The sequence below is a fragment of the Talpa occidentalis genome, unplaced genomic scaffold, assembly GCF_014898055.3.
Source record: "Talpa occidentalis isolate TD23 unplaced genomic scaffold, MPIMG_talOcc4v2.1 talOcc4.4, whole genome shotgun sequence".
NCBI classification, from domain to species: domain Eukaryota; kingdom Metazoa; phylum Chordata; class Mammalia; order Eulipotyphla; family Talpidae; genus Talpa; species Talpa occidentalis.
Window position 1 is genome coordinate 117,845,540 of NW_023604295.1, and position 59,171 is coordinate 117,904,710.

At 38.4% G+C, this 59,171-nt stretch overlaps 3 protein-coding genes and 1 pseudogene across 4 annotated transcripts; 3 read left to right on the plus strand and 1 right to left on the minus strand.

The window, feature by feature from the left end:
• The first annotated feature begins 848 nt into the window (after positions 1 to 848).
• POLB (DNA polymerase beta) lies at positions 849 to 27,983 on the plus strand. Its single transcript, XM_037526157.1, has 14 exons — positions 849 to 1,083; positions 1,400 to 1,457; positions 3,586 to 3,652; positions 8,141 to 8,215; positions 8,841 to 8,899; positions 9,982 to 10,031; positions 12,618 to 12,669; positions 14,174 to 14,228; positions 14,324 to 14,396; positions 17,277 to 17,347; positions 19,765 to 19,851; positions 26,039 to 26,103; positions 26,613 to 26,752; positions 27,742 to 27,983. The coding sequence occupies exons 1-14, from the start codon at positions 1,023 to 1,025 to the stop codon at positions 27,834 to 27,836; spliced, it is 1,008 nt and encodes a 335-aa protein (XP_037382054.1). The 5' UTR covers positions 849 to 1,022; the 3' UTR covers positions 27,837 to 27,983.
• Positions 19,862 to 20,617, plus strand: LOC119257855 (mitochondrial import inner membrane translocase subunit TIM14-like; annotated as a pseudogene).
• Positions 27,984 to 28,894: 911 nt separating the features above from the next.
• Positions 28,895 to 32,549, minus strand: DKK4 (dickkopf WNT signaling pathway inhibitor 4). Its single transcript, XM_037524690.2, has 4 exons — positions 32,207 to 32,549; positions 30,996 to 31,146; positions 30,092 to 30,244; positions 28,895 to 29,186 (listed from the first exon to the last, which is right to left on the minus strand). The coding sequence occupies exons 1-4, from the start codon at positions 32,315 to 32,317 to the stop codon at positions 28,936 to 28,938; spliced, it is 666 nt and encodes a 221-aa protein (XP_037380587.1). The 5' UTR covers positions 32,318 to 32,549; the 3' UTR covers positions 28,895 to 28,935.
• An 11,783-nt stretch (positions 32,550 to 44,332) lies between these two features.
• On the plus strand, positions 44,333 to 57,513 carry VDAC3 (voltage dependent anion channel 3). Of its 2 annotated transcripts, none has more exons than XM_037526160.2 (9): positions 44,333 to 44,435; positions 47,051 to 47,119; positions 47,845 to 47,894; positions 51,189 to 51,341; positions 52,135 to 52,187; positions 53,352 to 53,579; positions 54,878 to 55,028; positions 56,435 to 56,492; positions 56,950 to 57,513. In XM_037526160.2, the coding sequence occupies exons 2-9, from the start codon at positions 47,053 to 47,055 to the stop codon at positions 57,039 to 57,041; spliced, it is 852 nt and encodes a 283-aa protein (XP_037382057.1). In that variant the 5' UTR covers positions 44,333 to 44,435; positions 47,051 to 47,052; the 3' UTR covers positions 57,042 to 57,513. The 2 variants fall into 2 exon arrangements, with proteins under 2 accessions (XP_037382057.1, XP_037382056.1); XM_037526159.2 differs by lacking the exon at positions 44,333 to 44,435 and adding an exon at positions 44,447 to 44,515 and having other exon boundaries at positions 56,950 to 57,503.
• Positions 57,514 to 59,171: the final 1,658 nt, after the last annotated feature.

A 59,171-nucleotide genomic window follows, 5' to 3' on the forward strand; every position in this document is an offset into this window, starting at 1 on the left:
TATGGGAGATTTTCCTATATTTTGCGTATTTCATTTCAGGGCCCTGCTGCTCCCTAGTACAGGAGAAGCACTGAAGGGTGGTGTGTACGGACTTCGTACAGAAATTTGGGACTATAAGCATGCCCTGTTGTAGCCTCTTATCACATATAAAACACGTGATGCATCCACAATTACTGTAAGATATCCGCACAAGAACACTCGCTTCAGTATTCTGTTCTCCAGCGCACCTACATACTCGACCATTTCAAATTTTGACATCGGAATCAAAAACGGACTATTTCTCCTACTCCAGGGCGAGGATTCTAGAGAAACTGTACTGGGAAAACAGAGATAATGTCTTAGGATAAGAATCCAGGTCCTTTCACTTATAGCAGGAATATAGGGGAACCAAATAAGACATCAGTATAAAAAAAATAATAGTGCAAAACACAACAAAGCAAAAACAGACAATTACAAACCAGAGACATGCTGCAGGGGAGGAGGAGGGAGAGGGGTGAGAGGGAGGGATGGAGGGAGGAGCACAGGGGACTGAGGTGATGGTGCACGGGTGCATTGGGGAAGAAGATTCTTTGGGGACTCAACCTGAGGGGGTGGGGGAAGCAAATACTGTCTAAAAAATTTTAAAAATGATAAATGTTAAAATAAATAAACAAATAAATAAATAATACAAAATTAAAAAAAAAAGAATCCAAGTCTTCTCACAGGAAGCCCATTGAAATGCAATTCGGAGGCGCCCACTTTCACCCTACCAAATCCAAGCTCTTGCCCCGTTTCCCGGCCTCCCCCGCCGAGGGCGCGCCATTGGAGCCACGCCCCGGCACCGCCCCGAGCGTGTGACGTCACCACGCGCGCCGCGCGCCGCGCCCCCTGTCACAGGCAGCCATTGTTCTGCAGGTTGCGCTGGCTTCGCTGGGCTTGGGTTGGTCCTGCCCCCCTCTCCAAGTCCCGGCCCCTCGGTAAAGGTGGGAGAGGGGGCCAGCCCTGGACTCTGAGCGCTCAGAGTACCTCGGGTGCAGGCCGCCATGAGCAAACGGAAGGCGCCACAGGAGACTCTCAACGGGGGAATTACCGACATGCTCACAGGTTCGTACTGGGCCGGGGGCACCTGGCTTTCTCCTTTCTTCCCAGCCCCGTCCTTCGCTCGCCTCCCGACAGCCTAGGAGATGAGGTCCGCCCCTCGCAGCGGGTCGTCTTCCGTGCGAATCTTCCCTTGGTTAGTCCTGCTGGGGTTTCTTGCGTCACCAGCTGGGCTGCCTTTGGCCTGACCCATGAAGAAGTGGTGTTCTGGTCTGCCACTTAAGAGGTTGTCATGTCCCCCTTCCGAGAATCTCAGTGCCCATTTGTTTACGGGTTGTTGTTATGGTTTGTTGTTTACCCGAGCTTCTTGTTGCCTTTTCAGAACTGGCAAACTTTGAGAAGAACGTGAACCAGGCTATCCACAAGTACAATGCTTACAGGTGGGACGGTGCAACATTTTCTGGTAGCATGCGTTCTGGGATGTGTGGCAATCAACAGGACTGAGGGGTCCAGTGGGTAAAGTACGGGCCAAGGATGTTGACTCTTGGTCGTACCTTACTGCCGTATTTTTGGGAGAATTTGGGAAGAGTGTTGGAGGATCATTTGCGATCAGTTTCCACTTTTTGAAAATAAGTGGCGCCTGATACATATTTTTCCCATCATTAAACATGAATTACTGAAGATGCAGTGTGATTTTAAGTCATAAAGACATTAGAAGGTGTGGAGTAGATGGTGATTCAAGGAATCAGATCTTTCTATCTGATTCCTGTGACTGGTCCTGTCATCTTTTTGGATCCCATCTTTGTCCATCTCACATAACCACGGGGCCCTTATTCTAACCATTATTCCCACATGCACCTGCAATCGTCATAACTTCCTTCTGGCTAGAAGAACACTCTCTTCTGCCACTTTAGAGTTAACCTTTTGAGTAATCTGTGTACCTTCCCAGAATGCCTCATCCCTGGTCATTCCTTATCACAGTATAATTCCCGTCCTACCTTACTTCTGAATGTGCTCTCACCTACATTTCATCTTATTGGACTCATAGTAGCACTCGCCACTAGAGTATTCCTTTCGCATTTTACCCTTGACTTCTATGATGGCACAACATTTCATTCTTTCACCTTTCTGCTATACCTTTTAAAGTTGGTAGTTCCCAGAGGCTTGCCCTTAGCTCTTTCTCACTCTCATACTTTCCTGGGAATCTTCCCTTTCTTGGCTTCAGATATCATTTATGACTCTAAATCTGTATCTCACTGGGCTTTTCTCCTAAGCCTATATTCTAAGCCTATGTTCCCTTTATCTCTACGCTTTCAAGCTAAACTCAACTCCTGGCTTATTCAGTATAGTTCACTCATCAAATCCCTCCTTTCCTTAACTCTTATGACTTCCTGTGTTAAGTGATTGTACTATCATTCACATTTGATGATTTTGAAATCAGAAAGATATTCCATCCTAAATTTTTTGGAACTCCTTGCCTTTACCAAAACAATTCCGTCTACAAACTGCGCTACAACCTTCCTTTCGAAATTCATCATCAATAATATACTAATAGAGAAATTGAAATCCAAATCTGAACGTTTATATGTGCTACAGTTGAATGAAATATCAAATCTCCGAAGACTCTTCAGCACATTAGACTTAGATGTAATATGACTTTTTATCAGCAGCAAAGCTGAACTACATTTCGCATTCTGTCACCAGATTATTGAGCTGAATATGGGTGGAGATAGGCAAGAATCACATGTCACTGCTTGTGCAGAACTAAAATGGGAGCAGTGGAATAAAGAACTAGAACAAGGGCACAGGGAAATGCAGTTTTAAACCATGGATTTGAAATAGTCATCCGTAACCCAATTTGGTATCTAGCAGAATCTAGTAGGTTGTACATTTTTGTGAAAGAAGCTGTGAACAATTTCTAAAAATTATCTGTTTTTTTTTTTTTTAAATATCAGATATGGTGGTGTTTATTTTTTTTAAGATTTATTTATTTGTTTATACAAGCACTGGGTACAGTCAGAAGCACGGGAGGTTGAGAGAATTCACCAGAGTCAGAGCAGAGAGCAGAGCAGAGCAGGCAGACTGATGAAGCACATTGCTGAGGGGAGCAGTGGGCGCGGCAGGAGAGATCTGCGTGCAGTGTGGGACTCTCACCCCGGGGGCCGGGAATCGAACCTGCGCTGCAGAGGCTGCAGGCAGCTTCGCAACCCAGCGCTCAACTGCTGCACCACCGGGGAGGCCCAAATTAGCTGTTTTTTTAAAGACCCAGTGAAATATTCTACCTATTGCCAAAAAGGAAAGGCTACTGGTTTCCCAAATCTCCCTAATTTTACATATACAATTAAAATCATCCACAAATGCGAGAATTTTAAAAAAATATACTTACAGAAGTTAGAGTTAAGGTAATCTGTCAGCTCCTCTGAGTTTTTTAAGTTTTTTGTGGATATGGTAACTTAGTTATCTTGGTAAAAGTTTAAGCTGCTTATTTGCTGTATGTGTATTCTAGTGTAAGAAAAGTTAAGACCACACTGAACTTCTAATTGATTTTCCTTTTTTTCCCTCTTGTAGAAAAGCAGCATCTGTGATAGCAAAATACCCACAAAAAATAAAGAGTGGAGCAGAAGCTAAGAAGTTGGTAAGTTTAGTGAGCAAATTGATTGACGAGTTCACACATGTGTGAATTTGGTGGTTTCCCACAAAACTAAATTTGCTTTGGCGCTGCCTTGGCCCACACAAATAGAATTCATTGCCCTGATTCTTAGAGTGATATTAGTGCTATCTCAGATACACTTTTTCAAGCTTAGTGTTTTTATTGGCGGGGGAGAGGGAAAGTGGTTTTAAAAATACATATATTTTTTATAGTTGCATTTTTAAAAAATTTATTTTGTAGAAGAACTGGGGTACAGGCCAGAGGTGCGGGGGGTGAGAGAGAGGATTCACCAGAGACAGAATGAGGAGCAGAGCAGGCAGATTTACTGAAATACACTGCCAAAGGGAGCAGCAGGTGAGACAGGAGAGGTCTACTTCACCATATGTGTGTTAGCTCCCTGGCCAGGGATCGAACTCAGGCCAGGTAGCGTTCTTTATCCATTGTGTTTCACAAAAGTCTTGTTGTGATAGTGCTGAGACTTAACCCCAAGGCTACCAGGGAAGCCCTAAAAGTATTTTAAATGCTTTTAATTTTGATTTTCTTTCTCTACTTTGACATTTATACATCTGCTTACTCTCACATTGAATTTCAGCTGTGTATTAGTCTTCAAGAAGGGTATGGTGACATAGTGGCACTAGTATGTTGGTCCCCAGTTTTTCCTGATCCCCAGTCCAACCTGTAACTTAACTGATTTAGTGAAAGTTACTGTTCTCAAAGAAACTTTACCTTCCAATAAGCACATGACTGGTCCCTGTGTGTATTACAGCATTTAGGCTTGTTCTCTGTGATTTCTATGAGACCCTGTGTGAATAGTGTCACAGTTTCTAGCAAGTTACTTCTCTTAGTAATTTGTGATAATATTGCTGAGACTATCCTGGGAAAGTCTACCTATTGATAGTCAAATTGTTTTTGTTCATCTAAATATCACTAAAAGATGTTAAGTTCCTCAAAATTAATAACTATATTTTATTCATTTTTTGTTGAAGATGTAAAATTGACATGACTTTTGATTAGTTCGGTCCTGATATCTCCTTCTTTTGTAGTTCTTTATCCATTGTGTTTCACAATAATCCTGTAGAATTTAGGTGTAATACTTGATTGGCCTTAATTATGTCACAAGAACTTTCAGAAGTAGAAACCATTCTGTCCTTATATTTTCACCCTTCAGAATCATAACATTACCATATGTTTTGTACATCTTATGATTGCGTGACAGAGTATCTACATTAATCATGTGCTATATCTTCATCTTGAAATTATTATCCTGTACAAATCATGCTCTGGTGTATAGGTTTTAAGTCCTTTGTGCCATACACAAGTCTCAGCATCTGTGTGTCCTCCTCAAATAGACTAGCAAAGCAAGCTATAAATGCACTAGACTTAAATTCTGAGTTTCTATCTTGCTGAATTGACACACTGTTAATCTTAAGCAAAATGGAACCCCTTTTGTTTCCATTTTGTTCCTCTTTGTCACCATTGAATTTCTTTTTGTTAATTACAAATAATGTTAATTGCAAATAGCCTACTCATTTATTAGAAGAAAATGTCTGACAAACTCTGATGCACTCATCATCAATCTGAACTTGTGATTCTAAAATGAACACAAAACTCCTTTTGCATAAAACAATATGAAAATCTCATCCTTATTCCTTTTCACTATATTTTTATTGATAAATCATAGGACTTAGTTTGTGGTACATTTTAATGCTTCTCAATAATTCTAGAAATTTGAAATTTCCAGAATGAGTGTTGTTTTTTATTCTTTATTGTTAGGTATAGAAAATAGTATGGGACTAAATTGCTTTAGGTCAGTACGTATCTTTTTAGCATAGGAAGTGAGAAACCTGAGATTATTCTTTTTCTAATCTACTCCCTGAACTTTTTGTTCATTTCTTTCTGGTAATTGCTGTTTTTGCAAAGCTGAATCTATATTCAGTAGTCTTGGGACGTTGATTAAATGTTAAATAAATTGAGACTACAGAAAGGTGAACTTAGAGCTTAGAGATAGTAGGAAATAATTGACACACATGTTATTATGCATGTTGAATGTTTAAAAAGACCAAAATGTGAAAAAAGTTCAACTTCATTATTAGAGATGTAAATTAAAATACAGCCCTCTATAGTGAATGTTGAAATATCAAAATAAGCATTATGAAAATAGATGTGGGGGAGAAAAAGACACTTATTTACTGCTGGTAGAAATGTTGGTAGTTTACAGCTTTTCTGAATGATGGCTTGGCAAAATGTTGGCAAATCTATATAATCTATGTTCCAACCATTCCATTTTGAGGGATTGATTGAAAGGATACCAATAGAGATATGTGTATATAAGGATTCATTAGTTTATCAATTCTGGGCACCTTTGTGCCAGCTATTCATCCAAGTGCTAGGGATGAAGCATTGAGAAGACAGGCTCTCTGCTCTCAGAGAGCTTATATTCTAGAACATTGCTGTCCAATACAGTAACCATGAGCTACATTTGACTTGTAAGCTCTTGAAATGTGACTAGAGTGACTGATGAGTTGAATTATTATTAATGTAAACTTAAAATTGTCACATGTAGCTCGTTTCATACTGGATTTTGCAATTCTAGCACAGTGATTCCCACTGGTTACCTAGACCAGCTGTATCAACATCACATGGGAACTTATTAGAAATGCAACCTATTGAATCAAAAACTCTAAGAGTAGGATTTAGCATTTTGTGTTTTACGGTGATGCTGATGTGTGCAAAAGCATAACTTCTGCTCTAGAGGAAGTTCATGAGAGAGTTGTTATATCAGAATTTGGAAACCATCTAAATATTCACCTGTAGGGTATTTATTAAGTAAATTATAATACATTAATAGGCAGCCAGCCATTGTAGTTGGGTTTATTTATTAATATGGAAATTTTTTCATGATTTTTTTTCCACTCTTATAACTTTCCTATACATCATTCAATTGTGTTAGCTATAATCATTATATTGCACATTACATCTCTGTACTTATTTGTCTTATAACAAGAAATTTATACATTTTAACTATCTTCCTCCCATTCTCCCCTATAATCCTTCCTGCCACCCTCTACCTTTGGTAACTACAAGTCTGGTTTCTTTTTCTATGAGTGTGCTGGGGGTTTTGTGTATTTTTTTTTTTTTTTTTGAGATTTTCACATATTAGTGAAATACAGCATTTGTCTTTGTCACTCAGCATATTTTCAGGGTCCATTCATGTTGTCACAAATGGTAGAATTTCTTCTTTTTCAGTCACAATAATTGTGACTGAATATGTGTGTGTATGTGTGGTGTGTGTGTATGTGTCTGTGTCTGTGTCTACCACAAGTTTATCTGTTTACCAATTGATGAACAAATACTTAGATTGTTTCCATGTTTTAGCTTTTGTAAATAATGCTGCTATATGCATGGGGGCGTAGATACCTTTTTGAGATAGTTTTTGTTTGATTTGGATATACTATATTCCAAGAAGTGGAATTGCTGGTCAAATGATAATTCTGTTTTTAATTTTTTAAGGCACAAGGGATCCTTTTCCCACATCCTTGCCAACACTTATCTCTTGTCTTTTTGATGATGGGTATTCTAACAGGCATCAGCCATGATGTATTTTTAAGTTAAAAAAAAAAAAAAACAAAACTTTAAAATGCCCCATGATTCTGTTTTTGTAAGAAAAAAGTATGTATATATCTATACCTCATACATGTCATATCACATATGACAGAAGTTAAGTGATGAGGTTACACGTTATTTTAATTTTCAAGGTGATAAGGTTAACATTTTTTTTAATATTTTTCTTTATGCAACTTTATATCTTAATTTTTCTTTTTTCTTTTTTTTTAAAGATTTATTTATTTATGGGCCTCCCCTGGTGGCGCAGCAGTTAAGCGCTGGGTTGCGAGGCTGCCCGCAGCATCTGCAGTGCCGGTTCAATCCCCGGCCACTGGTGAGGGTCCCACCAAAAAAAAAAAAAAAAAAAAGATTTATTTATTTACGCATACAAGTACTGGGGTATAGGCCAGAGGTGCGGTGGGGGGGGGGGGGTTGTGAGAGGATTCACCAGAGACAGAGTAGGGAACAGAACAGGCAGAGCGACAGATATACACTGCTGAGGGGAGCAGTGGGTGAGTCAAGAGAGATGTGCTGCGCCATATGGGTTGCTCCCTGGCCAGGGATTGACTCCTGCTGCAGAGGCTGCCGATAGCTTCTTAGGTTGCATCTTAACCCCTTGCGCCACCAGGGAGGCCCTATTTCTTAATTTTTCTACAATAAAAGCAGAGTTACTTAGATTTGTTCTTTTAGGACTTCCCTTTTTTCAATATTTAAGCATTTTGTCTGTGAGAGAAAATATTTTTACTAGGACTTGGTTTTCCTTAGTTTCAAAACAATCATTTGTTTTTCATTTCCTGTTTTTTTACTTTATCTTTTAGTGATTCACTAAGCATATTTACATGACTTCTATGTTTAAAATTTTCTGTGTAGCCTGGAGTAGGAACAAAAATTGCTGAAAAGATTGATGAGTTTTTAGCAACTGGAAAATTGCGTAAACTGGAAAAGGTAAAATTTTTACTTATTTGTTTGCTTATTTGATTATAGTATCTATCTTTATGGCTACTATCATGTAGCACCATTGAAGGGTGATTGATGTTATCCTGGGGAGACTTAGAAGGAGAGGAGTGGAATTTAGGGATTTCGATGTTCTATTTTTAAAAATTTTAATATTGTTTCAGTAAAATATTATTTTATTTCATGTGCATGTAAGTGACTTAGCATCTATGATAAAATAAGCTCCTTATTTTTAGTACCATTCAGAAGGGAGATTATAAACTTAGACTAAATGATTATTATCTTTTAGAATGTCTGTGCTTAAACTCTCCCAAGCATATTTATGGTTTTATTTCATCCTGATGATAGTAATTAGATAACTTCTGGTCTTTTATGATGAAGCCTTTTAAAAGTATTGGATAAATTAGAGATGAGACATCATATGCTGCTCTGTAATTCACCTATAACCACTTAAGTTATATTAATACATCTGTGTGGGTTGTCAGGAAAATATAAAAACTCTTCCAGTCTCTTAGCAGATGGTGTATTTCTAAAAAGATCATTTGCATTTCCAATAAGATCATTTGAGTCCTCAAAGCATTCCTAAATCATTGTTAGACTTTTTTTTTCTTTAAAGATTCGACAGGATGATACAAGTTCATCCATCAATTTCCTCACTCGAGTTACTGGCATCGGGTAAGAACCATTTTTTAAACCAACACAATAGTAAGTAGGGTTAGTTTTTTTTTATGTCAGCCAACTTAAAGTGCATGTACTTTCGCTTCAGAATCTGTGACTTTCCACCTCTGTGCTCTTCTATTGTTTACATGTCTAAGGCCCGTTCTTCAGATGCTTCCTCTACTATATAAGCCCCATCCTAGACAAATGTTACCTCCTTTGTCAAACTAGTTTGATTCTGTAGCCAAAAATAATCTGTACTTCCTCAAACTCTACTGACACTTGTTCTGTGTACATTTTATTATTACCTCCAGATTATGCCTCTTTGAGCATTACATAATCTTAAGTATACAAGCTTTTTTCCATAGCACCTAACATAGCACCTTATGAATTTGGAATAAGCATTCAGCATTTCTTAATGAAGACTCTTTATCTTAAAATTTAAGCAAAATTTGAACAAAGGGGCCTTCTTTGACACTGGATAAACATATAAAATATTAAGGCTGCAATGCTTTACTTAACCCTTATCTTTATGGAATGAGGCACTCTTTTAGATTTATTATGTTTATTCCTTTAAATGACAACATATTGATGAAAGTTATTTTAAAATCTATTAGCTTCTTAAACTTAATATTTTGAAAATGAGCATGACTCATTGGGAAGTCATATAAAATACTCGAAGTTCTCACTTATTTATATATCTGTTGTCTCTCTTTCCAGTTGAATGTAGGTATTTTCCTTATTCTTGCTGTATTTTCAGCACTTAGAAGAGAATCTGGTACATAATAGGTTCTTGTTTAAATGAAGAGTTTTCAAGTGCCTTATGTCTTTGTTTTATGAATAAAGTGCTTGGGACATTATGACACCAGGCTGCTTAGAAATATTTTTTGTGTTGAAGTTTATGATTGTCTACCTAGATTGAGGCTTCAAGAACTCTACTCTTTGGATTAAAAAAATCAAACAATACCAAAGTAACTATGTAACATTTTAGCAAGTCAATAGTAACTTTTTGTTTGACAAGAGAAGACATAACTGGTTATTGGTACAAGGATCCTAAATTTCACTTGATATTGGAATATAATACTTTTCTTTCTTTGTAGTCCATCTGCTGCAAGAAAGTTTGTAGATGAAGGAATTAAAACATTAGAAGGTGAGTGTACACAGTAAGTCATGGATTACAGGTTAAGGGTCTACCCTGGTGGCGCAGCGGTTGAATGCTGGGCTGTGAGGCTGCCCAGAGCCTCTGCAGTGCCGGTTGGTTCCCTGGCCGCCGGCGAGGGTCCCACAAAAAAAAAAAAAAAAAAAGTATGGTTTTGAAAAACCATTCAATGTTCTAGCAAACTAAAACATGAAAAATCTTTTTTGTAGTTAGCACATACAAATCATAAGATTTTAAATCTGCAGTAGAGAATAGGTTTATAGTATAGTTTATATTCCTATATTAAACATGTTTTATTTATAACTTGAAAGAAAATAAAGAGCAAGAAGTAGCTTCTTGGTTTAATTAAAGGCAATAAATTGTCTTTGTTTCTTTAATAAAATTTTAGACAATTTTCTACACACTGCAGCCTAAAAGCCAAGTTATGAGTAAATTGAGAAAGATTCTATAAGAGAACTTCAATTCTTATTAAAGGAATTTTTTTAAGGGTTTTATTTATTTTTTCATAGAAGAACTGGGGGATAGGCCATAGGTGCAGGGAGAGGGGGGAGGTGAGAGAATTCACCAGAGACAGAGTGAAGAGCAGAACAGGTGGATTTTACTGAAATACAGTGCTAAGGGATGCAGCAGGCAAGATAGGAGAAGTCTGCTGTGCCATATGTGGGTTAGCTCCCTGGCCAGGGATTGAACTCAGGCTATAGCAGTGATAGCATTGAGACTTAACCCTTAGGCCACCAGGGAGGCCCTAATTAAAGTAATTTTTGCTTTACTTGATGAAAGGGCCTACCCTGTGGCGCAGTGGTTGCGCGCTGGGTTGCAGAGCTGCCTGCAGCCTCTGCAGTGCGGTTCCATTCCTGGCCTCCAGGGGGCAGGGTCCCACATGGTACACAGACATCTCCTGCTGCCCTCTGCTCCCCTCAGCAGTGTACTTTGGTCCTTCTACCTGCTCTGCTCTCCACTCTGGCTCTGGTGAATTCTCTCACCCTCCCGCGCTTCTGACTGTACCCAGTGCTTAAATAAATAGATAGATAGATAGATAGATAGATAGATAGATAGATAGATAGATAGATAGATAGATAGATAGATCTTTAAAAAAAAAGAGATGAAAGTAGAACCTAAGTTAAATGGTTACAGAACATTTTCTTGAAGATAATACAACAATCCTTAAAATGTAATTTAATCTGTTCATACTTTTCAAAAGTACATAATCTATATATGGAGAGATTCATTATAATATGTCTGTTGCATTTGATGTTTAATATTTGTGGCTTCAACTATTTGCAAGTAACCCAGAAGGTTTTGGAGACTCACCTGGGTTTGAAACCAATGTTCACCTCTTTATTAGGATGGAAGACTGGGGTGCTTTGGTTTCTCAGCTACAAAATAGAATCATAATTTCTGCTGAAATGTGTGATGTAAGGCAATAATATAGATAAAGCGCTTGGAGTGGTCGGTGCCTAGCAAGTATTTAAAAATAGTAACTAATTCTTAAAAGAACTTATCAATTGGTAATATTACTAAATTAAGAATTTGTGTCAGTCACATAGCTAGAGACTGAATACAGCATCTCAGGGTTCTTGCTTTTCTACTTCTCAGATACGTAGTTTATCTGAGTGAAATATTGATTAAAGGGGTCAAAAGTGTTTCTCAAGGGTATTTAGTACATCCCTCAAAGATCTGTAATAAATTTTACATTATTTCACAGTTCACAGATATGTAATATTATAATTATCCATTAATATATGTAACAAATTTTTTGTGCTTTCTTTTCAATCATATACTTTAGTGTTTTCTGTGTGCACACAATTGTGAATATTAAGTGCTCCATATATTGCAAAAGTGTTTATTTTTCTCCATTTTATATTTCTAGAGAGAATCTATATTTGTGAATGTAAGGGTGATTACAGGAATTGCTTTTGAGAATACTTACCTTGCTGTTACCTTGCTGTTTCTTTAACAAGAGTCACTCCTATGCTGCTGTCCAGTAAAGGAACAACAAAGGAATTAAGTCACTTTTAGATTTAGGATGTAATATTATGATGACAGTTTTTTAAAGTAAAACATAAAGATAATACTTCTCATTTCAGCAGGATTGTTAGCATAGTGTTTGCACAAAGCTATACTTAATAAATACTAATTGAATAAAGGATTGAATGAACAAATGAGCAATAGGGATGAACTTAATATTAACTAGCAATACTTTCAGAAATGATGGTTACTACTGCTGCTACTAACCATAATTTAGACAATATAGTTTCTCATATGGTTGCTTTTTGCTATAGTTATTGAAATTTGGTATAATCCTGGTGTATTTTATCCACTATTCCATATAACTATAATTGAAATTTTAATTCATTAAATTTACTGAAATTTATATTTAGTAAATATAAGTGACCATTAGATCAACTGTTGGGTTTTACTCCATTGATTTGAAGAATCATTTCTATCTAGTTTTTAATATCTGAAATTTTTTCATTGCCTAGTTAAAATCATTTCAGGGTATTGTCAAACTGACTGCTGATCTTAACTTTTTTCCAAAAATGTTTAAATTTTATCTCAACATTATCTTCTATATAGATCTCAGAAAAAATGAAGATAAATTGAACCATCATCAGCGAATTGGGCTGAAGTAAGATAGCAATTTTCTTTTGACACTTGAGTTATAAAAGTAAAATTTTCATAGCCATTCTTCCATGCACTATAATAGTTTCTAGACTTACCTAAGCACAACCATCTATTCAGAAATACTAAGATTTATTGCAAACTCCATAGAGAATATGCTTATATTCATATGTTTTGGTTTTGCTCTCTAGCTTGTTTACTTGCTTGGGGTATTTGCCCTGTTCTTTTACTTTGGCTGGCAGGTTCCTCTTAAAATACATAGAACTGAATTTGGGTGTTTATTTCATGCTTACATTATCAAAGTACTGCATGGTCTGAGGTAAGAATATAAAACAGGTTCAATGTAGCTCTTAAAAAGTTAAGTGTATCCAGAGAATACATGAACCTGAAAAATTTTAAAAAGAAAAGACAAAAGGAAAAATAACCCAAAATCTAAATAGGAGTGTAAGAATAACTAGTAGGCATGTTGTATATCAGCATCAGTAATTATCTTGTATACCAAATATAATCCTTCTAGTTGATTATTTATAGTGTATCAACTATATGTATGTATCTTTTCTGGTGTTATATTGTCTGGTTGGTGATACAATAGTAATAGCCTTAATGAACTTTCAATTGATGCCTTACTGTAATATTTGTTAACTTATTCTTGAAAAACTGTGAGCCAGTAAGAGACCTGAGTGCTGTAGTTCTCACTTTCCTGGTATTTGTAATGTCAGTAGAGATCTTCTGAAGAACTTGGTTATTGTGGGAATTGGTTTTTAGCAGATCCTTTATCATTCTTAAATTTCATTTCATGTTGAGAGACTATTTTGTATCAACCTCATTGAAATGTAATTCATGTACCATGTAATTCACCAATTTCAAGTGTACAATTTAATGGTTTTTAGTTTATTCAGAGTTGTAGTTATCACCATAACTAATTTTAGAACATTTTTGTTGTGCCTAAAGTACCCTATACCCTTTAGCATTCCCCATTTCTCCTCAGTCACATCCTTAACACCCCCTCAGCCCCTGGAACTACTAGTCTACTTTCGATGTCTATAGATTTGCCTATTCTGGGATTTCATATGAAATCATACAACAGATGGGCTTTTTGAACTGGCTTATTTCACTTAACATAAGATTATCCGAGTTCTTCCATGTCTTAGACTATTTCAATTATATTAATTTTGCCGATAAGAGCAATAGACTGTAATCCTTTGACTTGCCAGTAGAGAGCAGTCTTATTTGAAACAACCTAAGATACTTATTTACTCCTGGCATGTGAACATGAAGTTTATAAATAAGTTTAAATGTAGTATCTGGAATGTCACAAATGATGACACTTAAGGATTTTGATCCAAGTTAGGAAATACCCCATCCCCCACGAAGTTTGCTGTTGTCTTCTTAATGAATTTTAGTCTCGATTTTATAATGATCTTGTATAAGCATACTTAATATGATAGGAATTTAATTTTTAAGACTTAAATTTCATAAAAATATTTTATCTACTTATTCTGTCTTTATAGATATTTTGAGGACTTTGAGAAAAGAATTCCTCGTGAAGAGATGTTACAAATGCAAGTAAGAGTGTGCTAAATTGTATTCATTGATTAGAATTGAAATGACACCAGTGAAAAGGCATTTTTAGAATACTGACTTAATTTTTTTTCTATTAGGATATTGTACTAAATGAAGTTAAAAAAGTGGATTCTGAGTACATTGCTACGGTCTGTGGCAGTTTCAGAAGAGGTAACATACTTCTTAATAGGTTATTCATGCCTTCATGTTAAAACTCCCTAATGTATATGAGAAATAGTGTAATTTATGTTACTTCATAAATTTACTAAGATCCAGTAGTGGTAGCTAAGTTTATTTGTTTATAGATGGGGATATGTATTTAAAGTGAAAGGAAATTCATCTTGATTTTATTATAGGAAGATATTTTTATCATCCTGAAAATTTATAAATTTTAGGTATATCAGAATCCTAGTAATGGTTATTCGACTAGATATTAGTGAAGATGTGAGTAGTTTTTTATCTTTGCTTTTTTATTTTCTAAGTTTTTTATAATGGTTCTAAGAATAGTATCTCAGAAGTGCAACTTCAAAACCAATTTCAGACGGCAATCAGGCTCTTCAGAAGAAAGCCATATACTATGTGAATGTGAGCAAAATGAGAACCACACAATCCTGGTCTCTGACTGGCTGAAAATTTTGGAAGGGTAGTATCAGTTTAAACATATTAACTTTAAAAATGGAATAGGAAAACTTCATTTAAAACTGTGGAATAGATATCTGACTGACTCTCTGACTGCCCCTGGAGTTTTACTTAGGAAGTAGCTGATGGGGGCCTCCCCTGGTTGTGCAGGCAGTTGAGCACCATGCTGTGAAGCTGTCCGCAGCCTCTGCAGCGCTGGTTTGATCCCTGCCCACTGGCGAGGATCCCACATGGTGCGGCAGATCTCTCCTGTCTCGCCCGCTGCTCCCCTCAGCAGTGTATTTCATCAGTCTGCCTGTTCTGTTCCCCGCTCTGTCTCTGGTGAACCCTCTCACCCTCCCGCACATCTGGCCTATACCCTGGTTCTTGTATAAATAAATAAATAAATCTTAAAAAAAAAAAAAGGGAAGTAATTGATGGGCTATCACAAATGCTCTAAATAGCTGCTTTAGAATCTAGAGCTGGGGAGAGAAAAGAACTAAATCCATAATTGCTGAAAAGTAGAACATTGGATTGAGGCCAAAAGACCTGGGTTCTGAGGCCAAATCTACTTGCTACATGATTTTAAGTAAATCTCTCACATACATTTTCCATATTTGCAAAATATGGGATTGAAGTTAACCAGCTATTCAGGTCTGTCTGTGCTTCAGAAATACCAAGGAAGTTAAAAAAAAAAAATACGTGTGTGTATGTGTACATATGTATGTGTGCACACACATTTATACATACATACATACACACACATTGTACCTTGCCACAAACCTACTAAATAGAATCTCCTTAGGTAGGGCCTTGAGATCTATAACCTTAAAACATAGACTTTGAAGCACAACAAGCCAAATATATGTTCAGTTGAATATGACAGCTTTTCTGGATTTTAATATTTATTTCATTTTTACTTTTATTATTGAATAGGTTATAGAGTTATATGCTTTAATACATAAAAGGTATTCACTAGGAAATCTTTCCTTTACCCTGTCCCCAGTTACTCTCTTCACTTCCTACCACCACTGCTCCATTTATAACTATTTTCTTGTGTATTCTTTCAATATCTCTTAATGTAAATATACCTAAATGCAGAATATATATTCCTGGTTTCTTCTCCCTTTCTTTCACAAAGGCAAACACACACACACGCACACACAGTACTACACTTTTTTTCACTAAAAAATATATCCTTGAGATCTTTTCACAGTAGTCTATAGAGCACTCCCTTATTCTTTTTATAACTGCAAAACATTCAATTGTGTGGATGTTCCATACTTTATGTAGCCCTCTATTAGTGGATCCTTGGTTGTTTCCATTTTCTTGCTCAACTAGTTTGTTTTCTGTTTTTTTTAAATAGATCGAGTAATACAATGTTTTTGGCAGGTGAATGGTGAAAGACATTTAACTTTTAACAAAAATAAGTAAGAAGAAGACAATGACATTTTAAAATATCTTCCATAATGTGCTGTTATCTGCACACTTTCAGTCTAGTCTTCTTTCCATGTAAATATCTGGTTAAGGTTATTGACATATAGGATGATGATCTAGAGATACAGCAAAAGTGACCAAAAGTATGTTTTGCATTTATTATACTTTTATTATACTTTTAAATGTGAAAATAAAGGATTATCAACAGGATTATTTTATGACATGTGCCAGTTACTGTCTAAATGCTTTTACATATGTCCTTATTTAGTTGTACAATGCTTACAAAGTAGTTTTTAATAGTTTAGTGACAAGGAAACAAAGACTTAGTAAAACAGTCCTCATTTGCAATACTGAAAAAATTAAAGACATCTTAAGTAAAATAAAAAAACATCTAAATGGAGACAAAATTTCATAGTATGCTAGTAAAAGAAAGGTTTCAACAAGAGTATACAACCTGGTGAACTTATGTAGTTGTAGAGCGAGGTCAAAACAAAAGCCTAAGTTATGATAAGTGCTGTGTTCTTATTCATGATACCATAAGAGTAGCATTTATTAATATTCATTAAATGAATTCAGTCATAAGAATTGAGTTGTGTTTTCTGATTAACCTTTACAGAGTTAGAGTATATAGTTTAAGATTTTTATATACACAGTGTTCATAGATGTATTTTAAAGCTATTTTCAAATGTTTTTTATTGTGCATATATTTTATGTATATAAGGTACATTTTTAAGACATGAAATTTAACAAATGTATGCAATCTTTGTCTAATGCCAATTACTGTTGTTATCCCAGATTCTGCTGTTTACATCAATATACCTGAATAGTTGGACAGAAAATTGAAATCTTAAGTAATTCTGAATATGAAGCACAGTGAAATAGAAAGTTAGGCTGTAAGAAGTAAGGCTCTTCTATGTGTGTCATCACCTTGATTCTGTGTTTACGTAATTGATAAATTTACATGGAGAATCCCATATGTATCCTTTGTTAACACAGGTGCAGAGTCCAGTGGTGACATGGATGTCCTTCTAACCCATCCAAGCTTTACCTCTGAATCAGCCAAACAGGTACCACAGAATTCAGATGTGACCAGTCTTACATAGCAATGAATATCATTTTCTAAATGAGAAATAGATAATTTATCAGTAAGTTTTTATTTCTGTCTTTCTGGAAAGTCAGAGTATTTTGTACTGATTGCATTCTGTAAAAGATAAAAGGCAAAATAAGTTGTTGAAAGGGACACACATGGTTTTTCTGCAAGGAATTAGGAGGACAATCTAAATTTGAAATAAATGAAATTTAATAAAATATTAATCTGTTATTAGATATTTTAGAAATGCTCAGTACAATAGTCAGGTTTTTAATAAAGTGATATTTTTCTTTTCTTTTTTTTCCTAAAAATTTAATTTATGCATGCAAGAGCTGGGGTATAGGCCAGAGGTGTGAGGAGTGAGAGGATTCACCAGAGACAGAGTAGGGAACAGAACAGGCAGATTGACTGAAATACACTGCTGAGGGGAGCAGCAGACGAGACAAGAGAGCTAACCCTGCCATGTGGGTTAGCTCCCTAGCCGGGGATTGAACTCCTGCTACAGTGACTGCTGATAGCTTCGTAATACTGAGACTTAACCAACTTGCACTACTAGGGAGGCCCCGGGAATATTTTTCTATTAAAACTACAGTTTTGAGAAACTTTATCTCTGTTAGGAAACCCATGAGGGATAAATATTTTTTATTTTGGAATATAGCTTTGAAAAATGAATCAGCTTTTAAAAAAATTTTTTTTAGTTGAGATACAACTGACATGAAATTATATTAATTTCATATGTATAACCACTATAAATCTAACATCCATCACATGCATAATTACAAATTTTTTTATGATGAGAACTTTTTTTTTAAAAAAGATTTATTTATGCATACAAGAACTGGTATACAGACCAGAGGTGTGGAGGAGGGTGAGAGGATTCACCAGAGATAGAGGGGGGAATAGAATAGGCAGATTGACCGAAATACACTGCTAAGGGGAGCAGTGGGTGAGCCTGGAGAGGTCCACTGTGCCATGTGGGTTTCTCCCTGGCCAGGGATCGAGCTCATGCTGCAGTGGCTGTGGATTGCTTCATAGGTTGCGTCTTAACCCCTTGCGCCACCTGGGAGGCCCCTTATGATGAGAACTTCTAAGAGATCTATTCTCTTAGCAACTTTCAGATAATGCAATAGAGTATTAGCTATTATCCCCATGCTGTACATTATATATCCCCATGACTTACTTATTTTATAGCTGGAAGTTGATTCCTTTTTTTAAAAAAGATGTATTTATAATTTTTTTATGCATAGAAGAACTGGTGTATAGACCAGCAATGAAGGGGATGAGAGGATTCACCAGAGACAGAGTGGGGAGCAGAACAGGCAGATTTACTGAAATATACTGCTAAGGGGAGAGGAATAGTGGGTGATATAGGAGAAGTCTGCTATGTCATATGTGGGTTAGCTCCCTGGCTGGAGATTGAACTCAGGCCCTCGCAGTGATAGTGCTGAACCTTAATCCTTAGGTTAACAGGGAGGACCTGGAAGTTGATACCTTTTGACCACCATTATCCCTTTAAAACAGCCCTCAGTCCCTGCCTCTTACAATTACCAACCATATCTATGAGCTTGGTTGTTTTTTTCTCTCTTTTTAGATTCCACATATAAGTAACTTCTGTGGTATTTGTCTGTCCCTGGCTTATTTTGTTTTGAATAATGTCCTCAAGTTCTATCCATATTGTTGCAAGTGGCAAAATTACCTTCTTTTTTTTTCCCAAAGATTGATTTATTTATACAAGAACCGGGGTACAGGCCAGATGCGCGGGAGGGTGAGAGGATTCATCAGAGACAGAGCGGGCAACAGAACAGGCAGACTGACGAAATACAACTGCTGAGGGGAGCAGTGGGCAAGACAGGAGAGGTCTGCCGCACCATGTGGGACTCTTACCAGCAGGCCAGGATCGAACCCGCGCTGCAGACGCTGCAGACAGCCTCAGCGTGGCACTCAACTGCCTGTGCCACCAGGGAGGCCCCCAAATTACCTTCTTTTTATGGCTAAATAATACTGCATTACAATCGATGCTTATTTGGGAATATAATATTGGTAAAAATGGTTTCTAAAAATGTTTAAGGGCCTCTCCTGGTGGCGCAGCGGTTGAGCGCTGGGCTGTAAAGCTGCCCGCAGCTTCTGCAGTGTCAGTTCCATCCTCGGCTATCAGTGAGGGTCCCACATGGCATACAGACCTCTCCTGCCATGCCCGCTGTTAACCCTCAGCAGTGTAAAAAAAAAAAAAAAGTTTAATTTAACAAAGTAGATTTTATGTTAGAAGAAAAATGTACTCCTCTAGGATATAGGAAAACTAGACATTTCCTGATAATCAAAAAACTCATGTTAAAATTGTTGTCTTGCTGTAACAGAGTTTGCTCTTTTTCTTATTCCCTAATTACAATTCTGTAGCCAAAGCTGTTACATCGTGTTGTGGAGCAGTTACAAAAGGTCCATTTTATTACAGATACTCTGTCAAAGGGTGAAACAAAGTTCATGGTAAGTACTCATTTGAGTTAACAAATCTGAACAAAAACCTTGGATGCTGTTCAGGAACCATTACACACATTCTAAGTGTGTAACCTCTGTAACTTAGTATTAGTCAATAAATAGCATATCCATGAGATCTTAGAGAACAAGAATTAGCAAATACTGATCTCAGAGTATTTTAGTCAATAATTTTGTTTTAAATTCTCTGCTTGGGTACTTCCCGGAGCACCTGCACCAGGGCTTGTGCCAGCCAGTGGTGGCCACGCAGGTGTCTGGCGGGGACGTGGGGCTGGTGGCGGCGGCCTCTGGTCTGGGATGAGCCGCGCTCGGTGGAGGCAGGAGAGCTGAGCCAGAGCCATGGCCAGTACAATGGTAGCAGTTGGATTAACCATTGCTGCTGCAGGATTTGCAGGCCGCTGTTTTGCAAGCCATGAAACATATGGAGCCTCAAGTAAAACAAGTTTTTCAAAGCCTACCAAAATCTGCTTTCAGTGGTGGCTATTACAGAGGTGGATTTGAACCAAAAATGACAAAACGGGAAGCAGCATTAATATTAGGTGTAAGCCCTACTGCCAATAAAGGAAAATAAGAGATGCTTATCAAGAATTATGCTTTTAAATCACCCAGACAAGGGAGGATCTCCTTACATAGCAGCAAAAATCAATGAAGCTGAAGATTTACTAGCAGGTCAAGCCAAAAAATGAAGTAAATGTTACGATGAATTTTAAGTTCTTAGCAGTTTATGGTATAAATACCAACTTTTTAATAAAATACTTAAAAGCTAAAAAAAAAATTAAATAAATAAATAAATAAATAAATTCTCTGCTTGTAAGTAATCTGTGCCCGCAACATAAATAAACATAATGTTATTTTTTAAATATCCATAATTATGTTGACATAAAGAAAGTTTTTCCCTGAAAAACACATGTTCTCATATTCGCTGACTCAGAATTCTTTTAAGTGAGATTATAGTTTTCTGAAGAGTATTAATCTGTTACAACACCAAAGAAAGAAAGGAACTAAGGTATATAAGATAGAACACAAAGGGGAAGAAACGTGGAACAATAGTAGAGAAGTTAATAATAGTTGGGGACATTTTCAGAGATTTTCACAATGAAACCCATTAAGATGAACTGTCAAAATCTTGTAGTCATCCTAGGAAATTAAATTTTCAATATTCAATACAAATAGCAAATAGATTGAAAGCAGATTTATAAATGGCCCTTTGTTTAAAAACCCACAGGAAGGCAAATGGAAATCTAGGATGACGGTAGTAAAGGATTACCTTTATTCTAATGCTTACTTAAATACATCATTTGGATCCCTTTTTTCTGTGTCCTCCCTTTCCCAAGTTATATGGCCAAAAGGAAAGACACTGTGTTTTGGAGAGTGGACATGCTAAAATCAGCAAATCTCAATTCATAGATTTGCAACAGTTTGGCCAAAAGTAGAAGAAAATGATTGAGAGAGATAATAGAAATGTCATGTCATTTAGATCATAGAATGGTGATTGCCAGGCCCTGGGCAGAGATGGGAATCAGAAAGTTGTTATTTAATGACTACAGAATTTCAGTTGGGGAAGATGAAACATTTTGAAGTGGATTGTACAATAATGTGAATACAGTTAAGGCCATTGAACTGCACATTTTAAAATGTTTAAAATGATAAATCTTAATGTATATTTAATCATATACACAAAAAAATCATGTCATTAAGTTCAAACATGGTAATTTTAATAGGCTGTGAGAGTATGTTGCCTAAGTAGGTCACACTTTATCAATGATTTCCTTTTTTTAAGTTTTCATTTTTTTCCTTTATTGAGGTAGCATTGTTTTACAGCACTATATATGATTTAAGGATATAGGTTCATAGCTCATCAGATGTATGTTACCACTCTACACCCACCTTAAAACCCATAGTCCTTTACCATAGACCACATCAGTGTTTTCAAAAGAACTTGGGAATGGTAATAATTCTAGTCAGTCTTTGGGAATTAAATTTATGATCTGTTCCTCCAAATCTATCAGGTTTTGAGCTCTTACTCTGTGCCTAAATGTATGTACGCACATTAGATGTCAGTAAAAATAAGGTTTGTAAATGCTGAAATATACTGCTAAGGGAAGCAGGGCCGAGACAGGAGAGGTCTGTGCTGTACGAGTTAGCTCCCTGGACAGGGATTGAACTCAGGCTATCACAGTGACAGCGCTGAGACTAAACCCCTAGGCCATCAGGGAGGCCCCTTCATGAATATTCTTTATAAACTTAGATTGATTTTAATTCACTTAAAATGAATGTGCATAAATCTTACATTTAAAGATCATTCAGTCAGATAAAATCCTAATAAGATGTGCTAGATATATTAAATTTTTTCCATAATAAAGTATCACAGGCATATTTTGTGGACCCTTCTAACCTAACTCACTTCCTGCAGTCGTTGTCTCTGGAAAAGCACTGGGACTCCCTATCTGAGAAGTGCTCTGATGGTTTTTGGAGTTAGCAACGAGGAAATAAAACCAGTAATACAATAATAGTCTGAATAGTGTCCTGCTGTGCTTAAAAAAAAAAAAAAAAACCCCGAGATCTAGGGCCTCCCCGGTGGCGCAGCGGTTGAGCACTGGGTTGTGAAGCTGCCCGCGGCCTCTGTGGCGCTGGTGCGATCCCCGGCTGCTCCCAGCCACATGAGGAGGGTCCCACATGGCACACGCAGACCTCTCCTGCCACCCGCTGCTCCCCTCAGCAGTGTGCTTCGGTCCTTCTGCCTGCTCTGCTCCCCACTCTGGCTCCGGTGAATTCTCTCACCCTCCTGCGCTTCTGACTGTACCCAGTGCATGTATAAACAAAACAAACAAACAAACAAATAAATAAAACATGCCTCTATAAAAAAAAAAAAGATAAAAAAACGAGATCTAAAGGAAAACTAACAGAGCTGTAGGAATCCAGCTAAAAGAATACAAGGAAAAATTACAAGCTAGTGGGCTGAGTAGACCCAGAAGAGTGTAGGCGGTAGCCAAATATGTGTGACTATGAAGAGCTGCTGACAGTGGTGGAATTGGGTTATCCTGGATACTGCACAAAGAAGAGAAGCCCTTTGCCTAGGAAGTACAAGGGCAAACCCAGTTGCCACTACAGAGTAGGCCTCATCAGACTTTGTTACACATGTAAGAGGGGAAAGATTCAGGCCACTCTTCCGTCCCAGCATAGGCTGGGACTGTGGAAAATTTTGCTCTATCTTACCTTCCTATCTTTTAGTTATATATCTAGCAGCACATTTTTAGGTTTTGCCAGAAAGAAATCCCCCAGATCGATTTCTAGAAGAAAACCAATTATTAAAAAATATGAAAATGGGCTTTTTTTTTTTTTTTTTTAAAGTTTAGAAGACCCAGATGACAATAAGAGTAAGAAACTTAAGTCCTTTGTGCCCTTTGTGACATAGGAAACCATTTTAGTGGATAGTTTGTGTATACAGTTTGGATATTACCCATTGACTCATGTATTCCCTGAAGCTTGAAAGTTGCCATGTTTGGGCCTGCTGTTTTAACATTTATAATTAGTATTTGTTAGGATAAGAAGCACTCCAGGTCATCTTTCATCTTTCAGATCAATTTTGGAGGCAGTAACAGGTGATTTGTATCTTGTTGCAAAGAAGGGGGTTAGTCTGTTGCATTGTAAAATACATTTGGATACAGAAGATATAAGATCTTATTCTGTCTCCATTACTAATTTCATTGTGTGATATTAGGCAAGTTTACTTCCATGAGGCCTTAATTTTCTTATCTATAAAATTATATACTTGCCATTTGTCAAAGGACTGTTCTACAGATCAAATTAAGTAACATACAGGAAACTTTGAAGAGTCTGTACAAGTATCTTTGAAGATATTGAATCTTCACAGAGTTGTACAGAGAGCTGTACTGATATAATAATAACTTTTCTGTTTGGAAATCGATTTCATTGAGAATGGCAACCTACTAAGGATTAAATTTGAAACAGCAGAAGGGAAAGAAGCGAGAGAAGATAGGAATATGAGAGAAAAAATTGGGGAGAATGAATACCAGTAGGATGAGAAGATACAATCAATTGAATAAATATGTAGTAAGCCTCTACTAAATTTGTGGCACTAGGAGCTGTGATTTATTATGAATTTATAGAACCTATATTTGGAGGTACAAAGGAACTGGTTGTTAACAATGAACATATAAAAAGGTAGATTGCATGTTGGAATAAGTACTATTGAAAAAAAAAGGAGAGCATGGTATGAGGTGATGGGAATGCAGAAGACAGTATTAAATAAGATTATCAGGAGCAGCCCTTTGGGAATACAAATAAGGGAAGGAAGTTAACCAAGCAGATAACGGGGAAGAGATAGCCAGGCAGGAGTTAGAGTGGTGATCCTAAGTATATGAATAGTGATAGCAGACCTATCCATAGAATTTAAGATCTCTAGGTTTCTGAAATAAAATAGATTGCAAAATGAATTCAGTTTATATAGTGAAATAAACCGTTCTCACTCAGTAGTCACTTGATTTCAAAACCTCTTGTTGCTATAACCGCTAACTAAAGATAGGACCATCCATGTGGTTTTCAAGTTATCTTCAAAACATAAATTCCTTTAGTAGTAATCAAACCTTAGGTAAGCCAGGGTTATTATGGAAAATTTTTTTTGTGAAATTATGGTCTTTAGATAAGTGAGGTGTTCTTCCTGTGAGTATAACAACATTTGGAAGAGAAAAAAAAGAAAAATTTCCTCTCCGTTTAGATATCTATTCATTTCATACATGGTGAGTACAATTCAAGTTTCAGCATTTTGTTCAGATTTGGCTGTAGATGATTTTCACTGAAATACCCACAGTAAGGATTCAAGGGACAATAGGAAGATAACTGACTGCCTTAAGAAAATAAAAGAAGCTTTATTGCAGACAGTCAGCATGGGCTACTTAACTGAAATGCCAAACAAAACTAATCCACTCATTCTAATAAAGAATTTAAAATAATACAGAGAAATTCTTTAACATTACTACTTCAGAAAAAGTGCAGGAAATAAAATTAGCCTTGAGGAAAGGAACAAAGCCATTAGATGAAATCCTATTACTGATGTGACAAACAGCAAGATCATTGCCTGTGGCATCCAAACATCCATATCCGCAAGGTAATATCTCATGCTAATTCCAGATGGAAATCGTTTCTGATCCATTTGAAGGTTGAGTTGGGACTTGTTAAGAAGGTAGGTTTCATATTTTGAAGATAAACAGGTTTCATTAATCATGAAGTCATTGGAACAGCTAAAGAAAATACACAATTTAGATTTTAATTTCTCCAGGTTACTGAGTGAAAAAGACTTTTAGTGGTGTATATATACCAACTCCACTGTTCTTAGGACCAGACACCCATTGCTTGTGTATTTTTGTAGAATGTGCCATCTGAAACTCTTAATTTAAATTTTGTTGATGTTTATAGTTCTTTTTATATTTTTAGAGGTTGTTGACCAGTCTAGAATTTTTTCCATTTTACAAGAAAAATAGAAGATAACAAAACAGACCTTGATAATTTTTGTTTGAAAACTCTAGAACATTAATGAAAACTCAATTGTAGAAAAAGAAGATAATGTTCCTTTAATTTTTGTTTGAATTTTGTTAGCTTTTACGCTTTCCTTATTTTCCATCTGTCCTAATTTCTGAGAGACATTTCTTCAATTTCAGATTTTTTACTTCTATCGTATTTTTTCATTCTGGTTTAAACCTTGTCCCTGAGTATTCTCTTTTTATAGTATTCTGCCCTTATTTCATGGATGGAATATCTTTGTTAATTGAGAATATTACTAATAGCTCTTTTGTTGTTTTCTTTCCCCAACAACTTCTCTCTTCAATTTGCTGTTTTCTGTTTTGATCTCTGTTTTCCTGTTTGATAGTCTCCTTGATTAGCTTCTTGTTTAGAATCACACAAAGGCCAAATCCTCGTAACTAGGATCCTTGCCTGTTGTTTCATGTTGTTCTTTAGTTGTAAAGAATAATAAAAAGGTAATAACACATAGTATTATGTATTGCATAGCATGGAAAAGCTGCTAAATTAGACAAGCTCGGAATCCCGAAACCACCTCTGTGTTCAAATCAAAAATAAACTCACATTTAACAACACAATTAAAATTGAGCCTTGAGTTTAAAATCATCTTTTAAACATTCTTTTAAAATATTCATTTTAGGGTGTTTGCCAGCTTCCCCCTAAAAATGATGAAAACGAATATCCGCACAGGAGAATTGATATCAGGTATTACTCAAAATGTGTTGTTGACCTATTAACTTGTTCCTTCTTTCCTCCTTTTCCCTTCTCACTCTGTATATCTTCAAATTCACATGAATGACTAGAAATTCTTTTCATTCTAAAGTGTTATGTTTCCTGCTAAAATCAGTGTTATCTTGAAACTGTCAAGAGCAATGGCTGTCTGCAGAACCTCCTTTATTTTCTCTAGATATGCATCTCACCATGATGCCTTCTACAGCTCAAAAAAAAAGTTTCCTCTTAGGGAAGGTTAGTTGTAGTGAGTGATAGGACTTTTCATTTCTCCACTCCTCTTGCAGAGCATAGTTTACTGAAACCTAAACTAATTGCAAGGTTAGGGTGATTTGAATAGTCAACCTAATGATAGTCTCTTCTTAAGCTACTAGAGACATAGACTTATTTTAGATGTTTTGTGCTGTATTGATTTTAAGAGCCCTATTTTTGCCAAATTTGAAATGTTTAATAAAAGATTGTCTTTCTGTTTAATTATTTTTTAGGTTGATACCCAAGGATCAGTATTACTGTGGTGTTCTCTATTTCACTGGGAGTGATATTTTCAATAAGAATATGCGAACTCATGCCCTAGAAAAGGGCTTCACAATCAATGAATACACAATTCGCCCCCTGGGAATCACTGGTGAGCATTTGTGTGTACACTAGAGATAATCCTGGTCATCTGGAGAAAACTTTTTAAAGAAGTTTAGCAACTTTGGTTTCTTTAAAAAGCCTTTAGTAACTACATCAGTTAATTGTAGTTTCTTTATATTGTTAGTCCCTAAGGCAGCAAAGGGGACTTTAATCCTTACAGTGCTCTCAGGTGCTCAATTGAAATAGTAACAAAAGTTATTTCTGGCGCTATTAAAAATGGATTAAATCCTTTCTGTAATGATCAATAAAAAATCTTATTGATCTAAAGTGTGATTTTGATTTTCTAAATATATCTCCAAGACATCTGAAGAGCCATTGCAGGTACCATTGCTTTTAGTGCCAGTACAAACTTGGCATCTTTTGCTCCATGCTTTGCAAGTTTAAAGAGTAACAGTTGCTTAATTTATGCTTTATAGATCTTATTAATATTTACAATAAACTGTGATTTCCTAATAGAGACTAGGAAAATAAAGATTTTGTCATTGTGTCCTAAAAGTATAAAACAGAGCTTTCATCTCTGGTAGACTAGGGCAGAGCTTCTAACCTGTCACTGTACATACAAATACATTGGGCTTCATTATACGCAGATTCTGAGCACTGGTCTTGGTGTGAGGCCCAAGAGTCTATATTTCTAATAAATTTGCGGCTGATGCCAGTTCTGCTCATCCAAGGAACACATTGAGAGTAGTGAGGGCAGTAACTAGAATATTTCATGTAACATATGTTAGCTACAATGGAGATGCAGCAGAGAGCAAAATCATGAATTAGGTGGCCATAGTAGGGACATTTTGATTCCTTTTGTAGCACTGGTAACATGTGATGAAGCTGAAACACAAGGTCACATGGGGGAATGGCAGTGGTCAATATCTGTTTTTCAGTGGTTTAGTTACCGTTGCCTTTTCTCCTGAAAATGAATCCATACAACTCTACCTTATATTTCAAATTCTCCCCAATTTTTTTTTTTCCTTTTACTTGTAGGAGTTGCTGGAGAACCCCTGCCAGTGGATAGTGAGAGAGACATCTTTGACTATATCCAGTGGAAATACCGTGAACCCAAGGATCGAAGTGAATGAGGCCTATCCTTACTCCCGGGTGCAGCTCAATAGGAGTCTTAATTTATTTCTTAACCTTTGCTATGTAAGGGTCTTTGGTGTTTTTAAATGATTGTTCCGCTTCATGCTTTAGCTTGCATTGTAGTAATAAAATGTCATGTACTATTATCAGATGATCTTGTTCTTATTTTATTAGCAAATATGTTTATATTTACATATTAGGTTCATAATCCAACTTTACTAAGGGCTTAATAGAATTAAGAGATAATATGATAACAGATTTTTGATGGGACTTTTTATTTTCTCATTTTCTGCCTTATACAGTATACCACATTATCCCCACTATCTTTCTTCCTATTTACTGATTACAAATTAGTCAATTAAGGTGCCCCCAGAGGCTAGCCTCTGTGGAAGATGGTTCACTATTTTTTAGAAATTAGGGACCTTCATAAATTTAATTTTTTCCTTTGGTTGGCCCATATTCAATTTTGTAATATGTACTTAAAACTTAAATAAAAGAACACAGGCGTATGATGGGTTGTAATCTATTAGAGAGTTTCCCTAGGCAAAACCACTTCTAATAGGTACCCATACAGTTATAATATGAACTCTTAGACTTCAAACAAAAATTTCACTTTTTTGCCCTAGTTTTCCTACAAGGTAACTTTGAAGTTCAAACACTCCCTGAAAGCTATAGCTTTGAAATATAAAAGTTATATAAATATAAAATATAGAAGATTATCAAATCATGAGCTATTGAAAACAAAGTATATGTAAATGCTTTGTAACTTGCAAGGACCAGAAAAATATCTTTTGAATCTTACTTATTAGCCAAATTATTTTGTAATTGGCATTTCCCTTCCAAGAAAGAAAGCAATAGGGGTTTAGAGGAAAAATACACTATTTGCTAGAGAACCATATTACTTTTCTGCAGAATTAGACAAAAATGCAAAATTAGTTTCATTTATTACAAGCATCATCTTACCACTCGCTACCTATTTCAGTTGCTACAATATATTTGACTTTAAAATATATTCATATAGATAGATTTAAAAATTAATGTCCAACCATTCTGCTTGAATACAATAAGGAATCTTTATTATGAAGTATTTACAGCTTTTCAGATTTTTTGACATACTCTTAACCGCGCATGTTGCCGATTGCCAGACACTTGACTTCTACATGACAGTCCAGGACCACAGTCACAACGCTGGAAGATTTCTGGAGCTTGAGCAGTATCTTTATGCCCTCTCCTGGAGCAGACCTGTCCCTCCAATAAGACTGGTTTACACATTTTAGTCCAAAAATGACGAGCACAGCAAAGTCCAGGTCCACAGTCAAAAGATCTAAGACAGCTTTCTCCCTCTTGTCCTGTAACAAGATTAATATGGGCTTTAGCAATAAATGGTGAGAAGCACTGGGGGAGAGGGGCTTGCTACTGGGAAAAAGCCATGGGATATAGGATTGGTATCCACAAAGTAAAAATAGGAACATCAGGCAGGTCAGAGCTAGCGCATATGCTAGAAGCATTAATGAAATGTAAGTTTCAGCCTTACCTAAAAAACTTAATTGTTTTATAAAGTTAAGACATTTCAATCTTAAAACACTTTATAATGTTAAAATATTTATAAAAGAAACTTGGGACTTCAGTCTTCAGAAATGAAATACCACTTGTCAGTGTTTCATAAAAGGATTTATACACAAAAAGACCATTATTTACAAAGGGACTAGATAACCTGAAGATGAAGAATGTCCAGTTCACCACCTACAAATATTCTGGCTACTTTATGTCAATGGCTGAAATCTGAGACTGCCGTTTTGTAAAAAGTTATGTCTTAGTGGAGTTTATATTTTGTACAAGGATGAAAACTTAATGTGTCTACTTTAATTTCTCTTTTACTTTGCTTCCTGAGGATTTAGAAAGGAAAATTGTCAGTTGTTAAATTGTAGGCTGTAAAAATGTGTGTGTAAAATTTAAGTAAACAAAGGTTTCCTTGCTAATCAGTCCATTATTCCCTATTCCCTTGGCGGGCTGCTACCTTATATACTGCTCTGTAGGTGATCTCAGGAGCTGCTTACAGAAAGGCATTAGAAACAAGAAACAGAACGTGCTCTCTCCCCAGTTATTTCTGGGGTGGAGAGGAATAAAGGCAGTTTCAGTCTATATTTAAGAACCTAGAAGTAGAAACGTTCTTTAAAAACTTCCTGAAACTTATGTAATATTTTAATACAATGTTACCTCAATTTAAAAAAAAGTAACAGAATGCTGCTCTTACCCTTATTGCCTTGTGATTTCTTAATACTTGGCTTCCTCTTGGGCTTGTTGTCCTGAATTGGATGTTCACTTGTTCCTTTTGTATCTATGCCCTCTTGGTCATCAATCTGCCTTTCCAATATTGGGGTTGCATCTTCCATGGTAGTACAAACATCTGAGAGACAGCCATTTGTAGTTAGAGGTATTAACTTCAAGGAATAAAAACCACAGACATGCTCATGATCATACTGTGATAGAGTTTGGCAGTACCTCTGCCTTCACTTTACATAGAGCTTTCTAGATTTCTGGGACAGACACGCTAAATTTTTTTTAAAAGATTTGTTTCTATTTATGCATATACTGGGGTATAGGCCAGAGGTGCTGGGGCGGAGGGGTGAGGATTCACCAGAGACAGAGTGGGGAACAAAACAGGCACATCCACTGAAATACACTGCTGTGGGGAGCAGGGGCAAGGCAGGAGAGGTCTGCTGTGCCATGTGGGTCAGCTCCCTGGCTGGGGACGGAACTCATGCTGCAGTAGCTGGTAATAGCATGATAGTGCTGAGACTTTAACCCCTATGCCACCAGAGAGGCCCACATGAAATATTTTTTATAGACTCACATGTGACAAAGTTCATTAAATAATAATGGAATCCAAGTGAAAAATGGAAAAATTTGAAAGATTGCAAGTTAAACCCTTTAAAATCATTGTCTCTAAGTTTCTTATAAAATGTGTTGCCAGGAAATTATTTTGATGCATTGAGAGAAAGGCAGTTGCATAAATTTACTTCAAGTATGAATCTTCGAAGCCTTTAAAGAGTGAGTGCCTGTCTTGAAGTATTCTGGCCTATCAAATTGAGATGCTATTCTCAGTTTCAAAACCATGTTCCGCAGAAGCCAGAGGTCCTACATGGGTGTGAGCTTACCGTTGATGCAAAGTGTTCCTGGGCAGCACATGGCATTCCGTTGGCACCTCCTTCGTAACCCTCGACAGGTAGCACAGAACGGCTTCTCATCTTCGGGCTTGAGGCAGAATTTTCTGGTATTGCAGTCCTTGTCAGACATGCACTGTGAACCCTGTGAAGGGGAAATATCACATGGCTGGAGAATCCAACAATGACTTTAATCAAGGGCAGAAGGCAGATGAAATTAAATCACAGTAGACACTTTGAATGCTGTGACTAATCTTAGGCAGTGTTTTCATTTCAATATAATTGCTTTCTTTCTTACAAAGGGAAGAACAAATCACCAGCAAGGGGACCCATGTGGTGCGATGGTTATTTGTGTTTGTAAAACTGTCCTACCTTCAAAACTCAAAATTTAATTTTCTTATACTCCTTGTGAAAATGGAAGAAAATTTTTTCCCATGTGTGTCTTACAAATGATACAAACCTTTTGAGATACACATAGGCACACAGACACACACACACATACAGAAACTGCTGCAGTTTAACTATAATGTTGGGATGTGGCATTCTTATTTGATTTTCACTCTAGGGAGTCACATCAATCATGGCATCCATTTGTCCATTGACACCTCAATGAGCCTTATTCAAGTAAACTGTCCTTTGATTTTTAATGATGCCTCATCTGCGCAGAGAAACAGATACCAAAACCCAGTTTTTCTTACCCACAATTGATGCCTTTTTATACACACACACACAAACACACACACACACATAAATATATATATAAAAGGATTCCTAAAACAATTCAATTATGCGAGGCAAGCAGGTAACAAGACCATGTGCCTTTACTCCTGTTTAAATTCTAAAGCCCATATTTCATGGCTGTGTGGCTTTGGCTAAATTTCACCTCATTTTTAAGTAGGAGGTGTGATGCTTATCTAAAGATGTGAAGAAGATTAAACAAGATATTAAGTATTTAAGTCCAGAGCCATGGTAAAAATTTCTGAATGTTTACTCCCTGATTTATGGACACATGTATAACTGAATACCCCCCAAAGCCATTTTGTTTAGTTAATACGTTATTTATTTCTAAGGAGAGCAGATTCTCCCAGGGTGCCCTCCCAATTCCTTAATCCAGTTCACTTCTAGATATTTCAGACATTAATTTGAATGATTCAAACCCAAAGCCAGCACCCCCCATCACAGATGCTCTCCTAGTTGCACTTTACCTTCCGAGCCCCTTGCACATCAGCAGAGCTCTTGATGTTGTTGAAGTCCAGAACCAGAGCCCCCAGGGGAGCGCAGAACCAGCCTAGCCCCAGCAGGACCGCCACCACCATTCTCAGTGGCCAGGTCTCCACCTTCTCAGTGCTTCCCCGGCCCCTCCTCTGAAATCAGACTGCTCTAAACTCCCAGTGGAGTTTTCGCCAAAATGAAATAGAGCAAGCCGTCTGAAACTGCTAATTTTTTTTTAAGAGAAGCAAATCTTCGTCTGCAAGGTGTGTGAAAGAGGATGAGCAATGTCTGACCAGCAGGTTCCTCCTGAAACGATTTATAGCCACATGCGCCCCCTCATCTCTCCTCCTCCCTCATTTCCTTCCTTCTTACCCCACACAGGCTTCAACAAATCCCTCCAAATCTGTTTGATCAATAGTTCAAAACAAGGACTCAATAGAGGGAGCGAAGAGGCAGAGCCACAGCGCCTTCTCCTCCAGGGGCTGAATCCCTCTTAATTATTGCATATCAAAGTTAGTTCAAAGGGCTAGCAGAAGAGCAGGATGTCTGTATCAAAGCAAGCTCTGATAATCACCTGCATTTCCTACCTTCAATAATCCTTTGGGGGGTGGAGGGAGTCTGTTCTAAGATCTGTTTTCACAGCTAATTGTGCTCAAAGAAAGAATGAATCATATTGGCCACTATGTTATAAAGGATGCCAAAAACTAATGAGTTACAAAATATACCGAGAAGCTTCAAACTGTGCTTCAGATAGTGAAGACAGATAGAAAAGAGAGAAAATGCCTCTCATTAGCTCTGGCATCCAGATGTAAAAGTCCCAATAGCTTAAAAGCTATGAACATAATAGCACCTGTTCTGACTAAATGTCAATTGGAAAATAATTTTCCTTAAAATGGAAATTAAACTGTTTGAAGTTAGGGTTAGTTAAGTAGGAAAATAATGAGATTTCAAGAGATCCCATTTTTTTTTTTTTTTTGATGCTGGGGACAACCACAAAAAGTCCATTTTATACAGATTTATATAATTTCGTAGGAAATTTTATATCCATTTTATAAGCAATGTATTTATTTTGTAGGCATTTTGTTGAATCAACTTAAACAGGACAGGTCCAAACCGCTAGCTGATTTCAGGTAAAATTTCATGCATTTTCAATTTTCCTAATTTGAATTTACAAAAATTTCTGCTTCATTTTTTTTTAATTTTGTTTTCAGGCAGATTTTAGAGAAGCCATGTAATGTAGATACGTGCTTATCACTGCCTGAGAACTTTAACGGTATATCAGGCTAGATCTGTAACACTTTTTTTCCCCCTTCCTGTTTTTACTGCTCTCAGTGTAGATTCACCCCAATACCTTGGGTGGAAGGTGCTATTTAAAATCTAAAAATGCATCTTTCCATGCCATAAATGTTAATCTTAGAAGTGGTACCCCACCCCGCCCCCTATTAGCCCAACCTAACATCGGCCCATTAAAATATATCTGGGCTTTGTACCATGGGAACATTGTTGGCCCAGATAATGCCCAGTGCTGTTCAGCATCTGATGTAGGTGATCAGACGCCTGTCACGGAAGGTCCTCCCTGTGTCACTGCTGCTGCCACCCCCGTGGTATAGGAGTACTTCTGCATCTACTACCTTTTTTTTTTTTTTTTTTACTTAAACTGACAACATCAAACGCCCTTTGATTGTATGATAAGCCTGGTGACTAGGTGTGTTACAGAATTTATTTTGAAGTTGGACAATTATGACCAAGGATAAAGGAGAGGCCCCCAGGCTTCCTTCTCTGCTGGGTTTCTCTGCTTCCTGTTACCCCACTGAAGAGAGAATACCAGGGCACCAAAGGCCTCTGGCAATGTACACAGACAAAAGAACTTCTGGGAAATCCTGCAACACAGCACAAACACTCATTGAGCACTTAGTACATAGCAGAACCTATAGTTAGATGTTGGGAATAAAAGATAAAACACATTTGGTGCCCCTGAGGAGCTAGTGTCCAGTCAGAAGACTTACGTGGAGGGGTGATTTCAATACATTACAACGAGCTCTAAGACAAAGGCATCAATGTGGGGCTGGAGAATCACCGAGGAGGGCAAGAGTAGGTCTTCTGGAAAAATAAAGGAATGCATCGGAGGGGATATTTGAGTTGGGTGTTGTGGGATGAGTGGGTGTTTCCTAGGCTGAAGTGAAGGAGATACTCTCACCCCAGGCTTAAGGGGTGACATGTGTGCAGGGGCAGAGGAGTGCATGGAGAGATTGCATGTGGTGGGGAGACAAGATGGGCTAAAAGAACCTGATACACCAATTTTCTTTCCATTCTAATAAGCAGTTGAAAGTCGTTGAGATGTATGAGTTTGGAAAGGGCATGATCTAATCTGCTTTTTAAGAAAGTTATGCTTGTGGCCGTGTGGCCCTAGTGCTGTGGTGGGTGAAAGAGGGTGCTGGGGGAGGGGTGGTCATCTAGGTCCTGGTAGTAATTGCCTCCATGATGATGAGGAGGCCCAATTTAGGACAGGGATATGGTGAGCATAAGACCCAACCAAAAGATAAGATTCTAATGTGGAATCCCTGTCATTTGGGTGGAAAGGGAGTAGCTGAGATGAGGCAACATTTCTAAATTGGTGCACTGGGTGGATGGGATGGTGATGACCCCAAAGACAGGGGATTCAGGGTGAAAAGCAGGTTGGAGAGAAAGGATGAGAGCTGACCACAAGAAAAGCTGTCTAGATCATCAAGTGTTCGCTGGCAGTCTCACACTGAGTTAGATTGACCACTGTGTCTTCCAGGAGCAGTGCTCTCCATCTTGCCTCCCACAGACAGAAGAGAGGCTGCAGGCAATTGACACTGGAGGATTCCCTTTGAAGGAAGGAACACGACCGAGGAGGGAGCTTTTCTGTGTCTGTCTCCCATCACTGCAAGAGTGTGGACTCTGAGTCAGGCTTCCTAGTGCCCCAACCCAAGCCCCCTACTCCTGCTATGGCCATCTGCCTGCCATGGAATTAATAAGGCAAACAGGTAGACTGTTACCAGTGTGAGGGCAGGGCTGCAGCTAATTCATCTTTGTATCCTCATACCTGGTACATAAAAGAAGCACCATAATTTGACTGATAAATGCACAAACAAATGGATTTATACCATGTGACCTTGGGTACATAACTTCATGTTTCTAGGCATTGATCCTCAACATTAAAGCTTCACCCCATGACTGCATTTTGAGAGTTCAATGTGTAAATACATATACAAAGCCTGGCACAGTAACTGGCACTCAACAACTCTCAACAAATGTCTCTTACTCTTTTTCCAGGCCAGAACGTTCCATCTTCACATAAACTTCAGTACCTAGCCTAACGCTTTCAGAGCAGCGGGCTTCTAATCGATGTTTGTTCAATGCAATTCACCGAAGAAAATGTCCCCTTAGTTGAAGCCTCACTTTGCAGCGAGGCTGCTGTTTCTACATCTCCTAACAAGCCAGAGCAACTTTGAGGAAAGTAGGTGCGTGAAGCACTCCCAGGAAGATGACTTGGTGTATTTTCAAATCAGCCAAAGCTGCTAGTCTGGTGATAATCACTGGGTCCTTCAGCTTTGATGCCAACAACCGAAACCAGGTGCCCCTGTGGCAGCACGTACTGATGTAAAGCTGCGTCTCAATTACCCCAGATTAGATGATGGGGCAGTCGGGGGCGGGGGTGGGGGTGGGGTGGGGTGGTGGGTTGGGGAAGGATGACAGGGAGAGAAAGGCTTTAAAGAGGTTTCTGCTTAAAAGGCATTATTTTCTCTGCTCTTAGACCAGGACACCGAAGTCCACAATGCCGACGGCAGCAGCAAAGAATTTGCAGAGCCCACTCAAGTCCCCTCGAGCACCCGACTCCATCAACTACAGAACAAAGGAAGCCCTCACGTGTGGTGTTGGCCAAGATGCTGCCATTTTGACGCCCCCTGGCAAGGATTACGGGTTAACAGAAAATCTCAAGCTGATCCTTTTAGTTCCGCAGTGAGCACCTGGGCCAAAGAAACACTAAAATCAAGCAATATTGACTGAACTTAGAAGGAAAAAAAAAATCCCAGAAAAAAATTCCCGAGGAGCTCTGTGTCAACACTGCCGGGTCTGATGCCACCTCTGGGTGATTCACGGCCCAGTGAAGAGCTGCAGCCTGCTGTGTGGGAGCTGACACCTGTATCCTCCAGAGTACAGCTGCCCTGGTTCACGTCAAAGGCAGCGTGTCAGAACCCTTGATTTATATTCACTGAGGAATGGATGTTTTTATTTGTCATGGCTCCTGTGTCAAAACCAGTTTGATTTCCATAAATTTTACTTTTCTTAAAAGAAAATCAAAGTAACTGAAACAAGCAGCTCTCTGGCAGAATCTCACAGGAAATGTTTAATAAAATAGAAGATGAGAAGGGGCATGTTGATGAGGGAAGACAAAGACGGCAAGATATAATCACAGTGTTGATGTAAACATTACCAGTTAGTTACCTGAGGTCAGAAGGTAAAGCAAACCATTTGCAACCACCAGGATAGAGTATGTCAGAAGCCTTGCACCCAGGGCCTCCCTGGTGACCTAAGGGTTAAGTCTCAGCACTTTCACTGCAGTGGCTGAGTTCAATCCCCAGCCAGGGAGCTGACCCACATGGTGCAGCAGACCTCTCCTGTCTTACCCGCTGCTCGCCTTAACAGTGTATTTCAGTCAATCTGCCCGTTCTGCTCCCCACTCTGTCTCTGGTGAATCCTCTCACCCCTACACCTCTGGCCTACACCCCCGTTCTTCTATGCAAAAATAAATAAAATAAGGACATCTTCTACCCAGCACACAGGCAGGAGCCACGGAAACGAGGTTTCAGAACCTTCTCTGACTGTGTAGCATTAGACATGTTACCTCTTGGCCTCAGTGTCTCCTCATCTGGAGTGGTCTCTACAGGCCAGCTTTCTGGGAATTGACAGTGGATTCACCCCAGTAGCCACCTTGTGCAGCTCCAGGGGTTACTAGGAAGATTGTAGTCTGTGGGAAAGACCCCCCTTTAGAAGCCAAGAAACATGGTGGTGCTGGAGACCCACATGGAGCATCTAGCAAGGACCCCTCTTCTACCAGGATCCACTCTACCCTCCTCTTAAGAAGATTAGAGGGTGTTATAGGTAGCTCTGTAATTCCTAGATGCCTCATCATCCTACCCTGTTCCCAGGCACTCTCTGAATGGGTCTTAATTGGTGTGGGCCACTATAACAAAAATACCGCTGACCAGGTGGCTCATAAACCACAGATATTTATTCCTCAGAGTCCTGGAGGCTGGCAGTCCGAGATTAGGGTGCCTGCATGGTCAGGTAGTGTCTGGTGAGGCCCACTTCCTGCCTCATAGACAGCTGTCTCCTCGCTGTGTCCCCACGTGGTAGAAGGGGCCAGGGAGCTCTCTGGGGTCCCTTGTTACAAGGATACTACCCCATTCATGAGGGCCCATCCTGTGACCTAAGCATATCCCCAAGGCCCCAGCTCCAAACCCCATCACACTGGGCATTCAGAGTTCTCGAGGCACAGTAATAACCACTACACAGTCATGGGCAGGATTTCAGTATGTGGCTTTGAGTGGGAACACAGGCATTCAGCACAGAGCAATTCTCTACTTCCTCTGTGCCAGTGATTGCTGACACCTGACGTTATACAAAACGCATATCAAACAAGGGCTGGGGGTGTGGGAGCGCAGAAGCTTCCTCTGTGTCAATACACATCAAGCAAAAAGCAACCACGTTCGTCGTGGCCGGTGCGTGGGTGACGGGCAGATTTCTGTGTATCTGCAGGGATGTGGATGTGCCGCCTTGCTGCGACTATCCTTGTGCTTTTCACCAGTGTCATCAGGTGTCCCAGCCAAGATTCTACTGACCATGCAAGCCACAGTTTTGGGTGTGTTTTTTTTTTTTTTAAATGGAATGATAATTGTGTTTCTGGGGTGCCTTCTGACTGGCTTTTTGAGGTCCTCCTTGTCTTTTGGTTCTGTGAGATGCTTTCATATCAAGCAGCAACTAAGAAAGCAAGGTCTTTTCATAGTCACCTTTCATTTAATTTTCTTTACTGGCAGTGATTCAACAGTAAATATGGTGTGGGAAGGTGAGGATAATATTAGAAGGATGGAGACTATAAAATTGAGTGGAGCCCGGTCTCCATTCTTTTCCATTAAATTCAATGTCTTCCTTTTACATTTTTAGTGTACATTTTTTTTTGTTTGATTACTTTTCCTGTGTTTCTATTTTCTCTTTGTTTTGTACCACTAAGCTTAACCCTATTCCCCCCCTTAATCCAGATGTCCTCTCATGTTAGGTGGTGGCTCCAGGGGGACTCAGAGCCCAGAGGCTATGGTGAGCGGATGGGGGGGCTCTGTTGCCCGGTGGGGGCAATTTAATTGAGTCAGTTACTTCTAGCAGGTGGATTTGGGATCTGAAAAGTCACATGGACCAAGTCCAGGAACTTTCTGTGGAGTCCAGCAGGTGGGAAATGAAGACTTCACTGTGACACTGTGCACGACTCTGACTCTGGGGCTGGAGTGTGGGCATGAGTGCATGACTCACGTACTCCAGAAGCCTGCTTCAGGAAAGGCGTGAGCAGCCTGCAGCCTGTCCCCAGGACTAACATGGATATTAAGATGCAGTCCAAACCAGGTCTGATTCTTTTTCCTTAAAATTAAGGGGTGAGATCCATTGTATTAGGAAAACCCAAACCTGCTGGAGAGGCAAATTTAAAAAAATGAGTAACTATGGTGATTGTCTCACTACTGTAGCGTTTTCTTGAGAGCTGCTCTGAGAGTAGCACTAAATGTCCTCAACATAATAACAACACGACAATTCTGTACTAACCTTACTATGGTGAATATTTGACCGTGTGTGTGTGTGTGTGTGTGTGTGTGTGTGTGTCTTCACACGATCGCATGTGCGTTGCACACCTTTACACTTATACAAAGTTATTTATCAATTACATATGAGTAAGGCTGGAGGGGGAAAAGAGTGGCTACTCACAACTCTGTACACATAAGCTCTGGAATCCCCTACTGGAAGGGAGAGGCTACTCTCTTTGAATTTCCCAGGAAGGTTCTCCAGGGGGTCCACCTCCCCACTGGAGTTATCCACTCCCTTTCAGGGAAGTCTTCATTCTGTTACTCATCTTCCTGGATTTTGTGATGTATCTGACTCACTGGGGTGATCTGGCCCTTTCTGTCCCCAGTTCCTACCCCTACCCTGGAATGGGCTAAGTCTGTAGAATTTCAGCCAAAGAAAGCTATCTGTGGCTGGAGTCTTTTGGGTGGGCCCTATTTAGTTCATTCCTGGTAAATCATTTGAAAGATGAAGACACTGAGGTTCAGACAGGTCCAATAATTTGCTCAAGGTCACAAGGCTAGTGAGTTGTTGATGTCGCATTTGACTCCAGAAGTTTTCTGGTTCAAAAGTTTATTTTTTCCTCTATGTCACACGATACAGTTGGCTGAGTGAAAACCACTCCCAGACATACCACGCTGAACACCACTATATAGTCACTAAGAAATTAAATCACAGGGAACATTGCCTGTTGCTCTTTTTAGATTACATACAAGCTAAGAATAGGACACTTCCTTTTGTTCTTAAAGTATTCTTTATGTACATGTGATTTATAGTGCTTCACTGTCACGTGGTTAAGATGAAATAACTTGCAGGTTGTCTAAGTCAGGCTGCACCCTAATCTACAGGTGTGACATTGACAAAACTAGTTTCCTCATGCACACAACTTGTAAATATTTGCTGTCCTTCGAAATTCACTTTTGACTTTGTCAGGCAAACTCCCAAACACACCACCCAGTCCTACAGGATTCATAACTGAGTTCACAACCTTATGAAAAACTTGGATGAGGCTCTGGGAGCAAAAGGAGGGCTGGCGTCATCACCCTGAAATCCTAAACCCTGTGCACCGAGCGGTTTGGCTTTTCTTTTACCTTGTTTCCTAGCGCCCCCTTGTGGTCAAAGGTGAAGTGAGCGCTCAGACGCTCTAATGTAATTTCCAGGTACTCAATTCCACACGCGTTTCCCAATTTTTTTGGAAATTCCCTGTGGAACAGCACTCCCCTTCCCATAAGCCTAGGTACTTCCCCACCTTATGAAAGGGAGCTTAGTTTTTGTTATTGCAAAAGAAATACATGTTCCCAAATTTTAGAAATTTTAGAAAATGCAGAAAAGTGTGAGGAAAATAAAACCCATGTATGCCAACCCAGCAGAGGCAGTGTCAAATTTTGTGCAATTTCCCAGTTTTTTCTATGCAGGTACACACCTAGATTGCATCTATTTATTTATTATACAATATTGTCCATCTATTACCAGCTCAGGATCTAGTCATTACTAGTATCTAAGTCTACCCACGTTCACCTCTTCTTCCCAGCCCCTTTGCCTCCCTGTCAGAGGTATACACTGATGTTTGTGGTTCTCATTCCCTTGCTTCTTCTTAAGGTAAAATTACAAAATGCATACACACACCTATACTTTTGTTTCCTCCTTTTTTTTGTCACTGAAACTTTCTCTCCCGATTATCAAATAGTATCAGAACACATGGCTGTACCATACCCTAGTATATGTATGTACTATATATATATATATATATATTTTAAAGATTTATTTATACAAGAACTGGGGTACAGTCAGAGGCATGGGAAGGTGAGAGAATTCACCAGAGACAGAGTGGGGAGCACAACAGGCAGATGGACAGAAGACACTGCTGAGGGGAGCAGCGGGCAAGGCAGGAGAGGTCTGCCACGCCATGGGGGTTTCTTTCTGGCCAGCCGGGAATCAAACCTGCACTGCAGACGCTGTGGACACCTTCACAGCGTGGTGCTCAACCTGCTGCACCACCAGGGAGGCTCTGTGTTATATATATATATATAATTTTTTTTTTAAAGATTTATTTATTTATTTATACAAGCACTGGGTACAGTCAGAAGCGCGGGAGGGTGAGAGAATTCACCAGAGCCAGAGCAGGGAACAGAACAGGCAGAATGACGAAGTGCACTGCTGAGGGGAGCAGTGGGCGGCAGGAGAGGTCTGCGCACCATGTGGGACCCTTGCCCGGTGGCCAGGGATCGAACCAGCACTGCAGAGGCTGTGGGCAGCTTCGCAGCCCAGTGTTCAACCGCTGCGCAACTGGGGAGGCCCCTCTGTGTTATATTTTATTTGATGACTCTTCTACATGTTGGGTATTCAAGTTGTTTTGAATTTTTTGCTAAATTATTCAAGGAATCTTTGCACACATCTATTTTTTTAAAGATTTATTTATTTATGCATATAAGAACTGGAGTGTAGGCCAGAGGTGCAGGGGTTAGAGGATTTACAGGAGATAGAGCAGGGAGCAGAACAGGCAGATTTACTGAAATACACTGCTGAGGGGAGCAGCAGGCGAGACAAGAGGTCTGCTGCTCCACGTGGATATCTAACTCACGCTGCAGCAGCTGGCAATAGCTTGATAGCACTGTGTCTTTAACCCCTGTGCCACTAGGGAAGTCTCCCATCTTTGCACATATGTATGAAATGAATCCTTAGACATGGAATTTCAGGGTATGATCAATCATTCTGTCCCTCTGCCTCAGAGTTGTTTTCTTCTTGTCAACCTGAACCATCACTTCCTTGGAAGAGCCTGTTTCTCTCTGGGTTACTGTGCTCTGGGACTTCACGTGGAAAGCCCAGGGAAGTAGCTTGTGCCTCTTTTTTAAAGATGCCTTCAGCTACTCAGTAACAAGGGAATCTTCACCTCTCATCAGAATTTTGTAGTCCTTGAAAACAAGTGGGCCCTTTTCTTTAAAGAAACATGGAATTAAACAACGTGGCCAGCTTCAGAATCTTGTTTTTCTTACACTTGGGGCAAGTGAACTACCAATTTTCACAGTAGAAAGTCTGTTCCTAGTTTTGTTTTGTTTCAGAGGATAAAACTGTACTAACCTTCTGAGACTTTCTCTCAAAGAGATATCACAGGTAGATAGAAGGTGACCTGCTCACTAGGTAACACTGTTTCATGGGCTCTGGACCTACAAAGCACTGACACTTTGGGGTGTTTCCTGAGATATCAGTTCTGAGCATGGTGCTCTGAACATGGTAAACATTCAGCAGATGTCTCAGAAACACAGGAGTCTAAAGTCTCTTCCCTCTCTAAAATTTTGACTCTAAGGATTTTATGCAGAATGACAGCTTATTAGGACTTGGATTGAGAAAGTTCTTTTATACTTCTCAAGAATTTAGATCCCAGGGAGTTGCAGGAATGAAAACTGACTGTAGTTTCAAGGTTGTCTGTATAGCTTTCAAATGAATGGAATATTAATTTTCTTCTGTGTTACTAATGAGCATTTTCCATAGCTAGGTAGTATGTATTATAGACACATTATTTCATTTACTATCCACTACAATATTTTAAGGTATATATTATATAGCTGTGTCTCACAGGTCTAGAAACTGAGACATTAAAATGTTAAATTGCTTGCCTAAAACCACAGAGTTGGCAGATCTGAGATACAGTCCTAACCTCTTTGGACTCCAAACCTTGTTTTACTTAGGCTACTACATTATTTTGCTTTGCTTAATCACATTCTGCCTCCTTTGGCAGGTATTTGTCCAAGTCTTACATTATGAATCCTTTGGGAGCATTTATCCTACTTATCTTTTATTATTCTGAAATGCCTTACATACTGCAGCCAAATCATGATATTTGCTTATTGATTCAAGTAGCATCCTGATATTGTGAATGGACCATCACAGACTTTGTGGGTTTGTTTTTCTCTCAAACTTTTAATTTTGAAAAATGTAAAACTTACCGGGAAGTTTCAAGCATAATGCAATGAACACATCCATGTATCTTCCATCTAGTTTCATCAATTGTTAACATTTTGTACATTTTTTTCTCAGTCTCTTTTTTTCTTGATCGTTTGAGTTAGTTGCTGTACATGTTATTTCACTCCTAAGTACCTCAACCTGTATTTCCTAGAAACAAGGGCATCTCAGTATAACTAATATACAATTATTACCCTCAGAAAATTTTACATAGTAAAGTAAGCTAGTATAGCTTACTTTCAAATTTTCCCCAATTGTCTAAATATTATTTAACAGGTGATTTTGTGGGGGGTTTTATTTTTCTTGATGCAGGGTCCAATTTGGGATCACATTGAATTAGTTCTGTTATCTCCTTTAATCTAGTGAACTTTTTGCTCACTAGCTTTTTCCTTAATCTTCTCTGAAACTGACATTTTTAAAGGGGGTGGTTGTCTTGCAGAATGTCTCTGCTAGAATTTATATGATTGTTTCCTCATGAATAGAGACAAATCATACACTTTGGGCAAGAACAATGATTGTGTCCTCAGCTTGCACCATTTTTGGTGCTGTTTGTTCTCTTGGTTAAGGGTGATTTCTTTGCTCTGAAGATCCCCTATTCTCTTTGAAGTGATCTGTAGGGTGATACTTTGAAACCACATCTTTAATCGTCCAGCATCCACTCATCATTTTTGCCTGAATCAATTACTGCTAGATCCCAAAATGGTGGTTTTCTATTTTCATCATTTCTTCTACATACTAGTTGGTATTTTCCTCTAAGGAACAGCTAATCCTCCTCCATCTTTTCCCCTTTTGAATCATAAACTACCACTAGCTGTGTGATTAGAGTAAGTCACGCAACTTACCCCTCGGGATCTATGCTTTCTCATTCTTAAAATGAGAAGACCTAAGGGTGTTATTCCTATATTTTAGTCGTAGACGAATTACAATCTGCGAGGCAACCGCCAGAGAACGAAACGCTGTGGCTCCGACGAGCAGGACGCAGTAGCCTCCCAGGGAGAAGTCCCGGGTCTCCGCAGCCCGCTTTCCCGCGGCCCCTCCCATGGCAACAGTAACTAGTAACTTCCAAGCGTTCTCGCGAGAGCAAGCCCCTCGGGGACAAAGGTGCGGTCCCCCCAGGGCTCCCCCGCATCCCCCCGCCCCTCCCCAGCCACCTGCAAGCTGGGCGCTCCCGCGCACGCGCGCACACGCTGCCAGGCAGTTGGTGGTGGTGGCTCGCCCCAGCTGTTCCCCTCCGCAGCCAGACCCGCGGCGCGCGACCCCGGCGCGACCCTGCGGCGCAAACGCGGTGCGCGGGGAGGGAGGGGCGCGCAGGCGCCGCGGGGGGAGTGAGGCCGCGCAGGCGCGGACGGCGGTGGTTTGAAGAAGACCTTCAGCGTTGCCCTGGCGGAGCCGAGACAGGCCGTCTAGTTGGAGGTGAGGAGAGCGCAGGATGAGGGCCGGGCCGCCGGGTCGTGGGCAGAGGAGCCGCAGTCCAGCAGGGGACCCGACGAGAGGTGGGGCTAACGGAGGGCGTGGGAGGGGAAGAGCAGCCTAACGGGGCGCAGGCCCGCCTGGGCCGCGGGGGTCAGAGGGGACCTTGCTCCCCCGGCCGCCGCCTCAGGTGATGGAGCCGCAGTGCTGGCAGGGGAAGGCGGCGCTCGGGACGCCGGGCCGCGACCTTCCCTCCGCCTGCCGCGCCCGCGGGACTTTCTTCCCAGGCGTCAGGCCAGAAAGGAGGCTGGTATCTAGGGAAGTTGGCTCCTCGAACCCCAAACCCACCTCCCCCCACCCCCACCTTCTCTGGAATTGCCGTCCAGCATCTGAGGAGCTCTTCCACTCCTTAGCGCCGGAGGAAGAGTGCTCTACGTGCAGCTAGAGGGGATGAAACGAAGAACAAAAGGGGCTCCTTACTGACTGTCAAATTAGTAATTGTGTAAAGCTGAATAACCCAGTTAACGCCTCTTCCCTCCCTGTCTGATCGCAGTGCAGCCTCGGCACATGGTGCACGTCTCCACACAAGTGCATTTTGTAGAGCTAAGAGAAATACGTGACTGTAGCTTTACTCTCAAGTAACGCTCTCAAGTCCCTGTGTCTTCTCAGTTTTCTGCTTGATCATACCAGCCGTGCATTTCCTAGCAGAATCATGGGCCTGGGAAAGTAAGCTTGAACTAGGCAGAATTGAGATGAAAGTGTCTGGCAGTGGTTTTGAGAAATAGAGCAGATGCTGCAAGATTGTTTAGTCCCTAGATGAATCTTTATAAACACTTAGTGTATCTCTTCTCTTGTCAGTAGATGAAAAAACAGGTTGTAAAGCCTTAATATTTTTGTTTAACTATGTAATGCTCGCTCCTCTGTACTCACCTCCCCACTTTCTAGACCGCTGGCAAAATTTCAGCAGAGCTGGCAGCAGTTGCACTCCTAAAGGCTAATATCAAATTGTAATTGGCAATATAGAGTCTATAATTGATCATTTAAAACAAGGGGTTGTTTTGTGAAATAATTTCTCTGGACGTGAACTATGAAACCCTGTGACTTAGAGCAAAATTTTACTAAAGTATGAGTCAGTACATTTCTGCTCATTCATCTTTAGTATGTTCTTACAACTATACACCCGTATTCTTAAATGTATCCCGTTTGACAGCTTTAGATTAAGAACAAATGAATTCACAACTAAATGCATCATAAGTGTTCAGGAATAATGGTATAGGCAGAATTTTAGAAGAAGTTAAGATTAAGACGTAAGCTGAATAAAATAAATATTAGTTTGAATGTACACATGTAGTAATTGCAAGAACCAGCTGCTGCTTTGGATTTTTCTGGTGTAGTAATTCAGCTAATGAGACTGCTTGAGGTTGTTCTACACTTGGTTGGACATGGCTTTTGAGACTGCTGCAGGAAAAAATTTCCCTTTATACAAAGAGGGCATAGAAATGGTATTTACGCTTGTTAATAGAATTTCTGAGAATTTCGACATGAGATGCATATTAGCAGGAAAAAGACTGGGTGAATACTAAGTAGGTAAGATTTTTTAAAGTGAAGGCATCTTGGGTTTTTAAAGGCTGTAACTTTAGAGTGTACCCCAACTTTTGGTAAGCTGATTATTGCAGGAAGAATTTAATTTCTGGTTAATGGATTAAGATTATAGCACTACATTTTAGGAAGGACTTTGAGAGAGGGCATATTTCTGGATGGATGCATTTCAGTTAGTATAGTAATTCTCATTTTAAGAGTGAATTTCAGAGTGGAAGCTTTTTAATTCTGTTTTTGCAGATCCTTAAAAATATATATCTTGTTATGTTATATAGCCCTTTGGCTTTTAACAGCCTAAAAAATGTTCTAATGTAAATTTCTCACCTTTTTTTTTTTTTTTTGAGTAAAAAGTCCAATTCAGCCTGTGAGAAATTTCTTTTTTGAAATGCAGTCAGAAAGATGACCTCTGTGAATCTCATGAAGAAACTGTTATTCTCTAGTATTCTAGAAAGTTCTTTTTTTTTTTTTTTAATAGAGGCATGTTTTATTTATTTTATTTATTTGTTTGTTTGTTTTGTTTATACATGCACTGGGTACAGTCAGAAGCCTGGGAGGGTGAGAGAATTCACCAGAGCCAGAGCGGGGAGCAGAGCAGGCAGAGAGACCGAGGTACACTGCTGAGGGGAGCAGCGGGCAGCAGGAGAGGTCTGCTCGCCATGTGGGACCCTCCCAGGCAGAGAGACCGAGGTACACTGCTGAGGGGAGCAGCGGGCAGCAGGAGAGGTCTGCTCGCCATGTGGGACCCTCCTCCGGTGGTCGAACCGGCGCCACAGAGGCCGTGGGCAGCTTCGCAACCCAGCACTCAATCGCTGTGCCACCGGGGAGGCCCCTAGAAAGTTCTTTTTAAAGGAACACAATGATTTCACTTAAATTTGCTTGCATTAGGGTATAAGCTTTCATGATGCAAAGGAAGAAAAAACTATATACCTCTTCTCACTGGACTGAATAATTAAAGGACTGTAGGTGAATACACACTAAATGGTGATTTGCATTTCTTTGTCCCCATTTTTCTTTATAAGATATGTGTAACACACCGACTTACTGTGACCTAGGGAAGGCTGCCAAGGATGTCTTCAATAAAGGATATGGTAAGTGTGCTACTGCCTATGTAAGTAAGAGTCTGTGCTGTTAAGGTGAGGTTAAGTCAATATTAATCTATTTCATGAGATTTAGTGGTTATGAGACTTCATTCTTTAGAGGTAGAGTCCCATAAAAACATTCATATACATAAACATATTAATTGTTAACTTTAAGATGATATAAATGAATTTTATGTTCATTTTATAATGTTTTCTACAAGATTACACAATATAAATATGTAATATCTGCCCCTACCCTGGCCAACCCTGGGCAGAGTTAAAGTATAGGTACATTTTTCCTTTTCCAATTTTTAGCAGTATTTTCATCAGTGTGAAGATACAACTATTGACTTTCCAAGTAGACAAAATTTTCAATTTTTAAAATTTAGTCTTTGAATTAATTTTTTTGTGCTGTACAAATTTGATGTCTTATTAATAAATCATGCTATTTGTAACTTTTAAACTTGCATATATGCATGTTATTTTCTACTAATTTTGTTTTTAAAATAGTATATATTCCTTTTCATTTTTTTAACATATTTTTGAACTATAATATTTTGAGGGGCTTAGAAATTTGACTTATTTAATTAATTCAATTCCTCATGAACTTATATCTAATGAGAAAACTGTGCATTTTCCATTTGAATGTACTGTGGCTTAGTTTCATAATTTCTAAATTGTAAAATGAACGAATATTACATTTTAAACATTATTGTGTTTTTGTGTTTGTCCAGGGTTTGGCATGGTCAAAATAGACCTGAGAACCAAGTCTTGTAGTGGAGTGGTGAGTATCCAGTATATTTTTAACATATGTAGCATGATTAAATTAAAAGAACTTATTTAGGGCCTACTTGGTGGTGCAGGGACAGTGCTGTCAAGCTATCGTCAGCCACTGCAGCATGAGTTCTATCCCTGGCCGAGTTTGATCCCCGGCCAGCCAGGGAGCAACCCACATAATGCAGCCGACCGCTCTTGCCTCACCCTCTGCTCCCCTCAGCAGTGAATTTCAGTAGATATGCCTGTTCTGCTCCCCACTCTGGTGAATCCTCTCATCCCCTGCACCTTTGGCTTACACCCCAGTTCTTGTATGCATAAATAAATAAATCTTAAAAAAAAAAGAACCTATTTAAAAATCATTGTTTTGTTTAGTTACACAAAGTATCTTCCCTTATATCTTTGTCCTGTTCACAGATTTCAGTAAGCTTCCTACTTAGCCACTTAAGCCCATAGATAATCAGGTTGAACTTGAGGGGAGATCCTTTGTCATAATACGAGTGTTCTGAGCATTACTTTCAGAAGGAAGATATATATATATATATATATATATATATATATATATATATGATCCCTGTCATATCTTTTTGCTCTCATGAGTACATACATGGGTACTAATATCTTTCATTTCATTGTATGTACACATTTTTCTGCCCATTTGAAGCAAATGTACAGATAAAAAGTATGTAGAAGTTTAGCCAACATTTTTTTTTTACTGATGTTCATAAAGTCTTTTTTACTGAAAGTTAAAAATACAGTAAAGAATATATAAGCAGGGCCTCCCCGGTGGCACAGCGGTTGAGCGCTGGGTTACGAAGCTGCCTGCAGACTCTGCTGCGACGGTTCGATCCCCGGCTGCTCCCCGACCACTGGAGGAGGGTCCCGCATGGCGCACAGACCTCTCCTGCCGCCTGCTGCCCCCCTCAGCAGTGTGTTTCGTCAGTCTGCCTGTTCTGCTCCCTGCTCTGGCTCTGGTGAATTCTCTCACCCTCCTGTGCTTCTGACTGTACCCAGTGCTTGTATAAATAAATAAATAAACAAACAAATAAATCTAAAAAAAAAAAAAAAAGAATATATAAGCATATTTTTGGTGTTTAATAACACTTGTTAATACCAAAACTTCTACTCAGTAGATATCAACAAATATAATAACTTTACATTCAGTTCACCTCATTGTCTGATATTTTTCTTTATTAGCCACATTTTTTTTTTTTTTGGTATTTACCTATTCAAATTATTTGTGGATATAATGATTTAATTAGAAGGGATGAGGCATGTGGAATTCTTATATTTTGTTTCATTCCATATACTCTTGGTTTGTCTTTATCACTCTTTGGGTTTTCTAATGGCAAATAAATTTATGCAGCTGCCCTACTGGGATGGACATGTTGTTACTTAGTTCTGTTAAAATGGAAAAATTATACTCATTGTTGAGTGAAATTTCAGAATTTGCTGAAGTTTGTGTTGTAAAAATCATAAATTGAAATTTTATCTCCCTTTCTTGCTGCTGTGGTGTGGGAATACGCATTCAGATGGTAAGAAATGCAAAGCATATTTGTGTGCTTGTTTTTATAGCTGTTTTTGTCTCTGTTACTGATTTAGGATAAATTTCATCTATTACTCCAAATTCTTTGATTATATTTTGATATTTTTAGCATATGCCATCTATGTGTTGTTGCTTACTAGCATTTAATATAGAGCTGTAGATGTTACGCATGTTATAAATGTATCTTGCACTGTTTGATCTAATTATGAAATTAGACAAAATAAAGCAATTGTGAGTCTGATTGTAATTCAACTTAGAGCAGTTCTTCTCTTTGAAATTTGTACTTCTGCTATTGTAGTTTTGACAGCTTGAAACAAAGAAAATGATGATACCAAGGAAGAAATATAGACTAAATACTTTTTAACCTTAACTTTGTGCATAAAGTCTTCCTAATACCAAAATTAAGATTTGTGCTATACTTACAAGTTCATAAAACACAGGATAGTTGAATTTACAAAAAGAAAGCAATTGTCACATTAAATAATTGTGTGCACTATTCAACTTGACTGGCATTTTATCAGTTTTTACTAAGGTCTCACCCTAAATGTACAGCATGATATTCTCTTTGAAAGCATTCTGTGTGGTGTTGATAAACAGATCTTAGTTTCCCACTTGTTTCATCAGCCTTAGAATGAGAGAGCTAGGTGCAGGGTGTTTGCTAAAGGGAGGCTTCTTATTGCAGGCATTTAACAACTGCTCAAGGTTGGCAGTGTTTTCTTACTTTTGGCAGTCTTTCAGAAATGTTCTTTTAAAACAGGGCCGATCAGAATGTTTTCTTGACAGCTCATAGATGTCAGTAGCAGGTGTTGACTGTTTGCTTTCCCCTAGAAGGAGATCTGTTTCTGATTGCTCATTGTCATATGACTGAAAGGACACCTAACTAGGAAGGAAGATATATTTTAGGGTATAGTAACTCTTTGATAGAAAGCACTTTCAAAGGTGGATGGGGAGAGTAGAAATAGGGGCATAATTTATAATATTCCATTTTGTTTTGAAAAGTGGGTGGATACTTCAGATACTAAAATTGCTTATGCTGAAAGTTTTGTGGACAAAAGCAAAATTTTCCTAGCAGTGTGAATGTGTTTAGTATCACTGAACTGTACTCTTGAAAAGGATAGTTTTATGTTAAGTGTATTTTATTTACCACAGTAAAAATGAAACATTTTTTAAATACAATAAAGTTCTAACCCTATTAAAAGAGAGGAGGTTATGGGCCTTCTTGGTGGCCTAGGGGTTAAGTCTCAGTACTATCATCACTACAGCCTGAGTTCCATGCCTGTCCAAGGAGCTAACCCACATATGGCACAGCTGACCTCTCCTCCTCTCCTCTCTCACCCACTCCTCCCCTTAGCAGTGTATTTCAGTAAATCTGCCTGTTCTGCTTCCCACTCTGTTTTTGGTGAATCGTCTCACCATCATTCCCACCCCTGCACCTCTGGCCTATCTCACAGTTTTTTCTACGAAAAAATTTTTTTAAAAGGGGGGGGGTGGTTAGTGCTGCTAATGTTGGGGGATTTTTAAAGAACCTTAAATTAACTAGTGGTTTGAAAGATAATCCCATTTAGTAAGAGATTATATGGAACAAGAAATATTGATAAGAAGGTAGAGTAGTGGAAAAATCTAAAACTGAAGCTGTTCAAGAGATTAGAAAGAAGGAAAGTAGGAAATAAGTTGCTATAGAGAGGGCTGTGATAAAAAGTAAGTTGTATTGGTTTCTCACATCGAATACTAAATTGTACATTTTTTCTTGCTTATCAGGAATTTTCTACTTCTGGTCATGCTTACACTGATACAGGAAAAGCGTCAGGCAACCTAGAGACCAAATATAAGGTCTGTAACTATGGACTTACCTTCACCCAAAAATGGAACACAGATAATACTCTGGGGACAGAAATCTCGTTGGAGAATAAGGTAAGAGAAAATATTAAAAGTTATTATTATATTAAATTTATTAGCAGATAAAATGATGAACAAACCCCAAATATAATCTGAATGAAATCATACAGTGTGTCTAGTCACCAGATTTTTTTTCTTTGCGCCTGACCTTTTGGGGATGTCTTACATTTCTAGAAAGTAAAACTTTTTTCATGATTATATAGTTTCCACATTATATCTTTGTCCTGACTAATTCTACTCATTTTGTTGTATAGCCGAGCCTCTCCTGGGTAGACCAAACTGTTGTGATTTAATTTTTTTTGTGATTGTTTCACAGTTGACTCCATAAAAAAATGTTTCTAAAATTCTGTTGTTTTCAAAGAGATTTGTCTGCTCTGTTTGTCAGGTTGCTGGTACAGGTTGCTAGTGCTATTTTTGATGCATATCTATAAGCACATTACCATATATAGGTAATATATATGTATAGCTGAATAAATTACTTAGGTTGACTTGTTGAAGGTTAAGTTATCTCATTACAGTAATTTCTGTTTTGTTATATTGGGATTTTAATTGTTTTTTACTCTTATCTTACTGACTGTATTTAAATGAGATAAACCTGTGTTGAGAATTATGATGAAGCCTGGTGAGTGAGGAGGTCTCAAGAGAGAGATAGGGAGACAGGGAAGGATGAAGAGGTAATTTATTAAACAATTTCATATTTGAATTTCTTTAATGACATCCCTTTTTTGTTAGAGATAACTTTAGAATGGGTTTCTTGATTTAAAAAAAAATTGAAAATGACTGTTAATTTTAAATCTTTATTTTTCAGTTGGCTGAAGGTTTGAAATTGACTCTTGATACCATATTTGTACCGAACACAGGGTAATTATTCAAACCCCATTTTCTGTTACGTTTTTGCAGCCTGCAGGCATAGAGAGCTTTGGGATCTGGGATTGTAATGAAGAGTTTAGATGCAAGAATGAAGTAGGATATTGTGTTAGGAATACTTGAGACGGTGTATGTGCAGTAAAGAGGTGGGAAGACTCCCTTGAAGTAGGGTACAATTTTGATTTGAAAATGGAGCAGATGAACAAAAACTTACAAATCTAGTCCAAAGAGGCACATAGTACAATAGAAAACATTTAGGAGCTAAAAGGGTCTAAAACCATTATTTCTTAAGCTACTCTGAAGAGTCATGGATATAATATTTTTTGCGAAGTTAATTTTTTAAGATTGTAACCTCCATGAGCTATAACACAACAATGAGTAATTCTGACGCCAATTTACTTATTAGCCTTAATACATTCCTCAACTTCTCTGCCTTGGTTTCTTTCTCTAAAAAATGAGGATTGTGTTTACTCTCTGCTTAACATGGATCCGCGTGCTATTGAAAGCACAAAGTGCTAGATAAAGGCAAAGTTGCATTTCTCCGCTGCAACCACAGGTCTTTTCTTTCTGCATATACTTTAGTTATCTTCAGGACAAATATTCTCATAAGTTACTTGATTGGAATAGAACAAAGGCTATTAAAAACTAATTTCACATTATTAACCTTGTTCTTAAAAAATGTACACTTTTCTTCCATCCGTCCGCCCTTGTCCAGGGAGAAAATACTGACCCTATATAAAATAGACATACTAAAGAGCTTTTAACTTTAAAAAAGTGCCCTAAAAAACTCTCTCATACTCTGTATGATAGAGTAATAATTTGAAAGTGTGCCAGGTATTACCTTCTGTAGCATTTGGATACTTGGAGGCATATAAAGAAGTTTGACTTTTTATATCTGCATACATACTTAGATTATTAATTTGATACTGAAATGCCTTATTCTTTTTTAGATTTTTATTCATACATTCCTGAAATTAATCATGAAATCTATTATTTGAAGTTATAGTGGGGAATAGTTAAAAGTGTAGTTATGTATTTCTAATCCTAACAAAGTTATATTTGTAGAGCTATGTTATTTGAAACATTGGGAGAGATCTTACTCTAAAGATTACTAGACAGTAGTTGAAACTCATGTTGTTTTCTATTTATTTTTTACAGAAAGAAGAGTGGAAAATTGAAGGCCTCCTATAAACGGGATTGTTTCAGTCTTGGCAGTAATGTTGACATAGATTTTTCTGGACCAACCATCTATGGCTGGGCTGTGTTGGCCTTTGAAGGTTGGCTTGCTGGTTATCAGATGAGTTTTGACACAGCCAAATCCAAATTGTCACAGAATAATTTCGCCCTGGGTTACAAGGCTGCAGACTTCCAGCTGCACACTCATGTGTGAGTGTTTATAATTCATTCCTTCTCTAATGCCAGTGCAGTTGCCCAAAAGAATGGTAGCCTTTAGCAAGTTGAGAAAGTTAGAAATAATGGTGCTTGCATTTAATATGCCTCAGTAGACATCCAACATTCTGCTGTTTTCATAGTCAGCAAAACATGTTCCAAGGTTAGTGCAAGGGGCATAATACTGTTCTGACACTCCTCTCAGTCTGTACCCCACACTTTAAGAAGATACAGAATCCATAAAGAACTACTGGGAGGGAGAGAGCCCAGAGAATGTACTACTCCCTGATATGAAGGATTCTTTGGAAATGTTCCTGCTTTCTCTGATACCCTACTCATCCTGACAATATCTGGAAACAGATCTGATTGGATCATTAAAGACAGCCACCTAGGGGTAGACAGAGTTATATTCAGATCTGAGCATCCTGGAGCATCCCCAGTAATTTTATGCAGGCTTTCAAGTACTCTGGGTCAGAATTCAGGTACCCCTATTGCATTTAGAGGTAGCAGAAATCCTTAAAACAATCAGATTCAATTCTGTACTCTGCACCCTGTTGGTTGAATGAATTTGAACATTTAAATTGTATGTATTTTATGTCTTCACCTATGGGGCACTGCTACTATACCAGAAGGAAAAAACAAGGATGAGCTATGTGTTTTTGAAGTGTTGTACCTTGCTCTCTGCTAGACATTCTAATTCACATATGACTACGATAAAGTCAACATAAAATTATCAAAATTGATGAAACAATATTACTAGGAAAACCATGGAAATTTAGGGACTAATGTCTGGGGTGCTTTGAAACAGTAATTCAAGGATTTCTCTGGAGCATGCCCTCTAGGCATTGTAGAGAGGGTGCTATCTAACTCTAGGATTGTGCTTCAAATGAAATTCAGGATTGACTTTATTACTGTATTTGTACTGCTGTATTTTCTTTTGCAGAATCTTTACTGAATTCTTCTTTGAAGTTTCTAAATTCCCTGAGCATCTCAGAAACCTGTATAGATCATATTTACCTGAGGTGTCTGCCTTTGTGCATAATTCAGTTGTGTATGAGAAATTTCCATCATATGGTGGAGCCAACTAAATCAAATATTACTACATTTTAATTAGGTGGTTGTAAATTATGTAACTGGGCTAAGGAACTTGCTTTGTTGAGTAGTCACTTATACTAGAAGATTGCTGAAATCTGTAGTTGCAAAATGAGGTCCTTGTTTAGATAGTCTTAGAATTTGTTTCCATATCTTAACAGTGGTATAAACAATATGAGTTTTTACTTATGTCATGAAAACAGGAACGATGGCACTGAATTTGGAGGGTCTATCTACCAGAAGGTTAATGAGAAGATTGAAACATCAATAAACCTTGCTTGGACAGCTGGCAGTAACAATACCCGTTTTGGCATCGCTGCTAAATACAAGCTGGATTCTAGAACTTCTCTATCTGTAAGGATGTGCTACCAGATTGGATTTGTTCAGGATTATATCTAAGTGGTCAATGAATGTTATGAGATGGTTTCAGTTTGCATGTTCTTTGAAAACTTTAATGAGCTAATCTTTGTGTAGTGAAAAAGAATATGTTACCCGAAGTCCGGAAATGTGGGTGCTATCTCGTTCCTCCTGTATTGGACTGTTTTCTGACCTTTTCAAGTCAGTTTTAACGCTGGCCTCAAAATTTTCTTATGTATAAATTCATGGGATTTGATTACTATTTCTGTTGCCATTGGTAATTCTTATTAATGATAACACTGATTTTGAGCTGTTAAAGTTTAGGTATGTGCTAATAAGTTTTTGCATGTATAATCTCATTTAATATTCACAATTGCTCTGTGTTGAGTCATAATTATCCTCACCCTCACTTTACAGAGAGGGAACTGAGGCTTAGTGAGGTCAGGTAACATGCCCGGGGTCACATAGTAAGTGGCATTGTCAAGCTTTGAACTTAGATTGTCACTAGAGTTCATGCTCTGACATTGTCAGAAGTTATACACTACATCTAAAAGAATCACTACACAGGGGTATGCAGTTCACATACTTTTAAAATAATTTGCTTGAGGGTCTCCCTGGTGGTGCAAGGGGTTAAGCACAGCACTGTGAAGCTATCCGCAGCCTCAGCAGCACGAGTCCGATCCCCGGCTGACCAGGCAGCTACCCATTTGGTGCAGCAGACCTCTCCTGTCTCGCCCGCTGCTTCCCTCAGCAGTGTATTTCAGTCAGTCTGCCTGTTCTGTTCCCCACTCTGTCTCTGGTGAATTTTTTTACCCCTTGCACCTCTGACCTGTACCCTAGTTCTATTGTATGCAATAGTAAATCTTTAAAAAAAATAAAATAATTTGCTTGAGGCTTTGAAACTACCATTCTCAAGGTCCCTACTATCCCTGCCAATTCTGTTGACTTCCTAAAGATTAATCTTTTTATTACATTTTCAGCTTTCTTTTTTAAATTAATTTATTTTTTAAAGATTTGTATTTTTTTATGCATAAAAGAACTTGGGGTATAGACAGAGGTGCCGGGGCTGAGAGGATTTACCAGCGACAGAATGGGGAGCAGAACAGGTAAATCTACTAATCTGCTAAGGGAAGCAGCGGGCAAGACAGGAGGATTGTTGCACCATATGTGGGTTAGCTCCCTGGGCTAGGGATTGAACTCCAGTCCCAACGTTGATAGCTTGATAGTGCTGAGACTCAACCTTATGCCACCAGGGAGGCCACCTAAATTTTCAGTTTTAGAGTTCTAGACTGGCCCTAATATGCTTTAACTTTGGAAACCTAGTGCATGATGTAGTGGTTGCATTGGGCTTATGTATTGTGCAATTGATTTCTAACGGTTTCTATTTCACCTCCTAATCTTAGGCTAAAGTAAATAATGCCAGCCTGATTGGACTGGGTTACACTCAGACCCTTCGACCAGGTAAGTAAAGGAAATAGTAACAGTGGGGTTGGGGTAGAATGTGTTAGAGGAATAATGAAAATAACCTACAAAACGAACCAGTCATTGTAGGTTGTTTCAGACTCTTTTTTAACATTTGGTTGTTCAGAGTAAAACAATTCTAGTACTTAAAAAATATTTATGTATTTCTAACTATAAAATTATAATTTATAGTGACTATAAAGTTATAGTCACTCTGGCTTGCAAGTGTGGTTGATACTCATTTTTAACTCTGAACTCCAAATAAAGTGTGTTCTGATTATACTGTATTCATTATAGATCAGATAACTATACTGTGTTGACTTAGTAATGACTGTATGTTTGTAACTCTTACAACCAGCTGTAGCCATACTGTTTACCTCCTTCATTATTTCTAGAAAATGCATGTCAGATTGTAATATTTGTTATATAAGTTATTGTGGTGTTTTCTTCTTTCTAGGAGTTAAACTGACCCTATCAGCTTTAATCGATGGAAAGAACTTCAATGCAGGAGGTCATAAGGTTGGGTTGGGATTTGAACTAGAAGCTTAATATGATTTTGAGTAAAGCATCAGATTTGTCCCTGGAGGTAAAGAGAAATGAACCCACTATGTTTTGGCCTTAAAATTCTTCTGTGAAATTTCAAAAGTGTGAACTTTTTATTCTTCCAAAGAATTGTAATCCTCCCCAGTGAAGCCTAGAGATTGCAAGACCATCCTAAGGGAGGTGCTTGAAGGCATGCCTGGAAGTTGTCAATGTTTGTGCCACATTTCAGTTCAGTTTCGCAGTGTTATTTTTAAATGTGTTCCTCAGCGCCAGTGTAGTGTCGTGTTAGAAAAAAAATGACCTGATCCTCCAGTTTGTACATCACGTCCTGCATGTCCCACATCACTTTTTCATGACCTTTTAATATACCGGTCTCTGTGCAATAGTGGAATCTTTGGTTTTGCATCAGAGTAAAATAAAATAAACCCATCACATTTGGAACATAATTGCTTATCTGATTTAGTGGTGGTTTTCTTATATTTTGGTGTGATTTACTTTGTTTTGAAAACTACTCTCATATGTGGGATTTGTGTCTGAAGTATGTCAGAAGTATCTGCTGTTGCCTGTCCCTTCTGCCGTTATTTACCTCATTCTGCTCTTCTGCAGTCAGATGGAGGTGTGAAATCATGACTTTTGTTTTGAGGTACTTGCTTCCTGTTGCAGTATAATAATGTCATTGTTCATTTTTTTAAAAGCTCCTGAGAAAGTGAGGGTTTGAGTGGGTGAAAAGACAGAGCAAAGGAAAGAGTACAATTGGGGGAAATAATGTAGGGAAGAGATTGGTTGGAGGCGGCCAGAGCTGGCTGAGGTGCCATCTTTGGCTCTCTCTGGACCTAAGGAAAATATTTCTGGATTTAGTAAAATAAATGATCACCAAAGGATTGAAATACTAGTTAGAAAAGAAATGAGTTGATTATAATATCTTCAGGGCTTACTAGCAAAATATCCTTTTGAAGATTTTTTTTTAAGCATAGTATATATGCTGCTTGCAAAAAATTCAGTTTAGATGTAAATAAAAGTAAAAATTCCCATTCCTCTGCCCCACCACCAGTGGACATATGTCCTTGCAGATAATTTTCATTGTGTTTAGAGATTACATAAGTATATTTCTAATACGTATATTTTATACATAAAATGTTAAAATGCACATCTTGTTTTACAGTATACTTTTAACTTTAAAATATCAGTCTTATTCATATAGATCTGCCTCATATTTTTAATTATTTTATACTTTCATGTAAATGTGAGTATTTAATTTAGCTAGTCCCCTTTTTAGTATAGTCAGATTTTTGCTTTACAAACAGTATTATATTGAATACCTGTCCATTTATCTACTGGGAATATTTCCGTAATAGCACTGCCCAGTAGAACTTCCTGTGATGATAATGTCTCCACTGTCCTGTGCGGTAACCACTGGACATACCTGGCTGTTGAACACTTGAAACTAGATCAGTAGCAGAATTCAAATTTTAATTCAGTTTCCTTTTGATTATTTTAAATTTAGCCACAGGTCTGATAGGTTTCTAAATAGCTGAGTCGTACAGCATGTACATTTGACAAGTGGTACAAGATTGCCCTTCAGAAACTTTGCATCAATTTGTACTTCAACCAGATGGTGGTTAGAATATCCATTTGCTCATATCTGCAATAGCACTGAATGCTATGAAACTTTAAATTTTTTACCAGTTTACAGGTGAAGAAGTGTTATCTCATTTTTATTTGCATTTCCCTAGTTGGCAGTGAAATGGAGCTGTTTTTATGTGTTTACTGAACTTATATTAATATGATTTGCCTGTTTATAATCCTTACTGAGTTTCCAAATGTTACCTTGTAAACAACTAGACTTTGAAAATTTTCAGTGCAAAGTATTTCCCCCTGCTACCACCACAGATTATCTTTACGAGGACTCAGATTCCACCACCACTTCCTACATCAGAGAACATCAATCAAGTAATAATACATGGTATTATTACTTTCTCAGTATCTTTGCAGATTCAAGCACAGTTATGAGATACATTGTAACAGGAAAGGAAAAGGAGTGAAAGGGTGAACAATAAATGAATATTGTTTCTGGACATATTTATATCTAGTTAACTACAATCTTACCAGACAACTTCACATGTGTCTATGAGATAC

Excerpts from the sequence above, each read along its gene's own strand:
- DKK4 (XM_037524690.2), bottom strand. The coding sequence starts at position 32,317 with ATGGTGGTGGCGGTCCTGCTGGGGCTAGGCTGGTTCTGCGCTCCCCTG. Across the intron at positions 31,147-32,206 it reads ATGTGCAAGGGGCTCGGAAG|GGTTCACAGTGCATGTCTGA; the intron begins GTAAAGTGCAAC and ends TCCCCTTCACAG. Across the intron at positions 30,245-30,995 it reads AGGAACACTTTGCATCAACG|ATGTTTGTACTACCATGGAA; the intron begins GTAAGCTCACAC and ends GCTGTCTCTCAG.
- VDAC3 (XM_037526159.2), top strand. The coding sequence starts at position 44,452 with ATGAGGGCCGGGCCGCCGGGTCGTGGGCAGAGGAGCCGCAGTCCAGCA. Across the intron at positions 47,895-51,188 it reads CCAAGTCTTGTAGTGGAGTG|GAATTTTCTACTTCTGGTCA; the intron begins GTGAGTATCCAG and ends CTTGCTTATCAG. Across the intron at positions 55,029-56,434 it reads ATTCTAGAACTTCTCTATCT|GCTAAAGTAAATAATGCCAG; the intron begins GTAAGGATGTGC and ends TCCTAATCTTAG.
- POLB (XM_037526157.1), top strand. The coding sequence starts at position 1,023 with ATGAGCAAACGGAAGGCGCCACAGGAGACTCTCAACGGGGGAATTACC. Across the intron at positions 1,458-3,585 it reads CACAAGTACAATGCTTACAG|AAAAGCAGCATCTGTGATAG; the intron begins GTGGGACGGTGC and ends TCCCTCTTGTAG. Across the intron at positions 19,852-26,038 it reads AGGGTGAAACAAAGTTCATG|GGTGTTTGCCAGCTTCCCCC; the intron begins GTAAGTACTCAT and ends TATTCATTTTAG.